This window comes from Phyllostomus discolor, chromosome 5 (genome assembly GCF_004126475.2).
Source record: "Phyllostomus discolor isolate MPI-MPIP mPhyDis1 chromosome 5, mPhyDis1.pri.v3, whole genome shotgun sequence".
In the NCBI taxonomy this organism is placed as follows: domain Eukaryota; kingdom Metazoa; phylum Chordata; class Mammalia; order Chiroptera; family Phyllostomidae; genus Phyllostomus; species Phyllostomus discolor.
In genome coordinates this window covers 174,452,488-174,510,979 of record NC_040907.2, presented here as the reverse complement: position 1 = coordinate 174,510,979, position 58,492 = coordinate 174,452,488, and the positions used below count along the sequence as shown (strand labels likewise).

The window sequence follows — 58,492 nt, the reverse complement described above, 5'->3', positions numbered from 1 at the left end:
TAGCTCAGTGGATGGAGCACGGGCTGCAAACCAAAGCATCGCAGGTTCAATTCCCAGTCAGGGCACATGCCTGGGTTGCAGGCCATGATCCCCAGCAACCGCACATTGATGTTTCTCTCTCTCTCCCTCCCCTCTCTAAAAATAAATAAAAATAAAATCTTTTTTAAAAATTGATGAGTTCAAAAACTTAAAAAAAAAAAAAAAGAAAGACAGTCTCGGGACGTCCCCCACGGCACATGTGTTTCTCGTGTGAGTGAGGCTGCCCGAAAAGCTGCAAACTCGAATGAGAGGACTCTAAAACAAAGGGCGGGTTGGCCCGTAACCCAGGCGGAGAGTGGGTGGGGGACCCGAGTGCCCATGGTGGGCGTCACGGGCTACACATGCCCCCCAGCATTCACATGTTGAAGTCCTACCACCCTCAGATGTGGGTGTTTGGAGATAGAGCCTTTCCAGAGGGGAAATGAGGTCACATGGGTAGGTCCAATCCAATAGGACTGGCCTTCTATCAGAAGAGGACGCTGGGACACAGATACACACGGAGGGACCACATGTGAGGACACGGGGAGGCGGGGGTCCTCGAGGAGAGAGGCCACGGGAGAAGCCAGCCTGGCAACACCTTGGTCTCGGCTTCCAGCCTCCATGCCGTCCGAGATAAAAGTCCGTTGTTTACGGTGCCCCGACTGTGGTGCTTATTACAACAGCCCTGGGAAGCTGCTGTACCCCAGGTGTCAGCTGCCTGGGCCCCGCAAGGACCCACACCCTGACCTCGGAGGCAGGACAGCGCCACCGTCACGGGGGAGGTTATGGTGGCAACTGTGCTTCGGGGTGGCCTTAGCTTCGTAACTGCAGGAAGACAGAGCGCTGCTTCTTTGTGAAGACATCAGGATGCCTCAGAAGTCAGGTGGGGGGAAGGGTCCCCCCCCACCCCCCCACCCCGTTCTCTCCTCCCCACGTGCTCCTGCCCTCGACCAGCCACTGGGCTCATTCCACAGCCTAATTTTAACTTGGAGGCACGACGGGGTGCTTCCGAGAGGACGGTGATGGGAGGGGGGGTGGCTCCAGGCTCCTCTGTGTCTTGGCCGGTGGGTGGGGACAGTCAGCCCTGCTCTCTGGGGTCCGGCTGGCAGAGGTGAGCGGCCCCAGACTCGAAGGGCAATACAGCTGGTGAGGACCACCTTACCCACCTGCCCCAGAGTGATGTCCTCCCAGGAAAGGCAACGTGGGAAGTGTCACAACCTCCACACCCACAATCCTGCTGCACACGCCCACATGCACCGTGGGTTGACTTTGTTTCTGGTTCAGTGAGGGTCTCCTGTCAGGGGAACGAGACGGATGCTGCTCCTGGTCAGTGTGGGCACGCAGGACCACCCTGAGGCACGCGGGGACTCTGGTGGCCGCATCACCCCCTGCGTTCACAGCTGCCCCCCATTCCAGCCTTTGTGGCCCCTAGCACAGCGCCTTCAGGGCTGCAGGGACCTGCCTGCTCTGGGCCAAGGCCACACCCAACCTTTCCTCAGCCCCCTGACCACACTCACTGTGCACCCCCAATCAGCCTGTGTTGGGAGCCACCCTGCCTGGTTTCAGGAGCTGTAACCCCCCCATGGCTACGGCTGAGTGAGTGACCTTCAGACCTTAAGCCACTAAGGAGACAAAGCTTATCTCCCTGGCAGGGGCGCTGCCTCTGCCCTTTTACTCCACCCTGCCTGGCCCCCAATGCTTGATGGGTTAGCCAATGATGGGTAAGATTCCCCAAGGGGGGAATGACTGAAGACAGGCACGATCACTGGGGGCCTCCAGGGAAGTCTTGGGGGGCTATGGCAAAAGGGGGTGAGGGGCCCTCGCCCCTCGGCTTTGACATAGCCTGAGTGACAAAGACTCCTGTCTGTGAGAAGTCTCCTAATCTCTTGGCTGCCTTACTTCCCTGCCAGACTTAAACCGGAAACAATGACAGAGGGTGGTGCAGCCCTGGGCTGGAAAGGGCGGGTCCCCCAGGGTGATCAGGCCTAAGAAAGAATGCATAAAATCCCGAGAAATCTGCTTTGCTAAGAATGCTCTCAATTAAATGATAAGGGTCCGAGCAGGAAGTGAGTTTGTTTCCCAAAGTTCTGTAGTCCTTTAGCTAACAGACCCTGACTCAGAGTAAGCCTTCGTAGTTCCTTGTATGTTATCTATTGTTTGATCCTCACTGCCTGACAATGATTAATGAGCTTTACTTGTATTCCTGTGCAAATTGAAAGCCAGTAAAAGCTTGTCAAGGGTCCGCTAGGTCTCCCCTTGAGAGAGTGGCCCTGCCATCCCTTTTCCTCCACGGGACTCGGTAGTCCCCGTGAATATATCTCGTCTCATCCATGACACCGTGGACACTGGGGCCGGTGTCCGAGTCGAGCCTGTGCTGGCTGCCACCATCCGATCCCGAGCAGCCCTGGACCTCGCCCCGGGGTCAGGGACAGTCAGGGAGCCGAGCCCCAAAGCCACCGTCAGGCCACTGGCTGCGCTGGTTCCTCCTCTTTCCTGCCGGAGCCTGCAGGGGACCCCAGGTCTAGGGCCCCGGGGAGGGGGGTTCGGGGAGCGGCTCAGTCTCTCTGGACGAGGTTCTGCTTCCCGATGGGGGCAGGGGCCGGGTGCGGCTTCGGGGCTCCTGGTCTGCGCTTAGACCCCCACCAGCCCCTGCAGCCCCCTCACTCCGTCTTCTTCTGGGCCCAGCGTCCCTGAGCCAGGCGCCCCTGGCCCCTCTCTCCAGAGAAAGGCTGTCCAACCTCAACTGCCCCACGTGGCAGAGGCACCGAGGGCTCTACTGGCCCAGCCTTTCCTGCCCCTCCGGCCCCCGTGGGGCCATTACCTGTGGACCTGCCATCGCTCAGGCACCCACCCACAGTGTGACCTCTCCAGCGCACCTCTTCATCCAGTGACACGTTCTTCCCACTCATGTCCTCTGTCTTGTTCCCTCTGTGAGTGGAGGGGGGGTTTACATATTTTCACGCCTCTTCTGCCCCTGCCAGGGCCGGGGAAGGAGCAGACAGAGAAGTGTGGCACTCTGCCCTGGGGGACCCGAGGCTGCCCTGGCTTTGAGGGTCGAACCCTGCGGTGCCGACCCCTGCTGTGAGCCCAGGAGGGAGCCAAGGACGGAGCCCAATCTGGGGGGGCCGAGCACTGGTGGTCACACACGTGAAATTCGCCCGAGACCCAGGCAAGCACGTCAGCCAGGCCAGGGCCACCCGAGGCGGCGCTGGCGTGAAAATAAGCCGAGTCTCAACGGCTCAGCACCACGTCCGCTCCTCCCTAACTAGTCCTTCACGCCCCTGGCTGGTGGGCAGGTGGTCCCCACGTGATGCACGGCCCAGAAGGGACACAGGCCACCTCTGCTCCCATTTCACTGGTAAAGCAGGTCAAGGAGCCACAGTGAATGTCAAAGGGAGGGGGAGAAGCAGTGTCCCACCCCCGTGGCGGCAGGAGACGGAGCACTACAGCCAGGGGGTGGGCTGGGCTGGGGAGGGGAGCAGGGAGGGAGGCAAGGGCAGGACAGAACTGAGTGGCTGAAGGGTGTGCGTGCAGGGAGGGGCAGCGCAGCCAGGGAGACCCGCAGGGCCCCGCGGCCATGCCTCCCGAGTGACCAGGAGGTGGAAGAAAGCCCTCCTGGACATCTCGAGGTAGGACGGAGTGGCTGGCTCTGTGGCCTGGCTTGAAGACAGAACTTACACAGGCCAAGGGTTCCCAGAGTGGGTCAAACAACCCATAAAAAAAAAACGACTTTTCGGTGACCACAGTCTTGGGCGCAGGGAGCTAGGCGGCCTCACCTGGCTGTGCAAAGAAGGGCGGAGGTGCCTGGTGCATGGCGTCAAACCGCGCCTGGCGCCCCCCGCCTCCCCCAAATACGCTGCAAAGACCGTGGGGAGTCCAGTTGTCGAGCCCAAGCCCCTGCCAGACCTGGGCAGGGCAGGGGACCCCGGGCGCCTCAGGCACAGGTCCCCGAGCTGCCCTGGGGCGCGGACTTGCGCCAGGGGCTTCAGTTCAGCCCCGGTGACCTGGCGGCCCGTTGGGAGGGGGATCGGGGACCCCCTCCGATCCCCGGGAGACCGGGAGAGCGCGGGCGCACGTGCTCAGCGCCGCCGCCACCCCAGGCGCGCGAAAGCGTGCGCGCGCGCGCGCGCACAGGCGGGCTCTAGACCCGCCGCCTGGGGAGGGGCTCGAGCCCCAGCCCTGCCGGCGCCCTTCCCCCACCCCTCCCCGGGCTCGGTTTTGCGAGCCACCTGCACCCCCGGGAGGGATCCGCACCCGGCCCAGCACTGAGGGGCTGCCAGTCCTGAGCGCTAGCCGCCTCGGTCCCGGCGCAGCCCTTTCCCGCAGCCCCATCCCCGGGCCCGGCGCGGCCTGGCGCAGCGCAGAGCCGCAGGCTGACGTTTAAGGTTCTCAGATCGAGAGGCGGCAGTCCGGGGCCGGCTTTGTTCACGAAGGCAGGGGGGTGGGGAGGCTCGGCGGGGGACCTCTAGTCTCCGCCGCCTGGCCCGGCGGAGCTGTCCCGGTCCCCAGGACTCCATCCTTTGGGGGCTCCCAGGATACTTGTGGGGGACAAGGGCCTTTCTTCCCGGGCTCTTGCCCCCGCGGCCCAGTCGATGCCACAGCCCCGGGGTCCACGCGGAACCGGCCCCTCCCGAAGTGATCGGCGAGTACAAGGCACCGCGAGCCGCCACCCGCGCCAGTCCCGCCCCGTCTCCGCCCCCAGCGCTCGGCTGCACCCCGGCTCCTTCCCGCTGGCACCGCCCCGGCACCGCCCCCGCGCGCTCGCAGTCGGCGGAGCCCGCACGGCCTCCAGGACCCTCGAGCGCTGAGGCTGGGGCGCAAGGCGGCTGCTGCCAGCAGCTCCCACTCCCGCTTCCCGCCCGCCGGCGGGCCATGCCCGGGTCTCCGGCCGCGGCGCGCACCCAGGCCTGGCGATGAGGAGTGGCGCCGAGCGCAGGGGCAGCAGCGCCTCGGCGCCCCCCGGCTCGCCGCCCTCCGGCCTCGCGCGCCCCGCGGGCCCCGACGCACCCCCGGCCGTGCAGCCGTCCGCCACCGGCCAGCCTCGAGCCCGGGACTCGGGCGATGCCCGCGCGCAGCCGCGCCCCCTGTTTGCGTGGAGCAAGTGGAAGAAGAGGATGAGCTCGTCCATGTCGGGGGCCCCAGCGCGGAGGCCCGTGTTTGACGACAAGGAAGACGGTGAGTTCTGCCGCACGGGGGGCGGGGACTCGGGCCTCTCTGCGGACAGCGTGGGGCCCCCACGCGCTCTCGCAGGAGGGCCGCGGCAGTGGGATTTCCTGGCATCTAGACACTGAGGCCACCGGGTGGGAAGGGATCCGGGACTGCTCTGTTTCCGAGGAAACTCGCGGGCCGGGCTGGAGGTGCCCACGCGTGTCTATGGCGCCCGCCCGCATCCTCCACCGTGTCCAGTGGCGGTGGGGCGGCTCCAGGCTTAGGTGCCACGCACGAGGGCTGTGCGCTTTTATCTTCCTGTGAGGGACCCTGTGCAGCTTGGTTCCTTACTCTGCACCTGTGCCGTGCCCACTGTCAAGGGGCATGGAGCCCACAGGTGGCTCGGAGCCCCGGCCCCTGCTCTCAGCCTCTGGGCTGACGGGTGGGCGCAGGTGCGAGCGCAGCACAGGCCGCCCGCATGCCCGACCTTTGCACTCGGATGTGCTGCGGAGGGGCCTTGCCCTGTGCACAGGCCTGCCCTTCCTGGAACCGGGCTGCTCGGTCAGGCCCTCCTGCAGGCGAAGCTGCCCACCCAGAGCACAGGTGCTCCTGAGCGGCCACGGGAGGTGGGTGCTCGTAGTGACCAGCCGCCGTCTGCCGGGCCACGCCTCCGGCCGGCTGGGCACCAGGCACCGTTGCAGGGAAGGTGGCTGCTCGGTGTCCACCTTTGGGGCGCTGTGACACATTCACACTCAAATGTTCAGCCCTTTCCTGCAGATGCCATGCAGATCCCTCAAATGGTATCGTGATGACACATTTGATATTTTTTGACATTTTCCTAAAATAGTTGAAATCTGCATTTTTTTTTCATTTGTAGGCAGGCTGCAGAGGCACAATGGATCTTCTATAATTTTAGAGCACAGCTCGGCGTGAGAGCCCGAGCTATTTATTTCTGATAAATAATTTAAGCATCGTAGGAAATTACAACAGTCCAACCTCAGGCCAGTGTTGGCGGGTGTGCGGGCCGGATGCCGCCGGCGTCAGTGTGCCGGGAGCCGGCTGTGGGGCTGGGGCGGGGGCTGGCTGTGGGCCCGGGGAGTGGCCCTGGACTTGCACCCCGAGGTCCGGCTTTCAGGACCAGCGGTGGCTCGGTGTGACCCTCCCACTGTGCGCGGACTGTGGAGACAGCAGCACGCTCTGCTGGGACTGTCTCATGCTCCCCGTGTTTGTCTGAAGCCCAACTCTGCAATGGAAGGAGAGCCCAGACTGAACTGGGAGCGAATCAGGAGGCAGATTTTACGTCCAGCCGCTGACCGCAGGACGAGGAGGTGGCGGCGGAGCGTTGCCGGGTGTCAGCCCAGGCTGGCGTCAGCCTGGAGCTGGCCCGCTCTGGGCCCCGAGAGGTGCTCTCGGAGGTGGGGGCAGCGACACTGAGCGCAGGACCGAGGCACACCCTGCCTCCTGCCAGTCAGGGTGGAGTGTCTCCACGTGCTCCGAGGGTCGTGCCTCAGGGTTCGAGGATCGTTAGAAAGGCAAAGGGAGCCCAGAATCCCTATAGGATGCTCGAAATCTGATTGGAGAATTACTTAGCAGTCCCGCCCCCGTGTCTGCCTGTGCAGGGGAGGCGCAGACAGCAGCCAGCTGGACCTGAGAGAGGTGGGAACTGGTGCTGGCTACAGGTGCTTGCTTTCTAGCACGTAGCACCAGGGATCGCCTGCTTGTCACTGGACAGGCGATCGGGCTTACCTGGGCTTGGGTGAGACCAGGAGGCCTGGGCTTGGTGGCTGCGGACACTGCCTGGGCGGGCGGGCCGCTCTGTTGCACTACGTTTCCACGGTTGCAGGGCACCCCCAGGGCACCCCCAGGGCACCCAGGATGCAGGAGTCACAGCCGGGCCTGCAGAGAGAAGGCGCAGCCCCCAGCGTGAGGGCCGTGGGCGTATCTGGGTGGAAAGCGTGGGCTTTGGAGGGGCAGGAACATCCTTCAGGAGGGGGCTGTGTCCCCGGGGCCCGCCTCTTCTCCAGGCTGCAGCGCAGTTGCCCGGCCCCGGTGGGGAGCGCCCCGCGCTGGGCCCCGCAGCAGGGCGGGCTCCCAGAGGCGCCGGGTCGTGTGGGGGCCGCTGACTCCCCTTCCCTGGCGCGGCACGGTTGCTATGGCAACGTGAAACCTGTTTTCTGATTAAAACACCCAATTAATATATCAAGCGTGGTGTGCAGAGGAAAGGGAAAGGAAAATAAGGGGCAGTTGAACGAAGCGCCAGGTGAATGGCGACGGGAAAACGCAGCCGTGATGCGAGGTCCCTCCACGGGCCTCTGTCCCTGCCCGTCCCGAGGGGTCCGGACCCACCGCTGCCCTGACCTGGCAGGGCCGGGGGCGTGTTCGGGGTTCTCCGAGCCCCGCCTTCACCCCAGACCCAAGGGCCAACTTTCCTCCTCCCCCTCCAATCCCCTTCTTCCCTTTCTGTCCCTCCCAGACTTGGGGGGGGGGGGGCAGCTCCTTTTAGGGGCCGGACTTGTAGGGGACCTGCATTTCCTCCGCCGCTCCGGCCCGGCGCTGCCGGGTCAGGCAAGCCCCTCGCATCTCCCAGCTACAGGGGCTCGCGCACCTTCCTGCCCTTCTCAGCCGCTGTGGCTGGTGGCACCCCTACCGTGACACGCGCTTGCTCGTGGGCAGAAACAAACACCGCCGACAGTTCCGCAGTGAACACCCTCGTCCCGTCGTCTCCGCGCGCCCGCCTGATTGCTTTGGGGTCAAGGCCTGGGCGTGGCTGTGCCCCCTCGCAGGAGCGGCCGTGTAAGGCGGCCTGTTGGCCCGCCCGGCCCCTGCGGTGAGCCAGCAGCGTCCCGGGTGCTGGTCTCTCGGCGGCGACCAGCGGACGGGGCTGCCGCAGGGGCAGGGGGACTGGACAGAGGGGCAGCGGGGAGGCCACAGCAGACGAGGAGACCTGAGTGATGCCTGCAGGGCGGGAGGGGCGGGGCGGAGAGAAGGGCAGGCCCCCTGTCCTGGGGCGGCGGGCAAGGGAAGGCCGCGTTTGCTTCTCTGGGGCCAGGAAAGTCCTCTTCCTGAGCCCTGTCCGGCTTTGGGTGTTGGTGATGTTTGCACTTATTTTTCATCCTCATGGAGGACACGCTCATTGATTTTAGAGAGAGGGGAAGTCGCATGGGGGGTGCAGAGAGAAACATCGACGTGAGAGGGAAGCACCCATAGGTGGCCTGTGGTTCGCACCCTGACGTCGGACCGAACCGCACCCCAGGCGCGTGCCCTGACCGGGAATCGAACCCATGACCTTTCGGTTTGTGGGACGACACCCAACCCAGCCGCACCAGGCAGGGTGATGTCTTCGCTTTCTGAGCATCTGAACGCTGGGAGGTGGCATCAGCCCTTCGAGTCCCTTTGATTACCAGTGAGATGGGCCGTCTGTGCTTCCCGGGCGTGGCGTGTGCGCCCCGACCAGCGCTTCCTGGTCGGAACCGGGGTGCCGACCGTCCTGCTCCTTCTCCCTGTTCCGAGTACATCCAGGCTTCCCCTGAACAGCACCCCCCCCCACACACACGCTTATCGATTACCCGGTAAGGCTGCTCTTCCTGGTTTGGGGGTTTCTGGGTCTTTGGGGTACGGAAGGGTTAAAGGTCGTGGGCTCACACCCACCAGGATCCTCGGTTCTGGCCGGTCGGCCGCCTTGGGCTCGCGTGCGGAGGCCGGTTCCCAGGCACATGGGAGGATAATTCCGTTGGGACAACTCCACCGGCGCGTTCCACTCCCGCGCCCGGTTTCACTTTTCACACCGCGCGCACAGTTCCGCTCAGACGAGCACGAGCACTCGACGCGGAGGGGCACGTTTCCCTCCCGCGAGCCCCGCGCGCTCCGTGGGTGAGCGCGTTCGGGCAGGGTGGGTAGATCTGAGCCGCGCTCCCGCAGCGCCGGTCGCTGGTGTTCGTCCAGCGGCGCCCGCGATCCTTCCGCCCGTCGCGTGTCGCGCTGGCGCTGGCGCTGGCGCGGAGGAGCCCATCACTGTGAGAGTGTCCGCCCTGTGGGTGGCCACGCCGCCCTGGCTTCTGCGCTGTGTCCTTGGGCGGTGTGGGTGGCCAGTGATGTCACCTGCCTAGAAGGACTCGCTGGCTACCTCCTGGGGCCCATGCTCCCTCGTTCCCGGTCGGGCTGCCCAGAGCCCGCAGGGCCGAGCGCGCGGTGGTGGTGCTGCGCAGGCGCGGGACAGACCTCTGGAGGTTCCCAGCGTGGGCGGGGCCCCCGCTCGCTGGGTCCCGCCCAGGGGGCGTGGCCTTGAGTTCTAACAGGTGCCTTTCCCTGCTCTCCTGACCCTGACAAGCCGTGCCAGGGAGGGTGGCTCTCTGCGAGGCTGATGGCAGCTCGCCCCTTCCCCACCACACAGACGCCCTGGTGGCTGCAGAGGCCCCTGCGTGGGGGTGGGGCTCAGGTTCCCGTGGGGTCGGAGGGCACAAAACCCAGCCCACCTCGCGCATTCATCCCCGGGCCCTCGAGGCTCAGGGTGAACCAGGCCACCCCAGCGACCCCGTGGCGTCCGGCGCGCCGATCTCCCTGAGGCTGCCGAGGCTGGTCGGAACGGACTCGGGACCTGCCGTCACACTTCTTTATGTAACAAATGTCAGCTCTGCGTGTCTATCCATCTGGTCGTATGCTTTACAATGCTAAAAATAAGGCTGTTTTCTTTTAAAAATGTAACCGCCCAGCTCCAGTTGGGGAGAGCTGCAAGAACACGCTGGAGGCCCTTTCTGCTCGGGGCCCTCTCCGAGGAGGGAGCACCGAGGTGGGCTGGGGAAGCGAAGCCCCCCCCCAACGGAAGGGGATGCTCCAACAGGGCCCGCTGCCCCCGCCAGCTCCTCTGCCAGCTCCTCTGCCAGCAGCAGCGGCCCGTGGGGCCCGGGACTCTGCATTTCCAAGCAGCCCCAGGAGAGGCCAGCGCTGCTGGCCTGTGGCCGCACTCCAGTGCCCGGCAGGCGTGATTGCTGAGTGGCGACTGGACTCGGTCCCCCGGGCACCACCCCGACCCAAGATGGCGGGGTCGGAAGGTTGCAGACGGGGCCCCCGCACGGCGGCCGTGCGCCGTATCTCTTTCAGCTTTGTTCCCGTTTCCGAGTCGTTCCCGGGTCTCTCCCCTCGGGCGTTGCCTGTCACCCGTGCAACCGAACTGCGGCTGGCATTTTGGGCCCCTGACACGGCAGCCCGAACCTCTGCCTCTACTGGGCCCCTCCCTCGGGGGCCACCCGGGAGGCGGTCTTCCTGAGGGCTGTGTCTAGACGCCGCAGGTCCTGCCCCCACAACCCTGGGCCTTGCTGTGGGGTGCTGATGGGGTGCCCTCTGCCACACCTGGCAGCCCCTCCCGGGGAGGCCCCGGGCCTCAGGCCCTCTCTTCAGGGCCCTCTTGAGCAGGTTGGTTCCCCTGTTGAGCGCCTGTGGCCGTGGCCCCGGCACCCTTGCTGGCAGGAAGCTCGGAGTGGGGTGCCGCCTCCCCCCCAGGGGTGGGCACCCACTGGCCGGGTGCCCGGGAGGACGTGCTGGGCTCCTCTCTGTTCCCCAGACGCCGGGCGGTCCGGCACGCCGAATGGTTTCAATGACGAAAATTAGAGACAATTCGGGAGAAGCTGTAATTAATGAAATTACTGTTATTTTTAAAAACTGGGATGCAAGCTTCATCAAAAAAAGTTTTTCGCCTTGACCTAAAATCTGTTGTTTTAAAAACCGAGGCGTCGAACGGAAGTCAGTGTGGCTGGGAGGGGAGAGCAGGGCCTGGGGCTGGCTCGCTGCGGTCTGGCTCCCCCGGCTGTGAGACAGGCCGATTCCCCTGGTCCCCGGGGTCCCTGAGTGTGACCCCGGCGCCCCACTGCCCCTGCCCCCCACAGCCCGTTGGTCTCCACGTGCTGCCGGCTCGGGTGCGGGCCCCTGAGGACCGAGAGAAAGCCCTGCCCGACGACTTCTCTGAGTTGCGAACCCGAGGAGATGGCGTGGGTGGGAGTCAGCGTCACCCCCGACTTATTAAAAATAGGAGCTGAGCACACTCCGCTTCGCACGGCCGTGTGAGAGCCGGCTTCGGAAAGGTCTCTCTGCCTTCGGAACTCGCGTCACGACGCCTCGTGCTCCTGTGCACGGGAGGGAGCAGCGGGCAGTCGTGGCTTCTCCCTGGGTTTACTGGGCGTGGCCGGGCTCTCGAGCCTGCTGGGCACCGCCTCAGTTCCTTCTTGCTCGTACTGCTGGGCAGGTGGGGAGGCCTGCCGTGGCGGTCGGTGCCTCTTCCCCGGGCCCTCGGGCCCTCCCCGGTCAGCTGCCCGCCTTCCCGCAGCACCGGGGCCCCCGCGGCACCGAGGTTGTCAAACCTGACCCTGTGCGGGCCCCTGGGGCCCGATGTGAGTTACTTGTTGCTGGAAATGAGCTACCACACCACTTAGTGACTTAACAGCCGTTTTTATTAGTTCCTGTGATTCTCTGGGCCGGGAATGTTGACCGGGCCCGGTGGGGACAGGTCTCACCACCCCAATGTCCACGGTGGCTTTCTCAGGGCGCCTCCCTCGATGCTGGAACAGCCTGAGGCCGGGGCCACGGAGGGACCACCCAGACTCACGTCCCGACGCCCCAGCCCCGACTGCCGGCCGCCCTCCCAGTCACCCACCTGCTCATTGACACCCCCCGCCCAGCACCTGGTGGCTGAAATCAGCAAGTGACACCACATGGTTTCCGAGTCGGCCACTCAGGAGAGGCTCACCCGTGGGCCTGGCGCAGGCCCCTCGTGAGGCTGCAGGTGGGTGTCGGCCTGGCTGCCAGCACCCGAGGGCTCCCCCGGGACTGGTGGACTGGCTCCCGGACCGGGTCCCCTGCGGGGCTGGCCGCTGGAGGCCTCCGTGCCTCACGAGGGCACCTCTCCGCCGGCCGCTGGCGCGCCCTCACACGTGGCCGTGCCCCCCCGCCCCGTGACGTGGTGCGTTTAGGACCCGGGTGTGAAGTCGCACACTGTCACTGCCACCGCATCCTGCGCGTCAGAGACGAGCCCCGCCGCGCAGCCCTCACTCGCAGGGAGGGAATGGGCGCTGCCGCTTGGCGGCCAGTAATACCGCAGAACCTGAGGACGGACTTCGAGTGACCACAGTGGTCCCCTGCAGCCGCAGGGCCGCACCCTGTCCCCAGGTCTCGGCCGTGGGAGAGCAGGACTCCCGCCCGGGGGCCCACCAGCGGCTGTCCCGGGGTCGCGTTTGCTGGGTCGTCCCTATCCCGTCCTTGTTTGCCCTGCTGTCGGAGTATCCACCTCAATATGGTCCCTGGGCCTTGTGTTAGCTCCTTGGGCAGAAAGGGCGGTTTGCACAGCCAGCTCGTGGCAGAGACAGGGAAGGGGAGAAGAGACGCAGCCGAACAACCAGGTGCACGGGACGGGTGGGTCGGAACCCCAGAGCTGCCCCGCCCCATCGGGCTGGGCGTGGCTCCATGCAGCTGGAACCCAGGGGTGGGCCCGGTGACCAGACCTGCAAGGTGCCGGGGCAGCCAGTGGGGCAGCGGTGGGCTGGCAGCCAGGCACGCAGGGCCGCCGGCACCGAGAAGGGACCCTCGAGTGTTCTCCTCCACGGCGGCTCTCGAAGAGGGCACCGTGGGACACTCACGGTGGGTTGGTGTGGATGTACAAACGTGTTCCTTTTAGAACCTTCTCCTCTGTCATCTGGGTCCCTGTGCCCTTCTCCCAGAGCCCTCAGCAGCTAGAACGTGCCTCCCCCAACCCAGGCTCCGTCCGGCCCCCCACCTCCCCACCTCAGCCTGCTGGCTGGCCCCGGGGCTCCTGTCCAGGGCCACCTCGCTATGGGAACCGGAGAGAGAGACGGCCAGCACTTCCTGCGTCCGTGTGGCTGTGGCCACCGCACCGGCCTGTCGGCTGGGTGTGGTTATTAATAGCCGTCTCTGTGCTCTTAGACGTGTCCTGGTTTGGATGATAAATCGTACGGCCGCCCGTCCAGCCGCCTGACACCGTTGCCCGGTGAGCCATCTTCCTTTGTGGCTTTTCGTTACGTAACCAAGTGGCAAGCAGCAGCCGCGAGACGCCCGGGGGCTTATGTAAACTCGGCACCAGTGCGAGACCCGTGTGCCGTCTGCCACGCCGCCTCTCCCTGCACACCCGAACTCGGCCAGAGCACGCGCCGCTTTCAAAAGGCTGTGCCCCGGTGGACGTGCTGCAGAAAGTCCTAGGTTTACGGAGCCGCCAGGGAGGCACCCCGGGAGCGCTCCTCCGTCCCTCCCCCGCCCTACCCCCACCCCCCGCTGTTCCCGCCCCGAGGGGGGCTGGGGCGCCTCTTCGGACTGGTGAGCAGACACCGACACGTGATTGCGTTGGCCAGGGAAGCGGATCGATGGAGCAACCTCGAGTGTGTGTGTGTGACGAGGGTGATTGACAGACAGACAGATTTAGGGGAATCAGCTCCCGTGGTGCGGGGGGTCCCGGAGAGGCCAGCGCCAGGGTCCGGCCCGAGTCTGCAGGCCTGAGACGGTGGAGTGGCGGGCCTCCCTCCGTGAAGGGCCCAAGGAGAGGAGGTAAGGCCCCAGCTCCACAGCGGGCAGGCTCAGGGTGGGCTCCCCTCCCTCCCGTCCGGGTCTCGTCCGGGCGTCTCAGCCTTCTGTGACTCAGTCCTCTGTGACAGACAGTCCCCCATCCACACCCTGTTGCTGAGGGGCCCCTGCCCACGTGTGGGTCCCCCCACAGCCAGGGGCAGGGCCCCCGCCTGTTTGACCTGAGCTGTGTGTGTGGCCTCGGCCGGGGCACGGGCACCTGCCACTGTGCCCCACCCGAGGTGGGTGTGGGCCCAACTAGACGGCACCCCTGTGCGCCCAAGGCCACGCGCAGCGGCGAGCACACGGCACCGTGCAGAACAGCGGGCGTGGGAACCTGAGCACGGCCCGCCAGCACCACACGCATGACTCCCCCTGAGCACGGAGAGGCCCCCGGGAGGACGCGCCGCAGGCTCCTCGTGTGACCAGCGCGGCAGCAGAGACACCGGTCTGTCACCCGGGGGGCGGGGCTCAGGGGTGCGGGGCTCTGGGGGGCGGGGAGCTCAGGTTTCCTGACCCGCTGCTGAGCCCTGGGTGTGCCCACTTCAACCCGTTAATGGGGCTGAATGCTCGTCACGGGTGCGTGTCTGTCTGTTGTGTGTTGCATGTCTGATGGGCGCGAACCGAAAGCTTACGGAATATTCTAGAAGCACCAGTGCTGGGGCCCCCACCCAGAAATCCTGCCCCGCGGCTCTGAGCAGCACGGCGCCCATGCCCGGAGGCCAGGGTGGTGTGGGCCTGGTTCTAGGAACCGCGGGTCCCAGGGCGAGACATGGCTCCAGTGGCCCCGGATCACTCGTGACTGCGCACACGCGTGCCCTCATTCCTGCTTCCTGGGCCCGAGTGACCTCTGCCTGTAACGCCTGTTGCCCCCTCAATGCCCCCCCCAACTCCAGGCCCCAAATCCTGACCTCCAGGGAGCGTCCCCAGGCCCAGGGCCCTGCCCTGGGCTGTCCCAGCCTGGATCCCTGCCCCCATCCGTAGGGCGTGGGCTCTCTCTGACCTGGTGGCCCCGGGAGGCCTTCTCAGCAGCTCAGAGGACGCAGAGCTGTCCGAGGTGCCGGCCTGGGTGGCGGCACGGCAGGCCCCAAGCCCGGGCCCCGGTCCCTGGGCCCGGGCCCAGCTGTGAGCTCCGTGAGGTGCCAGACTCACGTTTCAGAATGTCGATGCCTCATTCCCCAGCTCCCAAGGGTGGGCGGGCGAACCACAGGTCTGTGTCTCCCCGGGGTGGGGGGTGCATCGTGCAGCCGCTGGGAGCCGTGGAGCCAGTCAGCAGCTGCTGTGTTCTCCGTCGACCGGCCGAGCTGCGACCCCGCTCCCCTCTGCAGCCAGACCGCTCAAGGGCCCTTGGTCCTGCTGTGCCCGGTCCTTCTGCGCCCGGGTGGGACTTGTCCCCACGGCCCCAAGCTCTGTGGGGCCCCTCCCGCCGGGCTGGGCCTAGTGCCCAGTGCCCAGCCCTCCTCGCTCCTGTCCACTCGAGGGCAGACTGGACACTGTGGACTCTCCCCCGTCCCCTGTGGCCCACAGGACGCCCACTGCCCCGATGCCCCGCCCCCGGCTCCTCAGGCTGGAGCACCTCGGCCCCCCCGTACACTCACACATCGGTGATCTCAGGCTTCAAACGCCGTCTACACGCCGACTCCCGGTTTGACCCCCCCAACAGGCCCCCCCCCCACATTCCAGACCGTTCCGTCCTGCCTCAGTCGTCCCACCGCCTCTCCCGCGTGTCTCGCAGGTGTTTCAAATCCAGCACGTCTGACCCACCCCGTCCCTTGCTCTGGCCCGAGAGGGGCCCGGGCCGTCGGCAGAGCAGCCACACCTCCCTGCTCCGCCCAGAGCCCAGAGCGGCCGCCTGCCAGGCGCGTGGGTGGCCGGGCGGTGCAGTGGTCCGACGAGAGCATGGCCCACCACGTCTCCACAAAGCCCACGTCAGCACTGTGGCCCCGGCCCGCGCCTGCTCTGCTCCCCCCAGTGGGGGCTCTGCTGTGACGTGGGAAGGGGTTCGGTTTGTGGGTGCTGATGTCCTTCCTCCCGCCTCTCCCACTGAGGGCCAGCTGGGGCGACAGTGGCCGGCCAGCCCTGGGAGGGAGGCCTCGGGGGACCTGACGCCCTTTGGAAGGGTCGGGGCCGCAGGGCCCAGCGTGGGGCTGCATCCAGGGGTGCCGGGGGTGCCACCCCACCCACCGTGTTCTCCGTCCAGGGGCAAAGGCTGTGGCTCTAGGGGACCAGGCTCAGGGCCACCCCACCTCTCCAGGTGACCAGAGCCTGTGGCCATTGCGCGGCCAGACTCCAGCTTCTGTCCGTCCTCGCCGACGGTCCCGCCTTCTGCGGTGGACGAGCCGTCTGCTCCAGGCTGTGGGAGCAGTGAGTGCAGGCCCGATGCTCGGGGGGACCGTCCAGGAGAGCTGGGCTGCAGGGCGAGGCAGGTGGGGGGGGCGAGTGTAGGCAAGGAGTTGGGGGAGGCACAGAGGGGACTGCACCCCCTTCAGGCGAACATGACGGGTGCGTCTTGGCAGCTGCAGGCGCCGCTGCCCGGAAGCCTCTCCCCAGGTCAGTTCGGGAACTCGTGTGCGGGCTGGTTATGAGACACGAGTCGGACGAGAGCCGGGATGCCGGATGACAGGCGGGTGGGTGCCCTGTGTCCAGGCCGGGCCTCCACGGAGGGTCCTGGTGCCTCCTGGGGACCTCGGGGGGACCTCCGCAGGCTGAGCGGGCGGCCGGGCAGGATAGCGGGGCGTCGGCCACGCCGACCCGGGCTGGCTCCGCACGCTTGGCATCGGGTGGGCGGGGCAGTCCGAGTAGTGGGCCGGCCCGAGCACCGTGGGGCGTCGGCAGCACCCCTGGCCCTATGCACAGAGGCTGGTGGCCCACGTCTGCACGGGTGACAGTTAATCCCTCCTCAGACACGGCCACACATCTCCGCTGTGCTGAGCTGCGAGAACGGCCCCCGGCAGGGAGGTGCCGTCGGGCCACGGCTGACGGCCGGGGGTCGGGGTTGATTGGCATCATCTCCAGGAGGTCCTGCCCCTGACACCAGGGCCTCCGCTGGCCTGGCAGACGGGGCCAAAGAGGCGCCCAGAGGGACAGCCCCAGGGCAGCCTCAGGGCCAGACCAGGGCCTGCGACCCGCGCGGCTGCACAGCCTGGCCCCACAGGCCGGTTTCACCAACGCCAAGGCCTGCTCGGGGGAGGGGGGGCTCCGGGTGGACCGCCCTGACGCCATCTCAGCTGTCCCGGGAGCTGTGGGTCTGCATGAGTGTGCGTGTGAGCACAAGTGTGTGTGCAAACGTGTGTGAGTACAAGCGTGTGCACTACCCTGTGTGGACGTGAGCACAGTGTGTGGACGCGTGTGCGTGTGAGCAGAGCAGGGCGTGGATGTGTGTGGGTGTGCACGTGTTGAGTGTGCAAGTGTGCGATTGCATGGATGTGTTTATGAGCGTGTGACTGTGAATGTGGGCACACACGTATTTGCATGTGTGAGATGTGTTTGCGTGACTTGTGTGTGTGAGAGACTGTGTTTGCACCTGTGCACGGGGAGGGAAGTAGCGGCCGAGAGCCGTCGCTCAGTCCAGTGGGGGCCGGTCCCGGCCTGCCTGCGGGCTGCCCTGGCCGTCCACTCCGCGTGGACCGCTTTGCCCATGGAGGTGCGAGGGCCCGAGGTGGCACTGCCTGCTGCCCCTGATGGCACTTCTCTCCGCCTCTGAGAAGTGGCTGGCATCGTGGTGGCCCGGTGTTTGGGGGAGGCAAGGCCGACCATGGTCATCGTCCACCCTCGGGCTCGGCCTCCCGTCCCCTTCTCTGTTTGGGTGACAGGAAGGTGGACTGTCCGCCTCCTGCTGCCAGCCTCTGGCTCACTGGGGCGGGAGGTCAGGAATGGCCGTCCTGTGAGCTCGGTGGACCTGGGGCCGTGTGGCTGTGTCCCGCTGTCTGCTGCAGGGTCGGTGCCGAGGGCTGGGAGGTAATACGGTTGGATTAGCTTGCCTTGCCACGCCCCTGAGCCCCCGGAAGGCAGGGGCGACGGGCAGCGCCCTGTCCCGAGGTCTCCTGGCCTTGGGCAGCTGAGTCCCTGCCCTCTTGCCGGGGGACAGATCTTCCGCCACAAATGCAGTCTTACAGCGAGAGCATCGTGGGCTGAGAAAGTGGAGGGGACAGGGTCACCGGGCGCTGGGCGGTCCTGGCTTTGGACCCACGTGGGCGTGTCCAGTGGACTCTCTGGGAACTGTAACAAAATGAACTCTGATTCCTTTTAATTAAAGAAAAATGCAATGCCCCAGAGAAGACACATTTGCTCATCCGCCGACCGAGTTAATTGAAAGGTTCAGAAAGTCTCCGTTAATTACCACTTCCTCTCCGGCGGTTCTGTGGCTCCGGGTGAGGTGCGGGCCCTCGGTTGATCCCCGGCCTCCCGGTGTTCCAGCAGTGCCCAGCATCCAGCGGAGGATGGACCCCCGCGGGGGGGGGGGGGCTAGGGCAGCAGGTCCGAGGGGCGGCGCCTTCTACCCGCCGTGCCCTGGGGGCGGGGCCCACACGACCGCTCCGGGAAACCCCTGCGGCGGCTCCGGGCTCCCCAGGGCCCTGTCTGAGCCGAGCACTCAGCGCCAGCCTGTGGAACGGGGCGAAGTGGCCGGGAAGAGAGAACGGACGAGCCCCGTGTGAGGAGGCGGGGCTCCGCAGTCCAGGGCCAGGAGCGGAAAGAGTTACTTTTAGGGATGGTGTTACTGTCGCGGAATTTACATCGCCCGGAGCCCATCGATTTCAAGGACGTGATGCAAGGAGTCCCGGGGGACGGGTCAGCCCTGCGACCCCCGCTGCAGTCCAGGGGGCCGTCCCCGTCGCCCCGGAGAGGTGCCTGCGCCCCCCTGCTGCCCCCCGTGGTGCGCGGAGCTGCCCTCGGCCCTCCTGCCCTTGCAGTGCCCAGCGGTGACCTTGGAAAAGGACTTTTCGTTTGCCGAAGCCCGGTCTTCATCAGCGTCTTCCTTACGTTGGCCCTTGTTGCGTCGTCTCAGGGAAGAACCCGCCCAACTGTTCAGGGTCACAAAGATGTTCTCCTCCGCCTGCTTGTGGGATGTTTCGGGTCCCAGATGATAACATTTGTTTGTGTTCCATTCCCTGTTGGTTTGGGTATGGATCTGAAGGAAGGACCCTGGCGTCCTCTCTCTCTCTAATTCTCTTTCTTTGTCTCTCTGTCTTTCTCCTTCCCCCTCCCCCCTCCCTCCCCCTCCTGCCCCCGAGTGTCCGTCTGTGTGACCCAGCACTCCTTGCTGAAGGGACTGTCCTTCCCACTGAGGCCCCCGGCCCCTTTCTCGAAAGCCAGCTGCACCGTAACCGTGGGTCCCTCTCTGGACCCTGTTCTGTCTCGTTGCTCTGAGTCCCTCTCACACCGAGCCACGCCGGACCGGTGGCCGCAGCTTCCCGGTGAGCCCTGCGGGCAGGTGCATGCTCCTCCCAACCTGTCTGGACTCTCCCGGACTCGCTGCCTCTGCACGTGTGGGTCAGAACCGGCGTGTGCGTCCCCAGGAGCAGCGGGCCGGGGTGTCGACAGGACTCACCGGCCGACTCGGAGAGGAGGGACCGCCGCATTCCTCAGTCCGTGAGCGGGGCGTGGCATCGGCCTTCCGTCCCGCCCCCACTGCGTCGTGGTGGTCCGCGGGCCAGCGTTGCGCCTGTGGACTCTCCCCTGCGCGTCTTGTACTTTCAGAACTATAAACTGCCGCGTGTTGGCTGCGCCCTGAAGCCTTGCGGGACGCACCCGTCCCGGGGTCTGGTCTGCGGATTTCCTAGGGTCTCCCCGCCACAGCCGCGCCCCTCGCGCTCCCGAGGCGGGGCACTTTCGTCGCTGGCGTTGTTCACGTCCCCTGCACCGCCCGCGTCCCGGGCGCCGGATCTCGGAGGGGCCTGCAGCGTCCTCGGCGTTGGCCGAGCGGTCCGGGAGGTCCGGAGCCAGACCGAGGGGTCTGCCCTCCCCGGTGTGCTCGGAGGTGGGGGTGCTGCTGTTTTACAGTCGCCGACGGTTGTGGGGCCGTGTCCCATGCCACTTCCGAGCCAGTGGAGGGGACCCGATGGCTTTCCTCCGGAGCACCGGCCTGGCACCGCCGGACTCGACGGCCAACCGTGTCGTCAGCGGCCTCCCCCTGCCCCCCCGGGCCTTGGCGGGGAGGGGGCGCTGCTCTGGGTTTTCCATTCTCCTGCGTCCGGGTCTCGTTTCGCTCTGGGGCGAGCGCCGCCGACCGTTCTCCGAGAGCCTCTGCGAAGCCAGTGCTGCTTCCGCCCGACGTGTCTGTCGCTGGGTTCCGCAGGGAAGCCGTCCCAGCCTGGGGTCCCGGGGCGGGGGGCGGCTTTAATGCCCATGGTTTCTCGGGCAGCCACTTGGTCTCCAGGTCTCCGCCGTTCTCCCACCAGCTCGGCCACTTGTGTGTCTCTCAGGGTGGGATCCGTCCGGTCCGTCCCGGCCGTTGGTGCAAAGCCACGCCGCGCCCCTTCGTAGGGTCGCGTTCTCTCCTCCTCCCGTCGGGGCCGGTCTGCCCTCCGCTGCCTCCCGTCTGGTTTCGCCGCCCACGTCCCGGCTGCTCCCGGCGGCTGCCGTCGCGTTCACTCCGCAGGGTCCCTTCCATGCCTCCCACCTTCACCCGAGGGCAGCGCCCCCTTCCCCGCTGGCGACCGGGCTCCCTGCCTGGAGGTCCGTGGGACTTTGACCTGGACCCTTCTCTCCCTTCCAGTTCACACTGGCGGATCCGCTTGTTTTCACCCCCTCTGTGTCCTCGAAGGCGAGGCGGCTGTGTCATAAACACTGTGGGGTTGAGTCACACTTTTTAAAACAGATTTTACTTACTTATTTTCAGAGAGAGAGGAACGGAGGGAGAGAAGGAGAGAAACATCCACGTGTGGTTGCCTCTTGGACGCCCCCTAGTGGGGTCCTGGCCTGCAACCCAGGCGTATGCCCTGACTGGGAATCAAACCGGCGACCCTTTGGTGTGCATGCTGGCGCTCAATCCACGGAGCCACCCCAGCCAGGGCTTGAGTCTGACTGTTTAAAATCCAGTCTGAAAATGCCTGCTTTTTAGCTGGACGGTTAATCCACTCACTGGAGTGGAAGCCTCGGTGGGCTTCCACTCGGTTTGAGTCTGCCATCCTGCTGTTCTTCCTGTTTCCCACCTGGTGTCGTCCGCCGTCGGTGCCCCCGAGTCCAGACGGGACGGTCCTGGGTGGCGGCGCCTTGCTCCCCGTCCGCCCAGCACCTCGGGTCCCGGCCGCGGCCCTCCTGCTGCTCACCTGCAGGAGAAGGCCGGTGGGTCAGCGTGGAGTCTGCTCGGGATGGCCTTGCGGCCTGGGGCTGCCCCTTTCCACCTTCTCCACGGTGAGTGGCCCCTGCTGACCTGCTCCCACTGGGGCCCCGGGTAGCAGGAGCGTGGTCAGGAGTTCTCGGGCCTCTGTGGTCCCAGGCTCTTCACCGCCCTGTCCCTGCGTCCACCACACGCCTCCTTGCAGTTGGCCGGCAGGGACGCCCCCAGGGCCTCGGCAGCAAGTCCCGGAGCTTGGGGACCCTAACAAGGAAGGAGACCCTGCTCTGCACCACACAGGCAGGGGGTGCTGCTGGTCCAGTCCTCCTGTCCTGGCTGCCCCGCCACCGCTGAGCCCCCTTCTCCTCTGGGACCCCGGGACTTCAGCTGGGCGGGGCCCACTGGGCAAGGAGCAGTCAGTCTGGGGGTGGGCTCCCCGGGACAGTGTGGAGAGAGTGGGAGCCATCTGGGGTCGGTGGGGTGGGGGTGGGTGGCAACAGCCGGTGGCCTCGAAGCCACCCCACAGCCAGACTGCTGCCCCGTGCCCGGGCCCTCTCCATGGCAGCCCCTGAGCCTTGCTCTGCCCTCCGGTGGCCCCCAGCTCCTGGGACCAGCTGTGTCCCCTGGGGACACGACTCAGAGAGAGGAGGAGGAGGAGCCCGGGCTGTTTGGGGGCTGGTGGTCCTGGAGCCCTGGGAGGGTGACTCGGGCCTTTTCTGCGCCTGCCCCCGGCTCTGGGGCTCTGCCGGGGCACCCGAGGCCAGGGAGGGGTCGAGAGAGTCTGCTTTTTTCTGGAGCGCCACGGTGGGTGGCCCTGGGAGGCCCAGAGGAAGCGGACCATGGGGGCCTCTGAAGCAGCCCGGCTCCTTCTGAGCCCGGCGGGCGAGGGCCGCCCCCGGGGGAGCCGTCCTCGGGCAGGCGTGGGGAGGAGGGTTTAGGCGCAGACCAGGGGTCCCCTGATGTGTGGGTCACTGGCCAGCAGTGATCACGGAACGCTGTGGATGGTTCGTCGAAAAACACGCGAGAAAAAAAACATGCACAGAGACAGACCAGTTTCTGTGGGGAAGTAGGGACGAAATGGCCACCCCCCCTAGTGGGGAGCGTGTCCATTTACCGTCCATACCTGCTTTTATTGGGCTCATTTTGCATAATAATTCAGGTAAAGTACAGTACTCATCAGGAGGAAGTAAGGAACTATAGAAAACAAGGAACTCTGCCGGTCTATTGAGTCGGGGTCAAAGAGCTGTAAGACTTTGAGGAACCAACTAACTTCCTCCTTGGACCCCTCTCATTCAACTGAGAGCATTCTAAACAAAGAAGGTTTCACAGGAATTTACATAGTCTTCCTCAGGCCTGATCACCTGGGGAATCCCCCCTTTCCAGCACAGAGCGGCACCACCCTGTCATTGTTTCAGGCTTAGGTGGAGCAAGGGAACTAAGGCAGCCAAGAGATAAGGAGATTTTCTCCCAGGCGATGAGAACTCAGGCTACATCAAAGCCGAGGATCGAGGGTCCATCACCCCCTTTTGCTGCAGCCCCCCAAGTCCTTTTGGGGGCCTCCCAAAGTGATCGTGCCTGTCTTAGGTCGTTCCCCCCTTGGGGAATCTTGCCCGTCTTTGGCTAACCGACCAAGCTTTTTGGGGTTCAGTTATGAATAAAGCAGCAGAAGCAGCACTCCTGTCAGGGAGATAAGCTTTTGACTCCTTGCTGGCTTACGGTTCCAAGGGTGTTCCCTCAGCCTTAGCCTAGGCGGGGGTTTCAGCTTCTGATACCTGTCAGGGCGGTTCCCAACAGTCCCCCCTCGTGGGGGGTGGAGGGCGGGGGTGGGAAGTTCCTCTTGGAGATGCGAGTGGGGCGGGCACGTCCCCTCCAGTCCCCCCCCCCCACCCCCTGGGGCCTCCGGGAACTGAGGCACCGGGTCCTGACCCCTCAGTTTCTCCCCCCGTCAGGGTCAGTTGCCGGTGGGGGGGGGTCTTCTGCTTTCGGCAGCCTGTGGCCAGCATGAACCGTCTCCCCACCTGCCGCCCCGAGTGGGAAGCTCCTGTGGCTGCGGCGTCACCTCCTTGGAGCCCTGTTCTCCGAATGACGTTTTCGTTCCCTCCACTGCGTTTCCAGCCTGGGTTCCGGGACCACACGGCGCGGGTGGGTGGGTGGGGGGGCGCACGAGGACGCCTTGCTCTGGGTTTGAAAAAGCCGGTCCTATCCCGCTGGAGAGACGTCGTCCAGCCCCTTCAGGCCGGAGCGCGCAAACCAGCTTTCTTCCCCTCGGGGGCAGGGGTCTTGCTGCGTACCTTGGCTACAGCGGGGCCGGCTGTTTTTATGTCTAATAAGCAGGGGACCGTAAGGAAGAAAACGGAGGAGAGCCCGCCCTCGCACGCCCGGGCAGCCCCGTCGGAATAAAAGGGGACCCGCAGGCGAGGTCCGGGCCTTCGCACAGGCTCCGCCCCCAGGGCCCTCCCACTTACGCGAACCTCACGTGGCCTCCACGCGGCCTTATCCTGGTGGCACAGGAAGCCCCCGGTGTTTGCTGTCTACACGGCTTTCCCAGTCACATCTGCCACGGGGCCCTGTGACCCGCACCTGGCCGGTCTGGGGACCGTGAGGCTGTGAGCGTTGCCGGGTGCTGATCTTGAGGAGTTTTTGCGTGGGGGGGCCTCACAGTATCGGCACCACCACCCGAAGCGCGGAGCCCCGGACCGCATCTGCGGCGGCTCCCAGGCGGGCCGGTCTGCACCCGCACCGCACCTCCCGCTCTGGGCGCACCCAGGCCTCTCCCTGGCGCCTCCTCGTGGCGAGGACCGACGCGCGCACATGGGGAGGGAGGTGACCGCCGGCCAGGCATCTGCCTTTTCCGCTGGGCTGGCTTTCTCTCTGGTTTGTTTAGGTTTCTTGTAATTAAAGACTTACCCTCATGTGTCACATGTATTGCAAATGCCTTTACCCCGTTGTTACCCATTTGGTAGTATTTTGATTTTTTGAAAATTTATTTTTTTTCTAGGCGAAAGCCTTAACGTTTTTTACGGATGGAACCCACCCGCCGGAGGGAGCCTTTCCTTGGTGGCTCCTGCGGGGGGGAGGGGTGTCCCACTCAGACAGGCCTCTCTCCTTCCAGAGTCTCGAGCACCCTCACCCTCATCCGTTTCTTCGTAGAACTCATGGGCTCATTGTGCCTGAGGCCCGTGGGCCACAGGCCACTCAGCTCTCTGTGACACCCCTCCCGGCCGCCCAGCGGAGGCTGGCGGGGTCTCCAGGCTCCGAGCCTTCCACAGAGGAAGAAACCGCTCGGGCCGCAGGAGAGGCGGGACCCCCAGGTTCCGGAGAGGCCAGAGGCCTGTGTGTGGTCCCGGCAGACCCCCGCCTGGCACCGTGCGCAAGGAAGCAGCGTAGGGCCCTGGCTTCTCCCCAGAGACTTGTGGGAGGGCCGCCCTGTCCCACCCCCCGGCGGTCTCCGGTGCTGGCCGAGGCTGCCATCCCGCAAACCGCACCGCCTCGCTCCCGAGGGAAGGCGGCGCGCAGCCCCGCCCGGCCCTTCCGGCTCCTATTTTTGGAAACACAGGAGAGCAGAAGCCTTAGGCCCCCTCCAAGTAACGCCTGTCCTTAGTTCCATCCACTGGGGCCTGGAAGAGGCCCGCCCCTTTCCCAGGACGCCAGTTCAGCCTGCCGAGCGACATCCCGGCCGTTCCCTTGGAGACCAGGGGTTTGCTCCGCGCGGTGGGGACCGGAGGGGGAGGGGCCTGTCTGGGTCGCCCGGGAAACCAGCCCGGGAGCCGCTGCACTGCGTCCCTGCCCCTGCGCGAGTGGTGTGCGCAGGCAGCCCGCGTGACTCCATCTGAGCGCCTGGGAGCCAGCGCAGGGTGAAGGCCCCGGCCTGGGCGGGGGGACTCCCCGGAGGGGGAGGGTGGAGGCTCGTGGGCGCCGACTCAAACCGGCCCCCCTAAAGAAAGGACCGGCTTTTCCGTATCTCACGATTCTCCTTAAAAACCTCCTCTGTTAATCCTTCCCTGGACGTTTCTCCTGTTCTTCGCTGCCGTTCCCTAGGGGAGCGTCTGCCTTCTGGTTTCCGTGAACTGGAGAAACCGGTGACCAGAGCACCGTTCTCCAGAGACGCTGTCCCGACAGGGAGTGGGCCAGGCTCCAGGCTGGTGCCCAGCTCTGGGCGGCACCCCCAGGCCCCTCCCCACGCTGCCGCAGCCACAGCCCCAGGGAGGCCGGGGCGAGTGCCCAGTCGGCCGGGACTCCCGGGTTCTCTCCCCACAGAAGGTGCAACAACATTGCTCCCTCGCAAGGCCCCGGGGCAGGAGGGGAGATGGCCTGGAGGCTGGCGGTCCCTCATGGAAGGGCCCCGTCGTGTTAGGGGCTGGGCCCTCGGGGCGCAGGGGCCGTGGGCTGATTCCTTAGGGTTCCCGTCATGGCCGTCACCTCCGGTTTTCCCTCCTCTGAAGTGCGGTTGGTGTCCCCGCTGGAGATTCAGGCCCGGCCAGGCTCCTGGGGAGGAGGTCCCAGCCTGCAGGGGCCTGGGGGTGTCGGGGGCCCTCCCTGGTCCAGTGAGCGTTTTCCCGGACAGGCCAGTGCCCAAGGGTCCGAGGCCTGCACATGCGGTGAGGCTCTTGTTCAGAAAGGGGGCAGGGCCCGGCCGGCTGTGAGCCCGCGTCTCCCGGCCCGGAGCCTCGGGGGAGTGTCCGCTGGAGGTGTGGCCCCCCGCCCGCAGCGCCAACCACCAGGCGATTTATTAACCTTTAAACATCGACTTCCCATAAAAATTCGCAAATCTGTTTCCAAAGGATCGGCAGGAAATGAAACCATGTGCGCACCGTGAGGCAGAGGTTAGGACAGGGCCTTGTCCACGGCGATGCTGCCTGGTTCTGTTTCCCCGGACGAAGCGGGGGGCCCGGGCAGCTGCTCCCCAGGCAAGCAGAGCCCTCGCCACGCGGACCGCCCCTCAGCCTGGGACGTTGGAGCCACAGGAGCTGTCCCCCCCCACCACACCCCCGAGTCCTGGCTTCAGGGAACCCAGGGGCTCCGTGGGGCAGGGCAGGGCAGGCTGTGCTGGGGCGTGGGCAGCCCTGGGGCTGTGGGGTCTCCGCCCAGCGGGCAGGACCTCTGCTGTCCTCCGGCCACTGGGAGCGGCCTGGCCGTGTTCTGCCGGACGAGCGAGCCCTTGGGTTTGAGACGGACACCGCTCTCGCCGTGGGCCTGGACTCCAGCCCGGATACGCACCAAGTCTCGCGAACACTGGGGCCCACTCCCTGTTCTCAGCACTTCCCAGTCTCAGCAGCCAAGGCCCCGAGGCCCCGAGTCCGGCCAGGAGCCCTCCCGGTGGGGCCGCCCCGCTGGCCTGGGGCCGGGTCGGTGCGGGGCGGCGGCCTTTGCCTTCTGCCCTTCGCTCTTCCCTCATTCCCTCCTCACGTGCTCCCAGGCCTGCGCTGGGCGTGGGGGACGGGCTTGGGGCTGCAGGGGACTTCGAGGCACCCCCAGGCCCCAGGTGACACGGCAGTCACCCCAGCCTGGGTCCGCCCCGTCGGGAGGCTGCTCTGTGGGCGAGGTGTCCTGTGGTTACAGCGGGTGTAACCCGCGCTGGGAAGTGGGGAAGGCTGAGCACACGGCAACCGGTCTCGGTGAACACTCGGGACGCCAGTGACGGTGGGCGGCCGGGCACGGGGGCCCCAGCTGCCCCACCCCCGAGTGGTGCCCCCAGGCAGGGGCGCTCCCAGGCAGAGGGCGCAGGAGGGCCTGGCAGCTCTCACTTGGTGAGCTGCCACCGCGGAGAGACACTGGGCGGTCTTGTCAGCTCCGGAGCGGCCTTCACGCCTCGGGGACAGATCCGCCCGGCCTCCCAGCCGCCAGCAGGGAGGAGGCGGCCCTCAGCGGCGGCGCCTCGGGGGTGCTAAGTGGCTGCGAGGCCCCACGCTGCCTGCACTCGCTTCTCCCCAGCGCCCTGCCCGCCCCCGCAGCGGCTCGCGGGACGGCCTGAGTCACACACACACGTGTGCACGCACACAGGGGGAAGATCGGGCTCAGCAGCAGCACCCACAGGCGGCATCTCTGCCTGCAGCTCGGAAACTGCCAGGATCCCAGAGCCTCAAGCGAAGGCCCTGGGTTGGGCGAGTCCATCGGAGCAACCAGCGGGCCCGCGCCAGCGGGCCGAGTGCGGGCCTCCCGTGCCCCCCACTGGGCGTGCGCACGAGGATGGCTACCAGCACACGCACACACACACAGAGCTGCCCCCCCGGAACACACCGGCACGTGCACCACATGCAGGCACATGCAGATGTGCACACGTGCACCACAGAAGGCACGCCGGCACAAAGTGCACAGGTCACATGCACACGTGTACACATAAGATGCACACGCAGACACACGTGCATGCACAGCCGCGGGCACACACCGGGGTCACCGGAAGCAGACGTGTGTCCTGGGCTGTGCGCACTCATCCCGTTTGGGTCGGGCTTTAAGGGACCTGAGAAGGACACCCGGGCCTGAGCTCTACACCCCTATTCCAAAGTGGGGGCTCCCCGGGGCGGCGGGTCTGCTCAGCACAGCCCGAGCCCAGGGCACACTCGTGGTCACTGGAGAAGCTGTGTGGGGGACGAGGGGCCGGGGGACCTGGGGCTGGGCTGGGGGTCCCAAAAGGGGGACGTTCTGCGGGCACAGGTGCGGGCACAGGTGAGCAGACGGCAGAGTTTCTGGGCTGGCCCAGGCTGCTCCCCAGGCCGAGCCGGCTGGGCGGGGTGGCTCAGTCTCAGGCCCAACCTGCTCCCCGCCGGGCCCCCCCCCCCCCGTGGGCTCCGGGCGGCCCGCCTCGCGGTGGCAGCTCCGTGCAGCAGGGATGGGGAGGGGCTCGGCGCCACTGCCCTCACCCGACCCGGCCACGCCGCCTGCTTGCTGCCCCAGCTCCCGGCTCCCAGGTGAGACAGCCGAGGGCCGCAGGTGACTCACCCTGGTGGGTCCACGGCTGTGCTCCCCGCATCAAACCCCCACAAAGTGGGGTTCCCATGAGCTGAGGCCTTGGGCAGTGCTGAGGAGGGAGAGGGCTGGGAAGATGGGGTGCAGTGGGGTCAGGGGTCCAGGGGGCTGAGGATGGCCTGGCGGACAGGAGGCCTGGGGGTGGAGCCCAGCAGGGGGTTGGCGGAGGGAGGGCTGCCAGGGACTTGGGGGTGGCAGCCCCCAGGCTGGGGCTGCCCATCTGCCCACCTGCTCGGAGACACGGAGGCCTGGCAGAGGGTGGAGCCCACCTGGTCCAGGGCTGCTCTTCCCTGACCAGTCCCCTCGCTGCCCTACTGGCCACACCCGCCTCGGGGCTCGGGGTTCAGGGCTCAGCGGCGGCCCAGGCCTGTGTCTCCCCCTCCTCGTCCCCGGCCCCCACCCAGCTCCCGGCCCTCAGAGCTCTCCGGTTCGCCCCTGCGCCCTGGGCTGGTTCCCTGGCTGGGGCGGGGTGGAGTGCACAGTGGTGCTGGGGGCCTGTCCCTGCTGGGGGTGCTGGCAGGGGCGCTCGGTGGGGGCCTTGGACAGCAGGAGCCCCTGCCCCCTGTCCCGGGTGACCCCCCTCAGGACCGGGAGGAGCTGGGCCCGGCAAGCAGGACTGCTGTAGGAGCTGGTGGTTGCTGAGCCTCGAAGTTAGGAGTGCCTCCAGTGCGTCTGAGGCTGTCGTCCTGAACCCCGAAACACAGGTCCAGCTGGTCCGGACCCAACAGGACCCGGACACATGCTGGTCGTCTGAGAAGTTACCCCCGAGCGTGTTTTTGAGCCAAAGCTTTGCTGGAAGGCTGTGTGGGGGTGGCTCCAGGAGCCGCTCGCCCGGCCTGCGGACAGGGGCACCCGCTGGCTCCTGGCTTGTGGTCATGCAGAGTCCTGGGCTTTGGTGCCTCCCCGGGCCCCAGAACCAGGACTGTTCTGGACCAAGGCCCCCAGCTGCCTCAGGTCTGTCTCCGGCCTGGCTCACAGCCCGGCTGTGTTTGTGCCCCAGAGATTTCAGGGTGCCGGCCTGGCTCCTGCCCACGGGCTGGGCTGTGCAGGGGAGGGGCCTCAGGTGCCTGGAGCCCGAGGGCGTGGGGGGAAGACACCCGGGCTGGTAGCACCCTGCCTGGGGCCGAGCGGGGTGGAAGGGGAGAGCCGAAGCCCGTGCAGGCGGAGGGGCCCTGTCCTCCGTCCCGTGCGCAGCAGAGCAGGCGCTGGTTCAGAACGGAGCCGGGAGCCCGCAGAGCGTGGTTGGACCCCGCCCCCTCCTCGGGGGCTGACATGGGCCGCGCTGTGCGTGGGGGGGCAGGGCAGGTTGTGACAGGCAGGGAAGCAGCCGTTCCCAAGGTCCCCTTTCTCCGGGAGGGGCTCGCTGTCCTGCTCTGTCCACGAATCGGCAGAAGTAGGAACTCGGGCGGTTCCTCACGGGCCTGTGGGCCTGGCCTCAGAGAGGCGGGGCTCCGGGGATGAACCCCGGGCTGGTGCAGGCTCCCCCCAGAAACATCCAGTGACCCCTCAGGGCAAATCCCTCCCCCGCCCAGGAGACTCAGCAGGAGGCTGAGGTCCTGCCCCGGAGGTCCCGGCAGCCCCCCCGTAAGGCCCGGGGCCTCCTGTTTGTGGGTCTGTGTTGGTCGGGACCAGCTTCCTGGGGAGGGGGCTCCCCTGGGCTCCTGCGGCTGCAGCTGAGGGGCCCCTTCCATGCCATCCTGTCCGCAGGTGGGTGGCCCGGCCCTGCCCACAAGGAGCCCGGGAAGAGGGGGCTGCATGGCCCCCAGGCCCCACCCCTCCCCTTGGCTCCGGCCTCCCCTCTTTGCACGGGAGCTGGAGCTCCTCAGCCTGCAGCCAGCACCTGGCCGGAGCCTCGGGGGGCCCGGGGGTGGCCGCAGGGGGAGCCGGTGGGGGCACCAGGCCTTCTCGCCAGCCGGCCTGACCCCTCCTGTTCCGTCCACAGTGAACTTCGACCACTTCCAGATCCTGCGGGCCATCGGCAAGGGCAGCTTCGGCAAGGTAAGGTGGCGCCCAGGAGGGGCCTGGTGGGGCCTCGGTGTCAGATGCCCCTCTGCTCAGCCCACCTGCTGCCGAGGGGCAGGCCCACCCGCGTCTGCCGGTGCGGGTGGGGGGTGTGCCTCCCGGTCAGCAGGCCAGCGATGCTGGGGCACAGTGGGCTGTCCCTGGGCTCACCGGTGCTGGGACGACTTAGCCCAGGCTGCCGCAGAGCACACAGCCTGCACAGCTGCCAGGCCGTGGGGGGCTGAGATCCCAACACCCCCTCTCTGTCGGTGCCAAGGCTGCTCTGGCATGGAGCGGCGTCCCGGCCCTGGGGCAGCTGCACGGCCCCCCTCGAGCCCCCACCCGGGCCGGCTCGGAGCCTGCCCCCCCCATCTCCTCTCGACCCCCCCGCCCCCCGGACGGCTGCCCTGTTGTGTCCAGAGATCGGGGCAGTCACAGCTCAAAGGGGCTCAACGTGCTCTCTGCCAAGGCCGCAGTCAGCCCCTGGACGCAGCCCGGACGGGTCTGTTGTAAAGGAACCGCTTCCTTTCAGCCGTGGGGTGGGGGGCTCCACAGGTAAGTCCCCCCCACGCAGGTGTCCGGGTGCTGCTGCTTTGATCTCTGGGCCTTTGGGAGGGGTCGCACGGAACTCGAACGCCATCGATCGGCTCCCCTCACCGGGTTACGAAAGAGCCGCCAAGGCCCAGGGTGGTGCAGCCGAGCAAACCGGCCCGGTACAGGAACCCGCCACGCCGCTCTTCCCGGCAAGAGAGAGGGGGCAGCACCTCTGGGTGGCCGCCCACAGGGCCACGGTGGCCAAGCAAACGAGGCAGCACGGCCGGCACCCTCAGAGTCCGTGCTTCTCAGCACCCCCCACCCCGGTCCTGTCTGCCACCGTCCGTGGGAGCCAAGTCCCCACTGCCAACCCGCAGCGCAGTTCAGCTGAGGGGGCCGGCGCACGGGGTGGGGACCGGTCCCCCCGGGAGGCACGGGGATTTGCCAACAGCAGCTGCTGTACGCAGAGGCTGCCTGGGGGCCGGGCCCTGGCCAGGGGGCCCCTCATTTGTTCCCCAACACCCCTGCGAGCCGGCTGCAGCTCCCAGCCCTGGGAGGGAATGCAGGGGTGGACAACGGTGCCGCCACTGTCCGCCCGGGGCCTGGCTGGGGTGGGACGCGGGCTCCAGCTCAGGTGGCCCGGGTGCACGGGGGACGCACGTCCGGCCACGTCCCCACCCGGTCCCCGCCCCGCCCGCAGGTGTGCATCGTGCAGAAGCGGGACACAGGGAAGATGTACGCCATGAAGTACGTGAGCAAGCGGCAGTGCATCGAGCGGGACGAGGTCCGCAACGTGTTCCGGGAGCTGGAGGTCCTGCAGGGGCTGGAGCACGTCTTCCTGGTGAACCTCTGGTGCGCCCGCCCGCTGGGGAGCAGCACCCCCCCCCACGGGGCCGCCCACCCCTGCCCCTGCCCCTGGGCACCGGCAGCGCCCAGCCGCCCCCCCACCCCAGTTCACTCACAGCCCCCGCCCCAGTCCGCCCGCCGTCGGTGTCCACGGCACCCTGCGCTCGTGAGGGCCCCCACCCGCAGGACACCCAGCTTTCCCACAAAGGGGGCCTGGGGCCTGCAAGTTTCTGGCAGAAAGTTTGGGGGGCTGTTTCCCCCTCACGGGGGGGCTCCAGACCCGCCCCAGGAGGTGGGCACCTGCGGGCCGCGGCCTCCCTTCCCGCGGGAGCCGGGGTGCGGGCGGCCCCTGCCGTCGCTGTGCCAGGCCCTCCCCCCCCCGCAGGTACTCCTTCCAGGACGAGGAGGACATGTTCATGGTGGTGGACCTGCTGCTGGGCGGGGACCTGCGCTACCACCTGCAGCAGAGCGTGCAGTTCTCCGAGGACACCGTGCGGCTGTACGTGTGCGAGCTGGCGCTGGCCCTGGACTACCTGCGCGGGCAGCACATCATCCACAGGTGCGGGCCCTCCCCCGGCGGCACCCCAGGGGCCGGCACACACAGCCCTTGGGTCTCGGGGACCCCGCGGTCTGGCCCCGTTGGGGTGGCCTCCGCCTGGTCAGGGGGCCACAGGGCCCCGTTTGCCCTCCTGCCCTGGGCCGGGGGGCTCAAACCGACACCCAACGTCGGCCGGAAGCGGGTGGAGTGAGGGAGCGGAGCTGCATCTGCGGGACGCGAGCCCGTGGTGTGGTCCGCCCTGGAGTCCACGGCCTGGATTCCGGCCTCTCCGCCCCCGCAGCCTCTGCTGCCCCGGGCAGTGCAGACACCCACAGTGGCCCCAGCCCCAGCCCAGGCTCTGGGAGGGAGGGTCTGCCGGGGGGCTGCTTCTGCCTCGGGGGGCTTTGGCTCCCTCTGTGTCCGGGGCTGGGCTTTTCTCTGCTGTCTGCCTGGTCCAGAAGGTGGGGCGGAGGCCGCCCTCCCAGGGGCCAGGGGGGCTGGTCTGCGGGCTCTGTCCCCACGTTGTGTGGGGCCCTTGAGCCTCACCGGGGCCCACGGCAGGCCCCCTGCGGGGGAGTGCCCAGCCCTGTGGGGTCACGGGGTCACAGGGTCACGGGGCACACACAGGAAGGGCCTCTCCGCTCCCTGCTCTCCCCGCAGGGACGTCAAGCCCGACAACATTCTGCTGGATGAGCGAGGTGAGCAGGGGCTCGAGGCCGCGGGGAGGGGCGCCCCGGCCCCGGGGGGCGCCGCTGGTCCCTGGACAGCCTCCGGCCCTCGCTCCTCCCAGGACACGCGCACCTGACCGACTTCAACATCGCCACCATCATCAAGGACGGGGAGAGAGCGACCGCGCTGGCCGGGACCAAGCCGTACATGGGTGAGCGGCCCCCGCCCTGCCCCGCCCCGTCCCACAGGAGCCTGTGGCCAGGGGGCAGGTCAGAGTGCGGGGCAGCCACGTTTGACCGTGCAGGTGACGTGCGAGATCCTACGGGTGTGACAAGGAGACCCCTCGGCACACACGGTGGGCGGTGGGACCTGCCCGCGGGCCAGGCCGTCTGTGGGGAAGGGCCCCAGCCCCAGGTGCCAGCCCCGGGCCCGAGGGTCAGGGGTGCTCAGCCTCTCCTTCCATTTCTGGAAAGCTCCGGAGATCTTCCAGTCTTTCGTCAACGGCGGGACCGGCTACTCCTTCGAGGTGGACTGGTGGTCCGTGGGGGTGATGGCCTACGAACTGCTGCGGGGATGGGTACGGCTCCTCCGGCTCAGCTCCCCCTGCCCTGGGCCCCCGGCCCCAACCTGGCGGCACCCCAGGGTGGCCCCTGTCGGGGAGGGGGAGGCTGCCCTGCCCTGGCGCCCGCAGACACCTGTGCTGTCCATCATCGGGGACCCACACTGTTCACAGCCCCCCTGGGCGGGCGCCCGGTGCCTGGGCAGCAGCAGGGTGGAGAGTGCTGAGGTTTCCGGGGGGTGGCTGGGCCTGTGCACTGGGCACTGGGCACTAGGCACTGGGCCTGGAATGGCCCTTCCCCATCCCCCAGTGGGGGCATCCAAGGGACCCCACCCCCAAGGAAGGCAGCCTCTCTGGGGCCCATCCCCTCGGCCTCGGGCCCTGGGGGTGGATTAGCGCCCTCTTCTGGCCAGTTCCCCGCTGAAGCTGCAGCCGGCCCAGGCGCCCCTGTCCCCGCCCCGGAGGTCCCTGGGGCCACCGTGCTCAGCCCGGGCCTGACGGGGGTGAGGCTGGGGGGAGCGTGGGGCCACCGGCACAGTGCCACCGGCACAGCGCCGTCTCCCTGCCCAGAGGCCCTACGACATCCACTCGAGCAACGCCGTAGAGTCGCTGGTGCAGCTGTTCAGCACCGTGAGCGTCCAGTACGTGCCCTCCTGGTCCAAGGAGACCGTGGCCCTGCTGCGGAAGGTGAGCCCCCCCTCCCCGAGGCACGGGGCCCGGGGCCGCCAGGTCCCCGCTGGGCCGGCCTCCTGTCCCGAGGGGGTGCCGTGTGGAGCCCCCGCTTCCCAGAGGCTCTGCCCTCCCATAGCCGCTGAGCCTGTCTGCGCACCGGCCGCTCAGCCCCCGGCCCCGCTGCCCTGCTCCCCTCCGGCAGGTGGGCAGCCACCCTGGGAGCAAGCAGAGAAGCCCCGGGACCCCCAGCAGCCCCCAGGGCCCAGAGCCGTCAGGGGCGGGGCCTCGGTGCTCCCGCCAGCTCCCTGCCCTCGGGTGGGGCGGGGCTGTGGCCCTGTCCCCCCTCTGGCCCCACGGCTGCCCGCTCGGAGAGCTTCACTTGAAAGACAGGGGTCCCTCGGGACCGGGAGTGGGAGGGCTGGACAGGTGGGGCCCCGTGGCTCCCAGTCCCGAGTCCTGGCCCACCAGGTCCTCCTGGGCAGGCCTGGCCCCTGCCTGGAGACCTATGACCCTGGAGTTGTAGCCAGGCAGCTAGAGCCTCTCCCGTGCCTAACGGAGCCTCGTAACCTGGCTTTTGCCCCAAGGAGCGCTGCCCTTACCTGCCCAGGTGGTCCCCAGGTGGGGCCTCAACTCTCAGAAGCCCGAGTGGGGCGTGCTGGTGGCCTGTGCACCAAGCCCCACACCTGGGGAAGCCTTGCCCGATGCACGTGCCCGCCCAGGGCCTCGTGGGGCCGTGCGGGCTGCAGCTGCGGTCAGGCGGCCACCCGGTGGTCGGCCGGGCCGAGGACGCCACCTGCTGGCGGATCTCAGCAGACCGTCCCCTGCTGCCTCCTCGGGCTCCGGGCACGGTCAGACCTCACACCCCGAACCCTCCCCTGGCGGCACCCCTGCGCCTGTTGGGTCGCCTGCCTGACTCCTGAGACCCTGCACGTCCCGCCCTTGGGCCCCTGGCCTGGACGGCTCTCCCCAGGGCAGGCGCTGGGCCGTGTCCCGAGGGACGTCGGGGCGGCCCCGTCTGACGTGGACCCCTTCCAGCTCCTCACTGTGAACCCCAAGCACCGCGTCTCCAGCCTCCAGGACATGCAGGCCACCCCCTCGCTGGCCCACGTGCTGTGGGACGACCTCCTCCAGAAGAAGGTGGAGCCGGGTTTCGTGCCCAACGTGAGTAAGCCTGCAGGAAGCCAGGCGGTGGGGGGACCGGGGTGGCGGGCGGGACCGGGGGCGGGGGACCGCAGGTGAGCCCCGCACCTGCCCGCCCCCCCGTCCCCCAGAAAGGCCGCCTGCACTGCGACCCCACCTTCGAGCTGGAGGAGATGATCCTGGAGTCCAGGCCGCTGCACAAGAAGAAGAAGCGGCTGGCCAAAACCCGGTCCCGGGACAGCAGCAGGGACAGCTCCCAGTCCGTGAGTGGGGGCTCTGGGGCGGGGTGCCTGCTCCCTGCCCCGACCCTGGCTGCTCTTGCCGGCCGCCTGCAGCCCCTCGTTCAGGCCCCCCCACCCCCTGGCTGCCCAGCAGGGCCCTGTGCACCAACGGGCCTGCAGCCACTCCTCTCCACCCGTCCCCGGCAGCCGAGCTGCCGGAGCAGCCAGCACACGCTGTCACGGGCCCCCCCCCAGCTCACACTGCACATGGCCCTGGGGGTGGCCAGTGCGGGACCCAGCCAGTCCTGTCCTGAGAACAGGTTTCTCGGGCGGCCCCTGTGCCAGCCGGCCCCGGGCAGGGCCTCTCAAAGCAGGCTCGGAGACGGGGTTCTGTGTGTGAGTGACAGGTGACCCGAGGACCCAGGAGGAAGTGGGGGAGGGGGGAGCCGAGCGGGGTGGTTCCCCACCAGGTCTGGTCACAGGGACACGGCCTTCCGTGTCAGCATCCGCTGAGGCCGGGGGCTGGGCGTGTGCCCAGGGAACCCTCTGGTCTCTGGCTGAGGGCCACCCGGGAGGTGCAGAACCCCCCCCCCCCCCCGATGCTCTGGCTGCCAAAGCAGAGTTCGGGCTTTGGAAGGAGCCCCAGGTGCAGCCTCGGGAGGAGAGGCAGACCAGGGTGGAAGAGGCCCCCCAACCTGAGGGCATGAGGGAACCTGATCTCTGCGCCTTGTTCTGACTAACAGGAGAATGACTACCTTCAGGACTACCTTGATGTGATCCAGCAAGACTTTGTGATTTTTAACAGAGAAAAGTGAGTGCATGGGGGCGGAGTGGGGGGGGACCAGTGGGCAGTGATGGGGGCAGAGAGGAGCTGGGGGGATGGGCCAGTCCTGAGCCCCAACAGCCACATGGCCTCAGTAGGCCCAGGGGTCCAAGCACTGGCCCTGGGGGGCAGGGAGGCAGGTCTGTGCTCAGGCCCCCTCGGGAGGGGCTGCTCCAGAGCTTTAGTCCTAAGCTGGGACCAGTGGCCAGGGCCTTGGGGAGACACTCAGTGGACTTCCCCCAGGGGGGGTGGGGGGGCTGGTGGCCTCTTGCACGTTGGCTGCCACCACTCAAGCAAGCAGCCCACTCGGCCAATGTGTACGGAGCATCCGGGACCAGGGGGCACAAAGGCCGTGCTGGCCGGCAGGGAGACCACAAAGGCCCTCGCCCCTCCTCAGTGGAGGGACAGAGCCCAGAGCTGGGCGACCCTGGGGGAGGAGTGGCTGGGTGAGGCCAAGGACCTGCTGCAGAGGTGGCCTGGGGCTCTGGCCCAGACGGAGAGCAGGTGGGGTGGTGCTCCGCCCACCTCAGTGACCAGAGGACGTGTGGGCACTGGTTTAGGACCCAGGCCGCGGTCCCGGAGGCCAGGGGCCTAGGTGGGAATGGGGCTCAGCCACAAGTCTCTGAAAAGCTCCGCCCCAAAACTGCTGACCCCAGACCTGCGCTGACCAGGCCCCCTCTCAGCTCCCAGCCCTGCTGCTCCCCACCCCCCGCCCTGCTGGCCTCCTGCCCGGAACCTGCCCCGCAGCCACCCCCAGGGGCTCCCTGCTGGACCCCCGTGCGAGTGACGCCCAGCACGGGTCTGTGTTCGGACCCCCAGCCCCGTCCCTGGGGGGCCCACTCTGGAGCCCTCAGACCCGCGGCTGCCGGGCTGCTGGGGAGGCCACCCGAAACCCCTCCCCGTGCTTCCCCGCCAGGCTGAGGAGGAGCCAGGACCCCGCCCGGGCCGCCCCCGAGGCCGAGGACGCAGACGGCGAGGAGAGCCCCGCCCCGCCCGTGTGCGGCCCCATCTGCCCCTCGGCGGGGAGCAGCTAGGAGCAGCTAGGAGCCCACGGGCCTGCGGGGGGCGCTCAGGCCGCACTGGAGACGGGGCCGCCAGAGGGACAGCGGCTGGCGGGAGGCGGCCTGGCGTCAACCTTCCCACTGGGCGGCCCCACTGGAGCCGGCCCCGCCCTGTCCCGGCCACGTGTCCACCCAAGCAGCCCGACCACCAAGCTGCCACTGGGCTCTCGGACGTGCCTGGTGACGAGAGACAGTCAGTGGGCGAGGGGGGTGGCGCCATGGGGGACCTCTGATCACATGTGACCATGGTCCTTCCCGGTGGCCTCCTGACCCCCTGGCCGGCAGGCCGCGGGGGCCAGGCCACGTGTGCAGCGGGGCAGGCACTCTCGTCTCCGGCCACCTCTCGGCTGCACGCAGGCCTGGTCCCCAGCCCCACCGCCGGCTGCCTGGTGTCCGCAGCTCACTCCCCGGAGCTCAGGGGCGGCCCAAGGTCCCCGGTTCCTGTACATGAAAGGGGAGGGTCTCGGGCCGGGAGACGAGGATGATTTTATAAATACGAGTGTTCTGGCACTGTCTGTGGTGTTTCTGTGCACTCCCGCCCCCGAGAACGACGGCAGACCCGCTGAGGGGCGGGGCTTCCACGTCCTGTGCCTGCCGGGCCCTCGAGCAGTTCACGGGGGGGGGGTGTCTGTTCAGGGGCCGGGCAGAGCTCTCTGCTCCCCAGGCCCGCCACCCTGGGCTGCGTGCTGGGAGGCTGTGGCAGGGGTGGGGCCCGGTGGGCAGTGGAAGGACGGGGACCAGGACCGGTCCAGCCCGAGCTCACTGAGCCAGGTGCGGAGCAGAGGGGGGTCTCGCCGCCCCACTCACTGGGCGTGCCCAGCTGGGGGACTCCAGCCAGTGACCCGAGGGGAAAGCCAGGGTGCGGGGGTGGGCGGCGCTGCAGGGTGGGACAGACCCCAGAGAAAGTTCCGGTGATGTCAGAGGCCAGTTGGGGGGGGGGGGGGGGGCGGGAGTGTCTGGGTTTTGTGCAGACACGTACATCTATGTGGGACTCTGGGACCCCGGGACACGGCGGCCGGTGCCCCGGGGCAGGCGGCAGGGCCGTGGGTGGGTCTGGCTCCACGACTGCCCGGTCTCTCGCTGAGCGGGGGGCACGGTACGTGGACGTCAGCCTGGGTGGAGCCCCCCGATCAGCTCCGGGGCTGCAGTGAGCCATGCGCTCAGCCAGGGGAAGCCCCCTGAACTCGGGGGACCAGCAGGACAGACAGGGGAGCTGCCCTGGGCCCGACCCTCCCCTCGTCGTCCCAGTGACCGTGACCGTCTGCTTCGGGGTCGGGGTGGGGGTGTTCCATTCCTGGGGTGCAGCACTAGAACCATTTTTAGGAGGAGGAGGCTGAGGCAAAGGCCGCCCAACAGTCCCTTGTTCTGGAACGTTCCAGGCAGCCTGGCTTCAGGTCTGGATCAGAGCCCTGGGCTGCTCTGCCTTAAGCTCACGGCCATGTCGCCCCCAACTGTCTGCTGTGGCCCGTGCCCACCTGGTCAGGATGTGGTTGGAGGTCCTCCCGGTCCAGCCCTGTCCCTCTGACCCCCCTGGCTGCCCCGACCTGCAGGCCCTGGCTTGGGAGCACTGTTCCCGGGCCCCTTTCCCAGGGGGAGCCCCTCCCCACCACGTGGACCCAGCCCTGTCCCTCCCCAGCACGGGGGAGCAGCGCCGCCCCAGTGGGTGGTCCCGGGGTCCAGCTTCACAGCCGGCACAGTGCCAGACGAGCGGCCAGTTGGGGGGGCCCAGGGTCCGGCACAGAACCCACTCACAGGGGGCAGAGAAGTGGGCAGCTTCCAAACAACGCCTTTAATCGGGCCAGCCCCCGGTGACAGAGCTGGGGTCCCGGCCGGGGCGGCATGCAGGGTCCTGGCTGCGGTGGTCCCCACCGCACAGAACTGCTGCTCTACTCAACTACTGCGACGCACGGCCTGCGACGGCAGGGGGCGTCCTAGCTACGGTCCTACTCCGTCCTGGGGCCAGTGACTAGGGAGGCCGGGGCGTGGTCCTGGGGGAGGGGCGTGCAGCCTTGGTGGCAGCCAGGCCTCGCTCTGTTCCCAGTGGGTCCCTGAAGTCACAGCGGCCCCGATGGGGCCCAGCTCACGGGGCGCCGCTCCTCATGCCCCGGAGGGCAGGGGGCAGAGGGCAGGCGGCGGGGCACGGGCTGAAGCTCTGCGGGGAGCCCGGTGGCAGAGCTGGGGCTCTGGGGGGCAGTGGTGGCACCTGTGTGTGGTGAGGCCCCGGGGGTGGGTGGGGGCAGCAGCCCCGCCGACACGGGGCACCCAGCACCCAGGCCGGGGCAACGACGGGAGCCGCCCCCGGCAGTGACCCCTCCCCAGACGAAGCCCTTGTCGCGGCCCCGGGGCCCCCGGAGGAGCATCCCAGAGCAGGGAGGGGAGGCCCAGCCCCCTTCAGAGTCGGTTCGACGGAGGGAAGGCGAGCGGGGGAGCCCGGCCCACCCCTGTGCCCCGCCCGGGGCCGCCCCGGCGCCTAGGACAGGGAGGTGATGTTGGAGCGCCCGCCGGGGGGCGCCATGATCTTCTGCGCCGTGCGCCGGGCGACGTGGTCGTCGGCCTGAGACCCTGCGGAGACGGAGTGGGGGGGGGGACAGGGGCTGTGGGCGCGGGGAGGGGTCCGGGAAGGCAGAGCCCCCCCACCCCCCGCTGCTGTGGGCCCCTGACAGGACGGTGGGGCCCGTGCAGCGAGCGGGGGGCTGAAGGTCATGCCGGTCTGGGGCACAGGCCAGCCCGGCCTCATCCCTCCAGGGGGTCTCAGGCTGCCCCCCAGCATGCAGATTCCCAAGGGGGCGGGCCCCATGTCCTGGGTGGGGGTGAGCAGGGGTGGCCGTCGCCTCCCCAGGGGCAGGCTGGCCCCACCCAGGGGCTGGAAGGAAGGGGGGGCCTGGCTCGGGGCCCAGCACTCCGGGAGGCTTGGCCACACGGCCGGCAGAGGCCGGAGACGGTGGCCTGTGCACTGGGGCCGCCTGAGCCCTCCCCGGCACAGCAGCACACCCTCCCTCAGCGCACGATGCAGCGGGGCTGGCGGGGCTGGCGGGGCTGCCGCGGGGCGGGGCAGCTGGACTCCCACGTGGCCCCAGGGAGGCGGGGCGGCCCACGCTCACCCTGGGCGCAGAGCGACAGCCCCGGCCCACACGGGGGCAGGGAGGGGCTCCCCCTCGGGCCCCACGACCCCAGGCCCCTCACACGGCTGGCCCCCCGCACGGCAGTGGCCCTCGCCCGCAGGCACAGACCCAACTCACCAGACAAGCTGAAGCCCGACTGGTGCAGGTTCCGCACGGGCGGCACGGACACCTTCCCTGGGCAGGACCCGCGGGCCTGGGCGCCGCCCCCCGGCTTGGCGGGCACCATCACCTCGTGGACCGGCCCGTCGTAGAGGCCCCGGGGCACGCCATGGATCTCGGCCAGCTGCGGGTGGGGGAGCTGGGAGTGAGGGGGCCGGGCCACCCTGCTGCTGGAGGGCAGGGGCTCCTGCCCAAAACCTGGCCCCTCCATGGTGTGGGTCCCCCTTTCTGGGCCCAGGAGCTCTGGGGCTCCCTGCCAACAGGCATCCACCTGTGTGCACGGCGGACACCCCCCTCCCTCCCCTCCCACCTGCACATGTGTACATGTCCCTCCCCCGCACGCATGTGTACACACGTGTACACACCTCCCTCCCACCCGCACACATGTGCACACACCTCCCTCCCCCTGCACATATGTACATACCTCCCCTCCCCCCCCGCACATGTGTACATACCTCCCTCCCCCCTGCACACACGCCTCCCCTCCCCCCCGCACATGTGTACATACCTCCCTCCCCCCTGCACACATGCCTCCCCTCCCCCCTGCACACACACGTGCACACACCTCCCTCCCCAGAGTCCATGCCCAGCACTGCAGGCCCTCTGCCCAGACAAGGGCAGCCCCACAGAGAAGGTTGCTGTTTGGCATCAGAAACCAGCCCCCCACGGCCCCTGCCTCCTCGGCACCTGCCGTCCTGCAGCCCTGGCACAGTCCCCCCAACTCCAGCCTGCGGGAGCCCCAGGATGGGGGCCCCTGCACGCAGCTCCCAAAGCTGGAGGCGTTTCCCAGCAGCCGCCACCACAGACGGGAGGCCCATTGGTTGGAGCGAAACCTTCAGGTGTACTTGTGTTTCTGCCTGAGCCTCCGCCGGGGGGTGTGGTTTACACCCATGACCGTGGGCCTGAGCTCCGTCCCGGGGACCTCTGACCAGGTCCTGCCCGGAGGGGGGGCGGGGGGCGCTCCCAGGCAGAGGCGCCGGGCCAGCGAGAGTCGCTGCTGTGGGACACCCCCAGGCAGAGGCGCCGGGCCAGCGAGAGTCGCTGCTGTGGGACACTGGTCGCGAGGACTCGGCTGAGTCGAACCCCCGCGCCACAGCCCCAGGTGCAGGACGGGGGCCCGTCACCTGCAGGCACCTCAGGCGTCGTCCCCTCTGAGCCTGGCTGTACGCGAGGCTGGCTCTGCCACGTCACAGGCTGCGCTGGAACCCAGCCCGCAGCGGGCGGGCGTGGGTGGGGCTGGCCGGGAGCAGAGGCCCCCCCCCCCCCCCAGAGGTGCGTGGCAGGTCCCCGGAAGGTCCGAGCGCTCCCACCCACGCTCCCGCGGCTCGGGCCTCACCCGGTTGCGCGCCTTGACCCTCTTGTAGACGAAGTCCGGGAACGTCTTGCGGGGGATGAAGCGGCCGGCCCCGGGGGTGACACACAGCTGCCCGTCCTCCAGCACCACCCTGCCCTGGCTGATGACCACGGCGGGCACCCCGCGGCACTCCACGCCTTCAAAGATGTTGTACTCCACGTTCTGGGGAGGCAGGGCAGGGGTCCGGCACCGCCCCCGAGGCTCCCCTGGCTGCCCCCGTCCCCGGGGCCCCGTGTGCTCGTGTCTCACAGGGGGACGCAGCCCACTCGGCTGGGCCGGAGCCAGCGGGACCCGGCGGTGACCTCCCGGAGCGCCCGGGCCTGCGCCTGCTCCTCGGGGGAAAGGGCACTCGGAGGAGCCCGCACTAGGGGGCTGGCCGCAGGAGCGGGCAGGCACGGGGCGTCCGGCCGCAGTGTGCCGACGGTCGTCCGGGCCCGTGTCCCCACCGAGACGGGTGAAGCTGCCCACTGGCCGCCCGCCCTGAGGCCCCTGGGAAGGCCCCCCAACCCCGACCCGGGGCCTGGCCTCTCTCACCAGGTTGTGGCTCTTGGCAGAGATGATCTTCGTGGCCTTGGGGTTCCACAGAACCAGGTCGGCGTCGGAGCCCACAGCCACCCGCCCCTTCCTCGGGTAGAAGTTGAAGATTTTGGCTGCATTCGTGCTGGTCACAGCGACGAACTCATTCTCATCCATCTTCCCCGAGGCCTGGGCAGCGAGAGAACGGGCCAAGGGGTCGCACACGCCACAGGGACACTGTGGCCCCCTCTGCCCACCGCCCCCATGTCCTGGCGGCCAGCAGCGATCAGCCCGCACGCCCAGGGCAGGGCGTGTAGATGGCAGATCGGGGGGTCTGGCCCAGCCGCCAGCTTCTCCCCGTCCCCGTGCTCACTCTGAGGGTGAACAGACAAGCCCCCACAACATCTGTGTCCCCTGAGGCAGGTGACCGTCCCCCCAGATGGCCAGGAGGCCTGGGGCAGCAGGGCTGGGAGAGGAGCTGGGTCTGGGGGCCGGGGCCCGGGGAAGGGCTGGGGGTGGGTGTGCAGGGGACAGACCGCACCAGGCAGGGCTTAATGCCATGGCGGGGGAGGGGGGGCGTGGGTGACTCCCACTCGCCCTCTGCCGCCTGCACAGGTGTGACGTGAGGCTCGTGGGGGGGGCCGGCTGCAGGGCTGGGGGCTGACACCTGGGCCCGGCCACTCGACTCCACTCCACTCGGGGCGTTCGCTGGCTCAGCGCTTCCCGCTCAGATGAACCAGCAGGGCCCGACACGGCCGGCTCCGGCTGGGGAGACACGCCCGGGCCCTCGGACTCACCACGCACTTCTCCCAGACCACCGACATGCGCTCCTCCACCCCGTTGGTGCCCTCGGGGATGAGGGTGAAGTTGTCTTTGCCGACAGCCTTCTGGGCGGTGGTGAAGGTGCAGTGGGCGCTGCCAGTCACCTGGAGGTCCCCACTGGGGGGAGCAAGTGGGTCAGGGGAGCCCAGCGGGGCCCGGCCTCCCTCAGCCGGCCAGGGCCGCTCAGCTTTACTCCCCGCCCTTCTCTGGGGCCAGTGACCCAAAGGGCCACAGGGTGGGGGTGGGGCGGGGCAGATCAGATCAGGGTGGATGCTTTGGTGGGCGGTGTGGTCCAGGGTTTGTGCGGGGGAGGCTGGAACCACCCACTTGCCGAGTTCGTGCCCTGCACGGAGCACACAGGCCCCCTGGGGCGGCCCAGGGGCCCCTCACCTGGACAGCAGAGAAGCGAGGTGGTCGGCAGTGGTGGCGTCCGGGCTGATCGGGGGAGACGTCACGAAGGCCGCGGCCTTTGCCCAGTTCTTGCTCCAGTAGTGCGAGCCGTCGGCGCCCAGGCTGGCGGTGGTGGGCTCCCCAAACACGACCACCCCTGCGGGGAGGCCCCGGGGTGTCCCTGGGTTTCCTGACCCTGCACAGCCTGTCCCCTCTCCTGGGTCGCCTGGCCCTGCCCCCGCACACCCCTGCCAGGGGCCAGGCCTGCTGGGCACTGTGCTGGGCCACAGGGCGGAGTAAGGCTCCGCCCCCTCCCTGTCTGCACAGACCCCGGGTCTCCTCATTCACCCCACCCCCTCCCCCTTTGTGGGCGCTCTGTGGGCAGAGGGCACCCCAGCTCCTGGATGCGTGGAGTGTCCAGCCAACAGTGACATGGGCTCCGGGCGGGGGCAGCTGGGTCCAGTGTCCGTGCACACGCCCCTCCCCCAGCAGGCTCTGGCGCCCCAACAGGCCCAGGGTTTGCCTCAAGGGCCCTGGTGAGCAGCCACTGCTCCAAGATGGGAGATTTATTCCAGCCACACAGGGATGTGGGGGGCGGGCAACACCCTTGGGGAGGGCACCCGCCCAGGTGAGGCCTATTTTCAGTGGGGCCTGACCCCTGAACCCCTCCCAGCACCCAGCCCCAGGCCCGTCGCTCACCCTTGCGCTTGGCCCGGGCCACCACGTCGGCGGCGCCCTTGCTCATCACCTTGGTGATGTACAGGGGGCAGCTGGCCTGCTTGGCGATGGTGACGGCTCGGAACACAGCCTCGGCCTCCACCTGGGGACAGGGGGGCTCAGGCAAGCGCGGGCCTCCCGGCCAGAGTAGGCCCGGCCGGCCCACGATTCCCCTCGGGCCCTGGGCCCGGAGGGGCCACCCCTGTGTGGGTGAGGACCCATGCCACGGCCGCAGCCTCGAGCCCGGGGCTGGGGGTGACCAGTGGGCATGGGAGACACGCGCCTGGTGGGGGACAGAGGCCCGGCCACGGAGCCAGGGCCTGCCCGCAGGGGGAGGAGGCATTGGGGGTGCCGTCAGTGCTGGGGGGCACACGGGGCGGGCACGGCACCCACCTCCTCGGGGCGGCTGAGCGCATGGCCCTCGGGGCCGGTGACTCCGAGCTCCAGCAGCCGCTTCTGCTCCTAGAGACGCCAACAAGGGGCCGTTCCAGCCCCGGCGCAGCCCCAGGGCCCGGGCCTGGGCCAGGGCGCGCGCCCACTGCCCAGGGGGCCTGCTCCCCAGGCTGAGCCCGGGCATCCCCCTCCCACCCACAGGGAACTCAGGTGCAGGGGGCACGCTGGCAGGGAGACTGCAGCTCCCCCGGACTACAGAGGAGGGACCGGGGCTGGGAGAGGGCGAGGGACTCGCCCAAGGTCACCGGGCGGCCCCAGGCTTGGCTGCCCTGCTGGGTGTGCACGGGGTGGGGAGGAGCAGGGCGGGGGGGCTCCGCACCTGCCCCGAGGGGCCCCCTGAAGCTCCCAGGGGCCCCGCAGCACCTGCCCCTGCGGGCACGGGGGCCGAGGGGCCACCAAAGGCACGAGGAGAAAAAAGTCAGGTGCGGGGCCCGGAGGTCGTGGGCACCCCCTCACGGCCACCCCCCACCCCGGGTGTGACGGAGGGACAGGCTCTAGCCCCACACGGTGCTCTCGGGTCAGCAGGACGACCACAAGGGCCAGCCCCACGAGGGGCCTGCACCTGGGGCCCGGAGGAACCCCCGTCTCAGTCACCCCCACGGAGCAGCATTTCGTTTGGGGACAGTTTCGGTCAGTGTGATGACCACAGAACACTCTGCTCCAGCAAAAGGCTCCCCTGCACTCCCCGGACGCCCTGCCTTCCTGACCTCTGACCGGGCAAACGACTGACTAAGCTCAGTACTGCCCCCTTCAGGGTCTGTGGGACGAGGGGCGCACAGGCCAGTGTCCGGGGGACCCCCCTGCCCGCACCTCCTCCACGATGTCCCCATTCTCCGCGTGCACTTGTGCCAGGGCCCCCAGGTCCCGGATGATGCTGAAGATCTCATACATCTGGGGGGAGAGGCCGCGGGCGGCTGCGTCTCTCCGGGAACGGCCAAGAGACGCCTGCCCGTCCCCTCCCCTGGGCGCCGGCCCTTACCTGGCCGTCGGTGCACTGGCACCTGTCCTTGTACGCCATGAAGACCAGGAAGGAGTTCACGCCTGGGGGGAGGCAGGGGGGCTCAGCCGCCCCACCACGGGGTGTGGGTCACGCCTGGGAGCGCCCTGCTCCTCGTTTCCGGAGGCACTGTCCCCCCAGCTGGTGGCACGGGGGCCCTCGGGCACCAGCGCCACCGACAGTGCCCAGCAGGCGGTGACAGAGGACAGAGCGGGCCCAGCACCCCGGCCCCTGCTCCTCACGCCCCAAGATCGGGGACCGGCGGCCCCCAGAGGCAAGGGCCGGTGAGACACTCACAGCCCCTGGGGACCCCACCCCTTGGGCTCTCTCTGTGGTCACCTGACTTGGGCCAAGTCCCCTGTGAGACCTGGACGGGGTTTCAGCCTCAGGACTTGGGGTGAAAACTCGCAGCCCTGACGAGGGGCGGCCGGTTTCAGCACCCAAGGGTGCGGACGCCACCTCCTTCCGAAAGGGCCTCGATTTCCCGGAAACACAAACAGTGCGTTTCCTTCACCCATGGCCAACCACGAGGGAGCTGGGGTGGCAGCGGCAGGGCAGGCGCAGTAACGGGGACAGTTAGAGGGGGCGTCCCTCAGGCACCGGGCAGGGGGCCCTCAGTCTGGACCCTCTGGAAGCAGACCGGACCCCTGAGGGACTCCGGTCCAACCCCCCGAGGCCTGGCCACCGCCCGGGGTCGGAGGGCGCAGCGTCCAGCAAGGCGGTGCCTGGGGGGGACTTCCCACCCAGACCAGCGAAGCCCGGGGCCCCCCCAGCCCCGCGGGCGCTCACCCTTGTCCTTGACCAGGGCCTCCAGCTCCTCCCGGGCGCTCTCCTGCCAGCGGGGCACGTCCACGTGCAGGGAGTAGTCGCAGCACGCCCCGCGGTCCGCCAGCTCCCGCCACTGCTCGTAGGCCGCCAGCAGGCTCACCCCCACGTCGGGGAACACGTGGTCCACTGCGGGGGCAGCGGCGTCAGCCGAGCCCCCCTTCCCGGCCCAGGGGACGCCCCCGGCCTCCCAGGAGGTCCCGCTCCTGAGGGGGCACTGGGCACAGAGCGGAGGCCGGGGGGACCCCTCCCCGGGGGCCCACCCTGCTGGAAACCCGCCCGTCAGTTCTGTCGGAGAGGCACCGGCCCCTCTGAGCAGAGAGACGGGCTCCGGGCCCCGCCCCCTCGCTCCCCGGAGCACACGCCACACCCCAAGAGCACGAGGGGCAGCCAAGGGCCGCGACCCCCTGTGCGGCTGCCCCTGGAGGTCAGGCAGGGAGGCGCCACTGTCCACGGTGCCGGACCTGGGAGCCTGCCCAGAAGGGTGGCGTGGGGCTGGCCTCCCTGGGCCTCCCCAGCTGCACACGCCTTAGTCAGGGCTGCCTGGCCCCTGCGGAATCTGGGGGTGCACACAGCCCCGGCACCGACCCCCTGACCTGCAGCCTCACATCCAGTGTCCACACCCGCTCACAGCCGCCCCAGGGTGCCAGCAGGGCCCGGGCCCCCTCCAGCACAGCCCTCGTGCGGGGCCCTCATGTTTCCACGGCTCCGCCGGTGAGGCCGGGACCCTGTGGCGGGGGTGCCTGTCCCACCCTGCAGGCCGTCCCCACGCCCGCCTGCTGCTGGCAGGTGGAGGAGGCAGATGGCTCGGCAGAAGGCAGCCGCGCCTGCAGCCTCTCTCCGTCCCCACGGCGACACCTCGCAGCGTGTCTGAGGCCTGGGCACTGGCACAAGCAGGTGACGTCAGGCGCGAAGGTGTCCTGGCTGGCCGGGGCCACCAGAGACCAGCAGGAGCCGTGGCTGGACACGACCCGTCTTCTGGGTCAAACGGAAGATGGACCATCAGTCGGCTTCTTCACTTCGAGGCTGAGGCAACCGCCCTGGTTCTGACCGCGGCCAACCGTCCCGTGTGACGAGGCCCCGGCCCCGGCGGCACCACGGCGACCACCCAGCGCCCCCCGCACACGGGCTCCCCTGTGAGCACGGGCTCGCTGCCGCCTGCCCCCGCCTCATGGGCGAGGAGCTGCTCCCTGAGGTCGTGCGGCCAGAGCTCGGGGGAGCAGGGCCCACCCGTGTGCGAGACCGGGTCTCCGGCGTGGCAGACCCATCCGTCCTCGGCGTCCAAGGCTGAGAGGGGGGCTGGGCCCGGGGCCTCGTCCGGTCGTCCGGTCCCGGCCCGAGCTCACGGAGAGCGCGGCCCTGCCCCTGCACGAGGTGCCCGTCACACGGGACCTCCCGAGGTCAGCACGAGGACAGCACGTGGGCCAGAGGGGCTCACGCCTGGCGCAGAGCCAGCCTGACGGGAAGGTGAGCCTGGGAGCTGCTGACGGGGTCAGAGCGAAGTTTCTTCATCCTTTTCCTAAAAACGCACTACGCCTCTTCAACTCTTCCCCCCCCCCCCCCCGAGGTGGGGACTGGCTCCGCCCAGACCTCCGGCGTGAGGCTGGGGGCCAGCGTTCCAGGCGACGCACCGCTCACGTGTCCGGAGCGTCTGGTCTCCAAACCTGGTCCTCGGCCAGCGGCGGCCCCCCAGGAATAGTGAACAACGGGGTGCTCTCCCCGTGACCCACGGAGCCCCGGGAGCACCCCAGGGCTGGCCTCACGAGAGACCAGCCCGAGGGACCAGGTGACCGGGGAAGGCACTCCGGGGCCCCGTGACGGGGACGCGGCAGAGGGCGAACGGGACAGAGGAAAACCCCACCACGCGACACGCCCCTCGCAGTGGGGACACTCACGGATCATGGTGGTCCCCCCCGCCAGGGCCGCCTTGGTGCCCTGGCAGAAGTCGTCGGCTGGGGTCATGCCCAGGACAGGCATGTGCAGCCTCGTGTGCACGTCCACGCCCCCCGGCAGGACCAGCAGGCCGTGGGCGTCGATGGTCCGGACGCCCCCGGGCACGACGAGGTTCTCTCCGATCTGTCTGGACACAGCAGAGGGGGAGGCCTCGGGTCGGAGGTCGGAGGGAGCCCCAGTCAGCGCTGGGACGGGCTCCCAGGCCCACAGTGGAGGTGGGGGTGGGGGGGGTCGGGGGGGGGGCACGTTTGGGCTCCTGTCCTTGAGGAACAGGGCCACATGGCCAAGGCCCTGGGGACCCCGTCAGAGAGCAGGACGCCCAGCGGAGCGGCTCGGGTGGCCGGCCTGGGGGACCCGGCCCTGTGTGCACGCCACAGCCCCGGGGGGTCCATGGGGGAGTCCACGTGCCCTCCCCCGACTGGGAGCCGGAGACGCTTCGCACCACAGGCGGGGGTGGCCGACGGCCCCGAGCCCTGAGCCACACCGAGGCTGGGGTGGCGCAAGAAGCGTGGACACTGCCGTCCTGTTTTGTGAGACGCACAACTAGCAGGTGGCAGGAGTCCCGCCGCCCCCGGCCAGGGGACTCGCGACATGCATGCAGGCCCTGGACGGCACCCCACCGGCGTGTGCGCGCTGCGACCTGTGACCCCTGCCGCGGAACTCACTTTATCAGCCCGTCTTCCACGTAGAGGTCGGCGTGGAAGGACTGGTCATCGTTCACGACCTTCCCGCCCCGGACCAGGAGGCGGTCGCTCTGCCGCACACAAACAGACACACGGGTGAGCGTCCTCCAAACCCAGTCGCATCTTCGGTGCCACGTCTCTCTCCGGGCTCGCGACGGACACACTCAGGCGTCATCCGAGCACGGGAGACCCAACGGAAGGGCCGGCGGCACTTGCCATCATGAAGGGGGGGCAGCCCCGTCCACCCCCGAGGGCCTGGTGCCCACCCAGCGCCCCCATGCGGCCCCTCCTAATCGGCGGGTGGACCCCCCAGCACCGCCCCCCACACTGGTCAGCAGCGTGCCCCCCACTGAAGCACCAGGATGAAGAGGGGAGCTGGCCCTACTCTGTTAGGAAACGACCGGGGTCAATGCCACCGCTGTGACGAAAGGGGCTGGAGTCCGGCACCCGATGCGGCGCCCAGGCTGAGGGCGGAGGCCCGAGGCCCGAGGCCCACTCACGTCTGCCCTGGTCTTCCGGCCGCCCCCCTCCCCCCACTGCCTCGGAGACACCACACACAGGGCCGTCCAACCGTGACGGACACAGATGACACAATGGATGATGGGGGGAGCGTTGGGGCCTGGGGACAGAGAAGGGCCTGTCTGGGGGGTCTGGGGGTCTGAGGCCAAAGGCCGCATGCCCGTGCAAAGGCCCTGCGGCAGGAAGAGCTTGAACGGACACAAAACACAGGAGGACACTAGGGGCGTGCTGGGCTGTACCCTAGAACCTGGGCGGTTTCCGAGGCTGCTGGGGAGGAGGGGCCCGGGGCCAGGGTCGCAGGGCTGCTGAGACGGGGCCCAGAGAGGCTGCCGGTGAAGAGGCCACGGTAGGGGTGGCGGGGTGACGTGCCAGGAAGGCATCAGGTGACCACAGGGGCCTGTGCGGCCTGGAGGCCCCCCAGGTGGATGAACACAGTGTCGGGAGCCAGGCCACCTCCCCTGGGTCCCCCCGCAGCACGGAGCTGGGGCCCTAGGAGGGGCTGACCCGACACTGGGCAGCCATGACCCCTTCCAAACATCGGGACAAAGCGGGGCACAGTGCAAGGGCTGTTGGGGTGACGGCCAGACCTTGGGGAGGGGAATGGGGAGAAGGGCAGGGTGCAGACCCGTGCGGCCGAGGGCCCCCCACCACCTGGCCTGTGGGAAAGAGGGTGCCCACCCAGGGGCCAGGCCGGAGGTCCGCCTGGGCTTCCGGCTCTTTCCGCCTGAGGCTGAGAGGGTCGAGCGCCGGCCCCCGTGGGTCTGAGCTCGGGGAGCTTCCCAGCTGGTCAATGACCCAGTGCTTCTGGGCCTGGGGACGCCGTTCCCTGTCCTCACTGACACCTCACGCCCTCCGGGTTCGCAGGTAAACCCCCACTGGAGTCTCCGAAAGCCACAGGCAGCCCCCTCCCTCTGCGGCCAGAGTGGATAATTCTACAGTTTACTTTGACTGTAAATTTCATCCCCCCAAATTTCATGCCTGGTGAAAGTGATACGAAATTCACACCACCCCTCTCCCCAGGTGGGAAGAGCCTCGTGACCTGCTGTTCCCCACCCCCACCCCGGACTCTGACCCCCTTCCCGGGTGCAGAACCCAGAGAGAAATGCAGTCTGGATGGGGTGCAACACTCAGGATGGGGGGACTTCTCTTAAATCAGCGGCCTTACCCAACACCTCCCTCTCAGAAAGGGTCTTCCTGCCATCCCCCCTTAAGCCCTACTCCTACCCACACCCCTCCCCCAGCCGGTCAGCATCGGGGGAGGAGAGGGCTGCTTGCTCCTTGAGGGTCTCGGGAAGTGAGCTGCCAACCCCTCCGACCCTCCCCCGCACACAGGGGCCCAAGCCCGAGTTGGGTCGGAAACCCTGCCGCCCGCCGCCGTCCAGCTGGCGCCCGGGTGCTCCCCTCCCTCCGTCCCTCCGCCGGCCCCAGGCGCCTGGGGGGGGCGGCTTTGTCTCCTGGCGGCGGAGGGTCCGACCTCCCGCACTGGTGCGAGTGGGTGTTGGGGGGGCTCTCCTCCTCCCAGGGCTGGGGGTGCCCGCTCTGCACCTAGTGAGCTCGCTTCCCCGGAGCCTCCGAACCCCGGATTCACGCTGGGGTTCGGTTCGGGCTGCCAGGGTCTCCGGAGAGCGGCCGGGCAGAGTCTCATTGTCTCGGAGGAAACAGGAGGAGCTCCGGACACCGCGCACGCTGCCTGGGGGGTGGGCGGCCCAAGGGCAGGCGCCCTTAGCGGTGGCTGCGCTGCCGGCCGAGGCTCCAACAAAGGGCCGAGCCCGAGGCGGGAGTCGGAGACCGGACCCACAGCCTCCCTCTGGCCGCCGTGGGGAGGGAGGCGCACCTGTGCGCTGGAGAGCAGGGCCTGGCCCGCGCCCTCCCCAGCTGAGGGGGAAGGTCCCAGGAAGCCTGCAGGGCCGGGGCCTGTGCGCTTGGCTCCTTAAGGGGGTCGGGGCGGCGCTCGAGGAGACCCCCGGCCCGGGAAGGGCCGGAGCCGGGACAGAGGCTTGTGCGGGGCTGGACCCGGAGGGCCGGGGGTTCAGGAGCGGGGAGGAGGCCACGGCGGTGGGCAGAGGGGGTCGGGAGAGGGGCTCACCGTGATCCGGGGGATGCTCTTCTTGCCTTGGAAGGACATTCTCCTCCTCCGGCGGGTCCGGCTTGGGGGCGCGGGGCGCGGGGGCTGCTAGGCCGGGCGCGGGGACGTGGGGGTCCTGGGTATGCGAGCAGGAGCGCTCAGGGCCTTACGACCGCGTTCCAGGCCCCACCCCGTGCGGGCCACGCCCCCTAGCACGCCCCGCCCCCGGCAGGCCCCGCCCCCTGCCCGCGGCTGCTGCTCATTTGCATTCAAGTTTCGCGGCGGCCAAGCTCAGTCGCCCCTGTCCAGCCCGTCAACTCCCGGCCCCAGGACCCAGCACTGGGCCCTGCCGGGGCCGGAAGCCCTGCGTGCGGACCCTGTGCCGCCGCCCGCCCGTGTGAACCTCGCCCCCCCCCGGGGGGGGTAGGAGAGGTGGGTCAGGGTCTCGCCAGACCAGCCAAGGCCCCGCCGCCCACCCCGTGACCTGAGGCTCCCGAGGCCACGGGGGTGGAACCCCGTCTCACGTTCAGGTCCAGGCGCCCCCTCCGGGGGCCCGACTCTGCCCGGGAAGGGCTCTGCGGCCCAAGCCGAGCTCCTTCTAGGACAACCCGGGGCGGGGGGGGGGGGGTCGGAGCGCTGGGCTGCGCACTGACCCCGGGATAGGGCCGCGCAGGCGCCTCCCGGCGAGGCTGCTCCCTATCGGGTGCCCTAAGCTTGGGGACCGGAGGGAGGGGACGCATTGGAGAGACACACGCGGAAAAGGAAGAGACACGGAGATGGAGAGAGGCACAAACAGGGGACCCAGAGCCCAGGACGGGCAGCCCCCAGAACCCCGGCCCCAGAGGCCAAGACCCCGGACGGAGCTGGGGTGGGCTGGGGGAGCGGAAGGCGAATCGCAGAAGCCCCGGACCTGCCGGGTGGAGAGAGGCCCCGCCTCCGGCCCCCGCGTCCCCTCCGTGGTGCTGGAGGAGGTGGGGCGAGGATGCGCTCCTGGCCCACGCGCCGCCCCCACGCCAGGTGGCCTCCAGATATGGGTGTGTGGCAACTTGGGAGTCAGGGACCCACATCCCCTCGCACTGGCCCCGCCCCCACAGCCTCTGCCCTGCGGCCACTACCTGCCCTGGGCCGCCAGCCTGGGCTGCTAGGGCCACCCTCGAAGAGCTGCTGTGGCTGCTGGGGGGGCGGGGGGCAGGTCCTGGCACTGCCTGTGGGCCCAGTGGACCTGGGCCTAGCGCCCCCCCGCCTCCCCCCGTCCCACCCCTAACCCAGTGGCTCCGGGTGCCACAGGCTGACGTGGCCCCAGGGCGTGCCCTGTCCCAGCCAGAACCATCTGCTCCCCTGCACGAGGGGTCCCACCTCCAGTGGGAGCCACTGGGGGGCAAGACACAGGGGAACCCACAGTGTACAGAACCTGCTGCAGCGTGTCCAGGCCCCCGTTGTGGGGGGTGGGGGGCCCCACCACAGGCTGGGGGGCTCTGACTCCAGACATTTCCAAGTTTCCTGGGGGAGAGTGGGAAAGCGTGCATGCACCCTGAGAACTGCTCCTGGCCGCTCTCCAAGCCACCAAGTTCAAGGCTGGGGAGGGAGCAGGCAAGACAGGCGCTCCCAGCTCACCCAGAGCCACGGGTCTGTGCTGTAGCCCAGGGGGCCCTGCAGCTGGGTCTCGAAGGAGAAGACTCTGCCGCCCGCCCTTGCGTCCTGTTAGTGCGACAGCTCGTCACCGCAGGCCCCGGCGCCCTCGACCTAGCGGCCTGAGGGGCATGGGCACTGTGCAGGGCTAAACCACAGCCGCCCCTCCCCCCTCCCCAAAGCCTCCTTCACCCACCTGGGGGCGAGGGTCCCACGCCCCGTCTGCTGCTCCCTGCGGAGTCCTCCGCCGCTCCGGACCACCTGAGCGCCCTCTCCTGGCTCTCCTTCGACACCCTCCGGTGGCTGTCCGTGGCTGCGGTGAGGCGGCCGGGAGACACCCGCTGCCCCGCCCCCGTGGGCAGCAGGCCCCCGCTCCCCTCCCAGAGTGGGAAGAGGCAGGACCGTCCCGTGTGGACCCGGACACAGAGGTGGCCTGCACAGCCCGGCTTTCATGCCTTGTGAGGACAACGCTGCTGTTCTAAGGTTTGTAACAATTTTTATTAAAACTGTACAATAACTTACAAATGAGTAAAAATTCTCTGGTGTGTACATATATATATATATATATATATATATACGTATCGTAGGAATCACAGTACAAAAATACGTGTAAAATGCTGTGGCGATCGCCGGACGAGCCTGCCCCGGCCCAGTGAGCGCCGGTCCGAGTGAAGCACACCCCGCGTCCGGCACGTCGCAGCGTTTTCCAGGGAGCGCTGACACCGGCCGGCGTGTCGCCGCCAGAAAGTCCTGCTTCGGTTTTTGCATAAATTTACAATAAAGCTTTTAAAAAATGCGCAGTAAACAAATATGGGACTCGATACACGTATCTTACAACCGGATTCCCTGAGCCTAGACGTGAGTTCGTCACCGTGTCAAAACACACAGCCCACCCTCAGGCTCTGGTGACGGTGACGGGCGCTGGCCAGCGCAGGCTGACATGATGGCGCCCCAAACCCAGCCCCACACCCCTGCCCCCTGATGCCGGGGCGGTGTGCGCCTGCGCCGGCCGTGTAAGGCACGCGGGTGGCCGGAAGGCTCGGGGCTCCGCGCGGGCAGAGCACTTTCCGGAAGTGCTGGTCTCTCAGCAGCCGGCACCCTGGACCGCGGACACCGGGTGCACACCTGTCTGTGCCAGCAAGGGACACGGGGCTCTGCTCGGGGGCTCGCACACACTGTGGCACGGGACAGCTGCGGATGTGCCGGCGCCGGTTACGCCGATGGCGTTTGGGGCAGCCCCTCGGGCCCCTCCTCCTGGTCCGCTGCCGCGTGAAGCGTCCCCACGCAGACCCCCTGCGGAGGAGCCCCCGGGCTGGAGCCCAAGGTGCGCTCGAGGGCTTGGGGAGCGCTGCGTGTCTCAAGGTCCTGCACTCTCAGGCGTTCCCTCGGCAGGCAGGTAGCTGCGACAGACGGTCGTGTTTGGCTTTTCTGCCCGAAGCCCAGTCCCGAAATGCTGGGTTTTAGGGTCAGGTGGACCCGGTGCCTCTGACAGGGGACCGAGAACCACAACGTCTAACCAGGACGAGGGACATCGGCCTGTGCTTCCCGGGTGGCGGCAGGGGTGTGGACGGCCGGTGCTGGGAGCGTCCTTCAAACATCCACCGAGCCGTCCTGTTTCCCAGATGCACACACCTTTCACACGCGCACGCACACACACCCCTTCACACGCGTCGGAGCGCACTTCCACGCCTCTCTCTCCGTGTCCGGTGCCCTTTCCGAGCGACGAGCTGTGACTAGGAGTGTCCGGGGCGGTGGGCTGGCGTGTGGAGTGCTCCGGACAGCACGCAGAGCCGTGACGACCCAAGGACTCAGAGGCATCCTGCACGGCCGCCCGCACGACGGCCGCTCCGCGCAGGTGAGCACATGCCTGGCTACCTGGGCCCCACAACCCTCACACTCCGGTCAGCTCGTCCGTGCCTCCGTGGGGCCTCTCACCCATGCACGACCACCGCCGCCGCCGCCATTCCGCCCGAGCGCAGCAGTGAGCCAGGACGGTGCAGTCAGCGGGACGAGACCGCACGTGAGAAGCCAACCCCCGCGCTGCTCTCTGCGGCCGGAGGAGCCACGCCCCGCCCAGGGCTCGTCCCTGTGAGTGAGTCAGCGCGGCCTCCTGGCGGCCAGGCAGGTCCAGCAGCCAGCGCAGCACCGCCCAGCGGGCCCCTGCGGCCCCCCGGGAGGGGCACGTCTATCTGACCCTGCGAGTGTCTCCGGCCTCGGCCGAGGGACCCCAGCCTGCTCCGGGCGCCCCTGCAGTCGCACCGGAGTGCAACCTCTCTCCCGACACAGACGCGAAGGGGCCCTCCCCCCTCCAGACGGCACAGGCCGCGCCCGCCGGCCCTCAGGGACGCGGAGCCTTCCCTCTCATTCGGGGCTGGAGGCCCGCCCCCACCTGGCTGCACGCTGGCTGCCCCGTGTGCTGGCTTCTATGGACGCCCCGGAGAGCTCCTCCCCATGCACAGTCCTCTGGTTGAGCATGTGTGTGCACACGCACCACGCACACACGCACCATGCACACACGTGTGCACACGCACACACAGGCGCCCCCTGCAACTTCTTCAGCTCCGAGAGCAACAGCCTCAGACGGTCCCGCAGTGAGGCCCACAGAGGTGCCGATGTCACGCTGCACCCGCACCCGCAGCCGCGTGCCGGAGCCGCCCCTGGGCCGTGGCCCCGAGCCCTCGGCGGGGAGGGCGCTCCCACTGAGACTGGCTTCGTCCACATGCGGTTTTCTCTGGAAAAAAGTGAAGACAGACGCTTTACTTTGGCATGAGACCCCCTCCCAGGCCCTTGTGGGGCCCCATGCACGGCAGGGAGGCTCTGGAGACGCACCGTGGGCCAGGCCCGCACCCCCCCCCCCCCCCCCCGCAGAGGCTGACAGCCCCTCCCCGGAGGTCGTGCGGCCCCAGAGGGGCGGCTGGGGGCCCCGGACATGACGCCGTGTGCACCAGTGGCCTCAGCCTTCCCCCAACGCCTGGGGCAGCCAGGGACAGCCAGGGAGGCCTCGTAACAAGGAGGGTGGGCCTGGAGCTCCCCGGGGGCGGAGCAGGGCGGGGCCCCCAGGCACACCCCCTGGGGTCACAGACACCCCACGCCCCGAGGGTTTCTCTCGCAGCAGAGGTGGGGCACGTGCTGTGGGGTGTTGGGGTTTGGCACCCCCCCAATTCCTGAGTCAGCGGTAGCACCCCAGGGGCGCCCCGCGGACAGACGAGCGCCCGGTGCCGTCCTGGTGAGGACGGGCGGCCGCCAGCAGCCAAACCTCCCCCCTCACCGAGCTGCGCCGGGGGCGGGCGGCCAAGGGCCAGAGCTCGCTGAAAACCAACACCCCGGCCCGGCCCGGCCCACCGCACCAGGGCGGACGGAGGAGGGGCGAGGGGCGGCCGGCAGCCAGAGGGTCGACGTGGCCCCCGGCCCAGCAGGCGCTTGGAGGATGGCAGAGCCTCACTGAGCCGCGGACTCGCCCACCGGACCCGCGCAGACGGGTCAGGGAACAGAGTCCGGGCACGGGCCCTGGTGCCTGCGTGGGTGGGGGGGCCCCCGCCCAGCCTGTGTGGAGCCGGCCAGCGGCCTCGCTGGGGACCCGAGACCACGTGTGACACGGGGAAGCCGGGCCCCTCACGGGGTGTGCGGGGGGGCGGGGGTCCGGGTGGCTGAGATCTTCGTTCTCTGCCCCAAACGCCACCCCTGCTTCCTGTGTCCCAGCCCCCCGCCCCCTCCAATAACCCCCACAAACGTGCACCGTCGGCCCCCAGGACGTCGGAGGAGGGGCTGCAACAGCCTCCCCGTGTAGCTGTCTGGGGAACTGCGGCCGAACGTTTTCGAAACAAACGGGAGTAAATGGGAATGAGGAGGCCCCCGGGGTGAGGCGCCCCACCCCCGCCCGGCCCCACCCACCCACAGGGCAGGAGCGGTGCCCCGGCAAAGGACCCACATCCAGCGGACACCCCTGGGTGAGCCGGATGGGGGGAGGGGGGGCAGCGCCCCGCCCCTGGGCAGAGGGGGGTGAGGGGGCCCCAACCCCAAGGGCGGAAGTGCCGTCCCCACGGCCGTGTGGGCGGGGCCTCACCTGCTCGCCACCTCGTGTCCGGCTCTCCTCGCCCTCCCAGGTGCACGGCTGCCCCTCGCCCGGGCCGCCCTCGAGTGTGAAGGGCAGAGTCCAGACAGGGCGGCTTCAGCCACACTCGGCTCCCCGCGGCCTGCAGGCTCCGGGTGGACGTGATGGACCCTCGGCGGGGTCTGGGCTGGGCAGCCAAGGTGCCTCCCGGGAGTCGGAGAAGGGCAGGCTCCCCGGCAGGGGGCCGTCCCCGTGTCCTCCTGCCTCCCATCCCTGTCACTGCGCTCTGTGCCGCCAGGCGCCCGGCCGCGGCGAAGGCGTGCGGTGGCAGCCACGCTCCCGTCTGTGCCCATGGTGACGGCGTCACAGACAGGGACGGGGGGTCACTGTGGCGTGTGCATCAGTAGGGGCCGGGGACCCCGGTGAGCGGGTCACAGCGTCACCTTCGCCGCCCAGGGTGGCCCAGGGGGACCCTCCTCTCGACGTCTGGGGACCCCTCTGATTCCCCTGAAGCAGGTCACCACGGCGGCCACGGCCCCCATTCTGCCACTTCCTGGGGCAGCAGCGTTTTCCTGAGGATCTTCCTCCAAGGCCGTGCGGGCGACAGCCACCCCCGGAGCCAGGCAGGCTGGGCGTGCAGGCCCGGGGACGCGGCCCCTGCTCCCGAGAGGCAGGGCCCTTGTGCATCCCTGGAACCGGGGTCGGGGGGCCGTGCCCCAAGGACGGACCCTGGCGTCCAGCAGCCAAGACCGGGCCTCTTCCAGAGCAGCCCAGTCCGGAGACGAGCCGCCAGACCCGTCGAGGCAACAGCCGGCGGCTCCAGCCCAGCCCCTGCCTCCCCCCCGGCTGGAGGGTCCGCACGGGCCAGGTCCTTCCATGTCTTCGGGGATGACCCGGGCCGTCTCGCTCTGCTGCCCGGGCTGCCGCTGCCCTCCGGTCCAGCGGGAGGCACGGGGTCCGGCTCCGCTGGGGGCTGGAAGGACAGAGACAAGGACCCGTGTGGTTTCAGGAGGAGGCGGGGTCAGCTTCCAGGAGGGGCCCGGGTCTGAGAGCCAGCGCGGCCGGCCGGGAAGCTGGCCCCTCCCGTGGCACCTCCTGCTGCCCCAAGCTTGTGCCGGACAGCACGGGGAGAGGACACGGACCACGAGACTGTGCTCCGCCAGTGTCGAGGGGCATTCGGGGCACACAGCCCCCCACTGCGGTGGCGCCGGG

General features: G+C 68.7%; 2 protein-coding genes across 2 annotated transcripts; one reads left to right on the top strand and one right to left on the bottom strand.

Moving 5' to 3' along the window:
• Positions 1–4,798: 4,798 nt before the first annotated feature.
• Positions 4,799–37,540, top strand: STK32C (serine/threonine kinase 32C). The gene is made up of 12 exons (XM_028512161.2): positions 4,799–5,193; positions 29,904–29,959; positions 31,197–31,348; positions 31,728–31,901; positions 32,541–32,578; positions 32,671–32,760; positions 33,023–33,126; positions 33,679–33,795; positions 34,816–34,941; positions 35,052–35,183; positions 35,885–35,952; positions 36,881–37,540. Exons 1-12 carry the CDS (start codon positions 4,932–4,934, stop codon positions 36,996–36,998), a joined length of 1,437 nt encoding a protein of 478 aa, XP_028367962.1. The 5' UTR covers positions 4,799–4,931; the 3' UTR covers positions 36,999–37,540.
• A 1,257-nt stretch (positions 37,541–38,797) lies between these two features.
• DPYSL4 (dihydropyrimidinase like 4) lies at positions 38,798–51,801 on the bottom strand. Its single transcript, XM_028512159.2, has 14 exons — positions 51,622–51,801; positions 48,999–49,087; positions 48,276–48,460; positions 46,345–46,509; positions 45,538–45,599; positions 45,369–45,449; positions 44,499–44,567; positions 44,088–44,208; positions 43,389–43,545; positions 42,974–43,115; positions 42,195–42,365; positions 41,643–41,822; positions 40,265–40,430; positions 38,798–39,587 (listed from the first exon to the last, which is right to left on the bottom strand). The coding sequence occupies exons 1-14, from the start codon at positions 51,658–51,660 to the stop codon at positions 39,496–39,498; spliced, it is 1,719 nt and encodes a 572-aa protein (XP_028367960.1). The 5' UTR covers positions 51,661–51,801; the 3' UTR covers positions 38,798–39,495.
• Positions 51,802–58,492: the final 6,691 nt, after the last annotated feature.

Excerpts from the sequence above, each read along its gene's own strand:
- STK32C (XM_028512161.2), top strand. The coding sequence starts at position 4,932 with ATGAGGAGTGGCGCCGAGCGCAGGGGCAGCAGCGCCTCGGCGCCCCCC. Across the intron at positions 31,902-32,540 it reads GGGCAGCACATCATCCACAG|GGACGTCAAGCCCGACAACA; the intron begins GTGCGGGCCCTC and ends CTCTCCCCGCAG. Across the intron at positions 32,579-32,670 it reads CATTCTGCTGGATGAGCGAG|GACACGCGCACCTGACCGAC; the intron begins GTGAGCAGGGGC and ends CGCTCCTCCCAG.
- DPYSL4 (XM_028512159.2), bottom strand. The coding sequence starts at position 51,660 with ATGTCCTTCCAAGGCAAGAAGAGCATCCCCCGGATCACG. Across the intron at positions 44,209-44,498 it reads CGCTCAGCCGCCCCGAGGAG|GTGGAGGCCGAGGCTGTGTT; the intron begins GTGGGTGCCGTG and ends CCCTGTCCCCAG. Across the intron at positions 39,588-40,264 it reads GTCGGGCTTCAGCTTGTCTG|GGTCTCAGGCCGACGACCAC; the intron begins GTGAGTTGGGTC and ends CCGTCTCCGCAG.